This window comes from Cetorhinus maximus, chromosome 21 (genome assembly GCF_964194155.1).
Source record: "Cetorhinus maximus chromosome 21, sCetMax3.hap1.1, whole genome shotgun sequence".
NCBI lineage: Eukaryota > Metazoa > Chordata > Chondrichthyes > Lamniformes > Cetorhinidae > Cetorhinus > Cetorhinus maximus.
Window position 1 is genome coordinate 19,370,426 of NC_135899.1, and position 72,089 is coordinate 19,442,514.

Here is a 72,089-nt window from a genome sequence, read left to right on the forward strand (position 1 = left end):
GTAAGCTTCAATCAGATCCCCCCTCATCCTTCCAAACTCCATCGAGTACAGACCTAGAGTCCTCAAACGTTTCTCATATGTTAAGCCTTTCATTCCTGGGATCGTTCTCGTGAACCTCCTCTGGACCCTATCCAGGGCCAGAATATCCTTCCTGAGATACAGGGCCCAAAATTGCTCACAATACTCAGCAGCACATCCCTCCTTTTATATTCTAGTCCTTTCAAAATAAATGCCAACATTGCATGTGCCTTCCTAACTACCGACTCAACATGCAAGTTAACCTTAAGAGAATCCTGGACTAGGACTCCCAAGTCCCTTTGCACTCCAGATTTCTGAATTCTCTCCCCATTTAGAAAATAGTCTATGCCTCTATTCGTCCTAACAAAGTGCATGACCTCACAATTCCCCACGTTGTATTCCATCTGCCACTTCTTAGCCCATTCTCCTAACCTGTCCAAATCCTTCTGCAGCCTCCCCGCATCCTCAATACTACCTGTCCCTCTACCTATCTTTGTGTCATCTGCAAACTTAGCCAGCATGCCCTCAGTTCCTTCATCTAGATCATTAACGTATAAAGTGAAAAGTTGCGGTCCCAACACTGACCCCTGCGGAACTCCACTAGTCACCGGCCTCCATCCTGAGAAGGACCCCCTTATCCCCACTCTCTGCCTCCTGCCAGACAGCCAATCTTCTATCCATGCTAATACCTTGCCTCTAACACCATGGGCTCTTATCTTACTGAGAAGCCTCCTCTGCGGCATCTTGTCAAAGGCCTTCTGGAAGTCCAAGTAGATAACATCCATTGGCTCTCCTTTGTCTAACCTACTTGTTACCTCCTCAAAGAATTCTAACAGATTTGTCAGGCATGATCTCCCCTTGATGAAACCATGCTGACTTTGCCCTATGTTACCATGCACTTCCAAGTATTCTGAAATCTCATCCTTAATAATGGACTCTAAAATCTTATCAATGACCGAGGTCAGGCTAATCGGCCTGTAATTTCCCGTCTTTTGACTCACTCCCTTCTTAAACAACCCGGAAATGAACTGCTGACCCAATCATCACCAAAACTCCATTCCTGTAACATTATCCAGCTTCGCCCAGGTTTCAGCCCGACTGACACACTCAACCATCACTCTGACTCCAGTCCTGACTATTCCAATGTTCTCATTGCCAGTAACCCGCCCACCGCCCAACATAAACTTCAGTTCATCTGTAACTCGACCACTTATATCCCATCTCTTGCCAAGTCCCTGTTACACATAACCCCCACGTCCTCATTAATCTACAGGGGAACAAAGCGAGTGGCCTGTCAGATCCTCAGTCAAACGGAATCTCTGTCTCTGCTTCCCTCCACACTTACAGACACTAGTCCTTGTATATGGGAGCTAATGGCAGCAGCCTTCCTTTGCCTGCCTTATCTAAACCTGTCATAATCTTGTCCACCTCTATTAGACCCACCACCTTCGCTCCAGGGAGAACAAGCCTAGCTTCTCCAACCTAACCTCAAAACCAGTGGGGGTTAACCCCAGGGCCACCCAGCAATCCAAAGAGAAATTTGGGTGGCACAGAGGGGTGGGACCAGAAAGGAAGGGAGAAAAAAACTTCTATTTTAAAAAAAAAATATTGAAGGAGACAAACTGAGTGAAGCATTGATAATGCCTTGGGAACAGGCCGGGACTGTTTTGCCGTGAGGATGCCTGAGTTTTGGAGAGAGCAGAATGAGGGGTCAGCCTGAGAGGTGAGGGAGTGGCGCCACCAAATGGGGAATATCCATATTGCAAAGCAGCATTCCCTCAGTGATTTCGAGCGAGTCTGCCTCACACCCCATCCCCCCCACGACCACACCGTGACCTCCAATAAACTCCCTGCCGTGTCTCCATTAACATTATCCTGAACCCCAATAATCCGCGGTGCCCCCAATAACATTATCTTGTACCCCAATAACCCCTGCCCCCAATAACATTAATCTCAACCCCAATAACTCCCATCCCCACTATCATTACCCTGAACCCCTATAACCCCCCGTCCCCACTAACATTATCCTGAACCCCAATAACCCCACCACCATGCCGTCCCCACTAACATTATCCTGAACCCCAATAACACCCCTACGCCGTCCCCACTAACATAATTCTGAACCCCAATAACCCCCGTCCCCAATAACATTACCCTAAATCCCAAAAACACCCCTGTCCCCACTAACTTATTCCAGAACCCCAACAATCACCCCTGTGTCACCACGAACATTATCCTGAACGCCAATAACCCCCACATAAACCCTAATATTGGACCTTCCTAATAATCTCCTTGGATCCTCCCCATGGCTCTAATAGCCTCTACTGGAGACAACAAACTACATCAAGAACAACAGAAAATGCTGGAAAATCTCAGCAAGCCTGGAAGAATCTGTGGAGAGACAGACAGAGTTAATGTTTCGAGTCCCTGTGATACTTCTTCAGAGCTTTATTTAGCTTTTAAAATAAACAACATTTTTGCGACTCCAAAAACCTCCTCATCAACCTTACCCCAACCACCAATTTCTGAATGGTGCTCCAAGTGGGAGAGTCTGGAGAAACCGCTAATGCCTGATGAACTGACTAAGGCCCTTGAGTCCTTCGAGAAAAGTAAGACTCCCGGAAGTGATGGCTTATCAGCTGAGTTGTATTCGGATTTATGGAACTGGATCGGCCCAGACCTGGTAGAAGTGTACGAGCGTATGCCCCTGGCTGGCAGCATGTCAGAATCCATGAGGAAAGGTATCATCACCCTCATCTACAAGCACAAGGGGGAAAGGGAGGACATTATAAATTGGCGACTCATCTCACTGTTGAATGTGGACTATAAGATTCTATCCAAGGTCATCGCCAATCGGGTCAAGTTTGCTCTGGAGTTGGTGATCCACCCTGACCAGTCCTGCGCTCTGCCCGGCAGGAAGATCTCTGACAGCCTTGCGCTGCTCAGGGATACGATTACCTATGTGCAGGACAGGGGTGTGGATACCTGCCTCATCAGCCTGGATCAGGAGAAGGCCTTTGACAGAATATCGCACACCTACATGGTGGATATGCTCTCCAAAATGAGGTTTGGGGAGGGAATCCGCAACTAGATCCAACTGCTCCACCCTCACATCAGTAGCGCAGTCTCAAATCAATGGGTGGGAATCAGAAAGCTTTCCAATTAAATCTGGTGTCAGGCAGGGCTGCCTTCTCTCCCCTGTCCTGTTTGTGTGTCGCAGAGCACCCTTTGCTGAGTCCATCAGGAAGGGTCTGGGCATAAGAGAAGTGACAATCCCAGGCAGTGGAGGCACTCAGTTCAAAGACTCCCTGTACATGGATGATGTCACCGTCTTCTGCTCGGATCCGCTCTCCCTGCGCAGACTGATAAACATCTGCGACCAGTTTGAACTGGCCTGGGGAGCCGAGGTAAATCATGGGAAGAGGGAGGCCATGTTCTTTGGGAACTGGGCTAACTGATCCTTTGTCCCTTTCTCCGTCAGGTCAGACGGCCTGAAGGTGCTGGGGATATGGTTCGCGGGGACCGGGGCATCTGTTAGAAACTGGAAGGAGCGAGTATCTATGGTGGAAAGAAAACTGAGCATGTGGGAGTGATGCCCCCTCTCCATTGCGGGTAAGAACCTGGTCATCAGGTGTGAGACACACTCGCTGTTGCTGCACGTGGCGCGGATCTGGCCCATTCCAGACTCCTGCGCGATGGCGATCACCCGAGCGATTTTTCGCTGTATCTGCAGGTCGAAGATGGATTGTGCCTGCAGGGATGCGATGTACAAGATTCTAGATAAGGGGGAAAAAACGTGCCCAACATTGCCCTCATCCTGATAGCCACCTTTGTGTGCTGCTGCATCAAGCTGTGCATAGACCCTCGGTATGCAAGCACCAAGTGTCACTACGTGCTGAGGTTCTACCGGTCCCCAGTGTTGCGAAGGGTGGGTCTGGCCACGCTGCCGCAGAACGCTCCAAGTAGTTGGACCATGCCGTACCACCTGCCACTCGTGGAATTATTTACGCAGAGAAACACCTTTGACCACAAGTCCATCAGGCAGTGGTCGGCACATAATGTTTTAGAGGCCCTGCAGGAAAAGGAGATGGTGGATCCTGTCGGATTGTTCCCTGAGCAAACTGTCAAAGTCATTTGGCAGAATGCCTCATCGCCAGAACTTTCCAACAAGCACCAAGATGCCTCCCTGTGAGATCCTTCCTACACGCAAGGAGTCTCACCCGCTCTGCACCTTGCCCTCGAGGTGGTTGTGGGGGGGAAGAGACCGTTGTTCACCTCCTTGTGGATTGTGCCTTTGCAATGAAGGTCTGGAGAGAGATGCAGTGGTTTTTTATCAAGGTTCATCCCGAGCAGTGCTGTGACACAGGACTCTGTGCTCTATGGGCTATTCCCAGGGACACACACCGAGACAAACATCAACTGCAGCTGGAGGATCATCAATTCGGTGAAAGACGCTCTTTGGTCTGCACGAAGCCTGTTGGTCTTCCAGCGCAAAGATTTGTGCCCGACCGAGTGTTGCAGACTGGCACATTCCAAGGTCCAGGACTATGAGCTGAGAGACACACTAAAGCTTGGAGCAGCCGCCGCAAAGGCCCAAGGGGGAAAGGTCACTGTCTAAGACCTTTCTGTCAGAGTGAACCGAGAGACTGGGAATTTTATAGACCCCTCGGGCTGTACGGTTCACATTGAATGTATGCAGTGAATACTAAAGTTATCATAATTGTATTGAAGCACCTCAGAGTGCAACAGGATGTATGTTGATAACTCCAATACCATTGCACTGTCTGACTGTCTGTAATGACCATATTGAAATGACTGTAATATTCATTGATTGTATTGAAGTAGCTCGTGATCCATGTCTAAAAGTTGAATTGATTGCACTTTTTGTGATGGTGATTTAGAAATGCTTTGTAATGTTCTTCCAGATATTTTATGAATAAAGTATATTTGTCCAAAAAGAGATGGTTCTCCCAGGACAAGGTCAGCCCATTGCACTTCGAGTGTGCTGACACCTTCCATGTCCCCAAATGCGGGATTCTCCACTGTAAAATTTGTGGTAGCGGGGGGACTGCATTCGCGCTCTCCCCTGATTAACTAATTAGTGTCAGAATTTACTGTAACATATTTGTTAACCAACAGAGACCACTGTTGAATATACTACAAAGTACTCGAAAAATTAACACATACAGTGAGTAATAGGCATGTATGTGGAGAAGCAAACAGTGTTAAAGTTTCCTGATCCAAGATCGTCAACATCCGCAGTGTTTTGCTTTTATTTTAATGTTTGCATTTCAGGTCGCTCTGCACTCAATGCATTTATCGTGATTTCCTCTCTGCTTGTGTACTAACGTTCATCCGCCAGCAGAGGGTGGCATAAGTAAGAGAAACGGTTTTGAGGGAGAGAACAAAAACAGAATTACCTGGAAAAACTCAGCAGGTCTGGCAGCATCGGTGGAGAAGAAAAGAGTTGACGTTTCGAGTCCAACATGACCCTTCAACAGAACTGAAGTATAGTTAGGAGAGGGGTGAAATATAAGCTGGTTTAAGGTGGGGGGCGGGGGAAGAGAGAAGTTGAGGGTGTGGTGGTTGTGGGGACAAGCAAGCAGTGATAGGAGCAGATAATCAAAAGATGTCACAGACAATAGGATCAAAGAGGTGTTGAAGGTGGTGATATTATCTAAGAAAAGTGCTAATTAAGAATGGATGGCAGGATACTCAAGGTACAGCTCTAGTGGGGGTGGGGTGTAAAGACTGACAAGGTATTAGTTGTAGATTTAAAAATAATGGAAATAGGTGGGAAAAGAAGAATCTATATAAATTATTGAAAAAAAAACAAAAGGGAGGGGGAAGAAACCGGGTGGGGATGGGGGGGGAGGGAGTTTAAGATCTAAAGTTGTTGAATTCAATATTCAGCCCGGAAGGCTGTAAAGTGCCTAGTCGGAAGATGAGGTGCTGTTCCTCCAGTTTGCGTTGGGTTTCACTGGAACAATGCAGCAAGCCAAGGACAGACATGTGGGCAAGAGAGCAGGGTGGAGTGTTAAAATGGCAAGTGACAGGGAGGTTTGGGTCTTTCTTGCGGACAGACCACAGGTGTTCTGCAAAGCGGTCGCCCAGTTTGCGTTTGGACTCTCCACCGCATTGGGAGCAACGAATGCAGTAGACTAAGTTAGGGGAAATGCAAGTGAAATGCTGCTTCACTTGAAAGGAGTGTTTGGGCCCTTGGACGGTGAGGAGAGAGGAAGTGAAGGGGCAGGTGTTGCATCTTCTGTGTGGGCATGGGGATGTGCCATAGGTGGGGGTTGAGGAGTAGGGGGTGATGGAGGAGTGGACCAGGGTGTCCCGGAGGGAACGATCCCTATGGAATGCTGCCAGTGGGGGTGAAGGGAAGATGTGTTTGGTGGTTCCATCATGCTGGAGTTGGCGGAAATGGCGGAGGATGATCCTTTGAATGCGGAGGCTGGTGGGGTGATAAGTGAGGACAAGGGGGAACCTATAATGTTGAGGGAGAGATGCTTTTTAAATTCAAAAGCAAAAATCTGTGGATGCTGGAAATCTGAAACAAAAACAAAAATACCTGGAAAAACTCAGCTGGTCTGACTGCATCTGCGGAGAGGAATACAGTTAACCTTTCTAAACCGTATGACTCTTCATCAGAACAGAATTTGAGGAAGAGACGCTTTTTAAATTCATTCACCCAGAAACAAATGATTCCGCCATTGCAGCAGCGAGCTGCTTCTAAAATGACATTAGGCTTTTAACTCCCAATGCCAAATCGGCTCCTGAAATGACCTTTTTCATTTTTCCTTTATTATTTATCCAATTCCCTTTTGAGAAGCATCTGGTTCACAGAATATGAGGGGGCAAGATAATGTCATTGTCGGTCTACACAGGCTGAACACGTCAGGATCAACAGCAGAAGAGCTAAAGGATCCCCAAAAGATATTGGTCGACTGGTGCAGAATCAGGTTCAACTTCTGTCTTCATCAATTAGAGTTCATGTCATTTCGACAACACCCTCCATGCCCAAATATCTGTCCCTGGCCTGCTGCAATGTTCTAGTGAAGCTCAACGCAAACTGGAGGAACAGCACCTGATCTTCCGATTAGGCACTTTGCAACCTTCCAGACTTAACATTGAGTTCAACAACTTCAGGGCATGACCTCTCTCCCCCATCCTCAGCACCTTTCCGATCCCCCCTTTTTCTAATAATTTGTAATTTTTTAAATATATTTTTTAAAATATGTTTTTCTTTTCCCACCTATTTCCATTAATTTTAAATGTATTCCCATCCATTGTTTTATCCCCACCTTTTAGCCTATTTTGATCCCTTCCCCACACCCCACACCCACTTGGGCCATTTGTCACTTCCACGTCTTGCTTTCTACCCTTAATGTCACCATTAGCACATTCCTTAGCTAATATCAACAGCGTCAACACCCTTTTGTCCTTTTGTCTATGACATCTTTGGAAATCTCTACTTTGCCTCCACCTATCAGTGGCCCTCTATCCAGCTTCACCTGTCCCACCCCCCTCAACCAGCTTATATTTCACCTCATGTCTATTCTTCTTTAGTTCTGATGAAGAATCATATGGACTCGACACTTCAACTGTATTCCTCTCCGCAGATGCTGTCAGATCTGCTGAGTTTTTCCAGCTATTTTTGTTTTTGTTACAGAATCCATAGACCACTTCATCAGCAGGTGCAGAGAAAAGGGTACGTTCTGTGATTTTTCAAATGCAGAGCCAGCAGGCAGAATTGTTGAGTTGGCGAGCACATCCACTCCCATGGAAGGATTCCAGGAAGATCTGTTAGACAAGCTTAAAAGGTGTCGCATTGAAGAGCGACTGAAGAGGATGGATGTAAGTATGAAGCGATCCTCACAATTTGATGAAACTTACAGTTCCAAAGTACAACCCACTTGGTCACACACTCACTAGGACTCTAAAACCTAACAGGACATGTGGAAAGAGTGGCCTTTTGCATGCACTAAGGAAATGCCCAGCTTTTCATCGATTCTGTAAGGCATGTGGCAGAAAGGGCCATTGGCAGATGCTGTGCACACGAGCAAAGGATGATGCAGCTAGAAAGAGCCGTGCGTTGATCAAAACAAACCGCACGCAACAGATACTTTTCAGCAATGAGGATGGCCAGCTGGTATCCCACCAGAAACATATACACAAAGCGACTGACAAACCAGAAAATGACAATGTGCACGACAATATGTAGAGCGAACAGTACCTATTTCACACCGTCAATCTTGTGGAAAGCATTGGTACCATCTCACCATCTGAAGTGTTTGCCAAGATTCGAATTAGCTGCCCTAAAAAAGTTGGTAACGATTCATTATTGGTAAAGATTTACGCAGGGCCAAATGCCAACATGCTACCCCTGCTAATTCTAAAAGACACATATCCACAGACATGGCAAAACCCACTGCTGTGAAACACTCAGCTTACAACAGCTCACTAATTCCATGTGCAGGATCATACTCCCGGAGTGTAAGTACAGTCAATCCTCCAGAGTGACACAGATGTTCTACATCATGGGGACTAATGGCCAAGGACCTCTAGGTCTACCATCACACCATGACCTCACCCTAGCAATAATCCATGGAATCAATCATGCCTCACAAGGCATATCAAACTCAGAAACTACGCCTATCACCGCAATTCATAAATAAAATCGAAATATCCAGGATCTTTAGACATAATTGTCAATTTCAAGGGAGCTGCAACATTATGCTTGCAGGAGAATGCAAGTCTGTCAATTGATCCGATACATTTTGTGCAAAACAAATGCTTGCAGCTACAAGAAGAAATGGTGAAATGTGACACTACAGAAACTGTGGAAAACGGATGGCCTGATTCAACTCAGTATCTCCACGAGCACATAAGATCATTTTGGCCATATTGGTACAAGTCAGGCACCTCCTGGGGAGTCATTTTTAAGGCAGGCAGCTCATCAAACTGGAATCTTTACGACCTGATATTAGATTGATCTAATGGCCTAGCTGAATGAATGATTTCCACAGTGAAATCCCTAATTCTCAAATATAGACAGGCCAAGCAAAATCTGCCCATTGCAATGTTACATCCAAGAGTGACACCTTTAAGAGGAATTATTCTATCACCGGCAGAGCTGATGTTTGGCAGACCAGTGCATATCAATTTACGGACCCTTACCCATTCTACTGTCTCAGAGAGTAGAGAGGAACTTTTAAATGCAAGAGAAGACGGCCAACGCCTTGATAAAAATGTGGGTACAGAGCTGCCACGTTTACAGTTGGGACAATTTCTCGTCCAGGGTCCCACAGAAGGGTACATGTCAACCAGCCAAGGTGTCAAATATTGGTTCAATACCTGCGCCCTATGAAGTCATTACACACAAAGCCACAATGGTGAGACGTAACCGAGGACAAATCAGATCTATTCCAGCTCCTCAAACACTGTACATTCCTACTGACTAGGAAACGATCCCTAATGAAACCAGAAACATTATCCAAGTCTGACAATCCGGCAGGTCACTGTGAGCAATTAAATACACCTCCAGATAATGTTACCATCATAGGATCTGGGTGTACCAGCAGATTGCCTTTAACCTTCAGGGACTCATAGGTTCATCTGTTCTATATGCTTGTATAATGGTAACTAAACATGAACATGTATTGTAAGTAGTTACACTTCTTTGGAAGGTGTTAAAGTATCTTTAAAAAGGAGGAAAGCTGTAATGTGCCTTTAAGAGATAGCTGCCTATCATCGCTAGAAGGGAAATGTGTCATGCAATCTAGCTTTAGTTTCACTTTTGATATTGAACAGAGAACACAACAGTCAGATCTGCTGCTGATGCCTTCAAGCTTTCTTTCCATGTATATCTGTCCCCATGTTCCTCGTCTCAATAAATGAACCCACAGCATGTTTACACAATGACTTATGTGCAATAGATGCCTTTATATCATTGTAAAATCACCGACATGGAGTACAAGATAATGTACCTGTACAGGCGAGCAAGGCTCCCCATCAGCACAGGCTGTGTCTGCCCGGTGTCCCTAGGTCCGTAGGTGGTTCACACAGTGAATGAGGGGGAGAGAGCGCTGTGTCAGATGATGTACAGGTGAGTGATACTCAGTGTCTGGTTTTCCTCAATATTTGTGCATTTTCCCTCAATTATTTTCTGTTCTGTCATTTAATTTGCTTTTCCCCAGGCAAAGTACCAGGGAACGTTTGATGTGAAACGAGAATTGTAAATCTATTTGTAATCTGTTTGTGAGCGTGCTGAAGTATCTCAGAATGTCATAGGCTGCATTAAACAAAATAGATCTGTGTTGCACTTTATGTGATGTCAAATTGGAACTGTCGTGTAATTTACCTTAACTTTATGAATAAAGTTTATATTTTGAAAACAATAGTATTACAGTTTCTAGTACCTATCGAACAGGAATTGACGTTTATCTCGGTGTGTGTCCCTGGGAACAGCCGGTAGAGCACAGGGTCCTGTGTCACGGAACTGCTCAGGAAGAATCTCGACAGAAACCAATGCATCTCATTCCAGACTTGCTTCGTAAAGTCACTTTGCAGCATTCAATCTGTCCTGTTTTCTATTTTATCACAGACCTTCCCTTCTGTTCATCTCCCCCCACCCACCCCACCAACCAACGCATCAACTATCTCACTAGCCACTTCTTTTATGACCCTAGGATGAAGTCCACAGGATCCGGGGATTTGTCAGCCCGCAGCTCCAACTGTTTGCTCAATACCACTTCCCTGGTGATTGCGATTTTCCTGAGTTCCTCACTCCCCTCCATTTCCTGAGATACAGTGATTTCTGGGAGGTTACTTCTATCCTCAATAATGAAGGTTAATGCAAAATATCGGTTGCATTCATCTGCCTTCTCATTATTTTCCATTATTAATTCCCAGACTCACTTTCTGTAGGATTAACGTTCATTTTGGTTAATAAAAACAAAAATTGCTGGAAAAACTCAGCAAGTCTGACAGCTTCTGTGCAGAGAAGGATAGAGTTAACGTTTCGAGTCCATGGTGACTCTTCTTCAGAACTGAAGAGAGGTAGAAATGTGGTGAAATATATACTGTTTAAGGGGGTGGGACAGATGAAGCTGGATAGTAGGTCAGTGATAGGTGGAGGCAAAGGAGATATTGCAATAGATGTCATAAACAAAAGGTCAAAGGGGTGTTGATGGTAGTGATGCTGGCTAAAGGAAGTGCTAATGGTGACATTAATGATAGAAAGCAGGATGAGCAAGTTACATTTGGCCCTAGTAGGGGTGGAGTCGGGGGAGGGAATGGTGTGGGAGAAAAGATCAAAATTGGCTAAAAGGTGGGGATAAAACAATGAATGGAAATACATTTTAAAAATAATAATAATGGGTAGGAAAAAATGTATGTTATAAATTAAAATTAAAAATTAGATATTTCAAAAAAAGGGGATTAAAATGGGTAAGGATGAAGGGGGGAGTTCATGATCTGAAGTTGTTGAACTCAATGTTAAGTCCAGCAGTCTGTAAAGTGCCTAATCAGAAGATGAGGTGCTGTTCCTCAACTTTGCGTTGAGCTTCACTGGAACATTGCAGCAGGCCAATAATGGACATGTGGGCATGAGAGTGGGATGGAGTGTTGAAATTGCAAGGGATAGGAATGTCTGGGTCATGCCTGCAGACAAACCAAATGTGTTCCACAAAGCGGTCACCCAGCCTGCCTCACTTGAAAGGAATATTTGGGCCCTTGGACGGTAAGGAGAGGGGGAAGTAAAGGGGCAGGCATTGCACCATCTGTGATTGCATGGGAAGGTGCCATGGGAGGGGTTTGAGGTGTTGGGGGTGATGGAGGACTGGACCAAGGTGTCCCGGAGGGAACAGTCCCTACGGAATGCCGACAAGGTGGGGTGGAGGGAGGATGTGTTTGGTGGTGGCATCATGCTGGAGCTGGCGGAAATGGCAGAATTTTTAAATCCTCTCTGCACCCTCCCTAGTTCCTCTATCCTTTTTAATAATAAATTGACGAGAGCCACGGCAGTTCTTTAAGTATGATCTAACCAAAGTTTGAAATAAATTTAGTTTAACTTCTCTAATTTTCAATTTGATCCCTTCAAAAAGAAGCCCTCCTGCTTGGTTTGTTTCTCTTCAGCTTTTCCCTCCTCAGTATTGACTGACTGACTGACTGTTTATTCTCACAGACACACGCACACAGATGCATATACGTATGCACACATGTACATATAAAGACACATGTCATCCATTTATAAATTGTGTTTCTGATTCTGAAGTTCAAACCATTAATGCGAATTATCAACTGCAGTGGGCCCAATACTGATCCTTGTCAAACACTATTTCTCACTTTCTGCCACTCTGAATAACTACCCTCTGCTTTCTACCTGCTAGCAATCCATTCGTCCTTTCTCCCCTGACTCCATATTTTCTCACTTTATTCGGTAGCCTATTGCAAGAGGCATTGTCAAAGGCATTTTGAAAATCCAGGTAACTTGCATCTACTACATTACCATTGTCTACTGTCTCTGTTAACTCCTCCAAAAAATTCATAACTTTGGTCAAGAAAGATTTTCCCTTTTGAAATCCACGCTAATGATTCGTTTTTTTTGTTAGAAGTTCTTCCTCTCTCTAGTGGGGATTACATTATTTCTTCTAGCACCAACATTAAGCTGACTGATCTACTATTCCCTAGGCACATTCTGTCCCGCTATCCACCAGTCCTCTAGCACTACACCTTTTCCTCAAAAAAATATTTTAAATCTGCAGTAATACCTCTGCTATCTGTTCCCTAGATTTATTTTAAATGTGTGGGTGTGAAACTTCTAGGGCAGGGTTTTATCCTCTTTGAGTTTGATTCGATACCTTTTCTCTTATTTTAATTGCACTTACCTGAAAACTTAGATCATCATTCAATATCATATCTACCTGTTCCAGCTCCCTGTTAAACACTGAAATTAAGTAATCATTTAACTTATTTAGAAAAATATACTTTATTCATAAAATATCTGAAAGGATGTTACAAAACATTTCTAAATCGCCATCACACAAAGTGCAATCAGATTAAACTTTTACACATGGATCACAAGGTGCTTCAATACAATCAATGAATATTACAATCATTTCAATCTGATCATGACAGTCAGACAGTGCAATGGTATTGGAATTATCAACCTACATCATGTTGCACTCTGAGGTGCTTCAATACAATAATGAGACATTTAGTATTCACTACATACATTCATTGTGAGCCATACAGCCAGAGGGGTCGAGTAATCATTTAATCTTTCTGCCCTGTCTCTATCCTTATCTGTGGCATTATCCTATCTATCCCTTAATGGTCCAATTTCCATTCCAGCCTCCTATTTTTATTTATGTGCCTGAAAAATATTTTATTTTTTACCTTCCTTTTCAGAGTTTGATGGTTCAGAGTGATATCAAATAGTTGAATTTACATATTAAAGTGAAAATTAAAGGAGAATGAAAGGCTATGTGAGGAGAGGGCCATGTAAGATCTAACAGGAGTGGAAAAGCATAGAAAAATAGTAGCAGGAGTAGCTCATTCGCCCATTGAGCCTCCTCCACGATTCAATATGATCATGCCTGATCCTCAATCTCAACGTCATAGTCCAGATCTCTACCCAGCCCCTTTAATGACTTTACTGTCTAGATATCTACCTATTTCCTTCTTCAACATATTCAGTGAATTGGCCTTCACAGCCCTCGGTGGCAGAGAATTCACCACCCTCTGTGCAAAGAGGTTTCTCCTCATTTCAGTACTGGATGGCCTACCCTGTATCCTAAGATTGAGACCCCTTGTTCTAGACCTCGCAGCCAGAGGAAACATCATTCCTGTATCCAGCCTGTCCAGCCCGGTCAGAATTTTACATGTTTCGATGAGATCCCCTCTCATTCTTATAACTCGTGTGAATACAGGCCTAATCGACCCAATGTCTTTTCACACGACAATCCCAGGAATCAGCCTGGTGAACCTTCGCTGCACTGCCTGTATGGCAACTTTTCTTTCTCCGCTCAGGAGATCAAATCTGCACACAATACTCCAGGTGTGGTCTCACCAAGGCCCTGTATAGCTGCAGGAATACATACTTTCCCCTTTACTCAAGTCCTTTCGCAACTGCTTGCTGCACGTGCATGCTTGCTTTCAGTGATTGGTATGCAAGGACACCCAGGTCCCCTTGTACATCAACATTTCCCAATCTGACACCATTTAAATAATAATCTGTCATTCTGTTTTTCCCACGGAAGTCGATAACTTCACACTTATCCACTTTATACTACATCTGACATGTATTTTCCCACTCACTCAACTCGTCTAAATTGCCTGGAAGCCTCTAAACATCCTACTCACTGCTCACATTCCTGCCTTCAAGAAGCCCCCGACCATTTGTGCATAAGTCTGCTATGTAAAGTAATTGAAGTTGGGCAGGCCATTTGGAATTCCATTGTCAAGTGGGTACTGTGTTAATTTGCTGGTTTTTTTTAAATTCTAAAATCTATTTTGTTCTGTTGCCTTAAAGTGGGATGTGTAGCTGGGAATCAGGTTAATATTAGGAATGTTAGGAGTTTGTATAGTAGTAAGTAATCTGTAGTCTGATTTATGTGTTTGAAATCTTTTATTTTGTTAATAAATACTCAAATTTAATTTTTAAGTCTTAGTGGACTCATTATTTCTGACCTTAGTGCACACATCTTCTCGTAATAAATACAAATTGTAAAACCATCGTGATTGAGCAACCAAATTTCCCGTGTGGATGTGGTCCGCCTGGGACACATCATCTGCCTTGTCATAACACCGACCCCTTGGAAACCACACTGTAAAACTACTCCAGCCTGAAAAATAGCCAATCACCATACCTGTTTCTGCTGCTGAGGCAAATTCATATTCATTCTGTCACTGTCCCTTTTATCCCATGGGCAACAAATTTTCGTGTTAGCCTATTATGTGACTTTTGTCAAATGCCTTTTTTGGAAGTCTGGAAATACCACATTAGCCATGTTACCCTATCAATCCTACCTGTTATCGCATTAGAAAAATCAATCAAGTTGGTTGGACACATTTCTTTTGAAATGGCTTTCCTTAAGTACTCCACACAATTGTCCACTTGTTTTTTAACTGTGCCCAAGGTTATCACTTCTAAAAGCTTTCCCAGCACAGGGGTTAAACTGTCTTAACTGGAGCTGCTGGATTTATTCTTAGACCATTTCTGAACAAGGATAAAACATTTACAATTCTCCAGTCCTCTGGCTCCTCTCCTGTACCTAAGGGGATTGGACAATTATGGCCAGTGCCTCTGCAGGGAAGTTTAATAGAAAATTTAGTAGAGAAGTACAAAATCATGGAAGGTTTTGAGAAAATATGGAGAAACTGTTTCCAGTGGCAGAGGGTTCAGCAACCAAAGGATACAGATATAAGCTTTTGCTTAAAAATATCCAGAGTGAGATTAATACAGATTTTCCCGCAGCCAGTTATTATCTGGAATGTACTGCCTGCCAGTGTGGTGGAAACAATATTCAAAACTAACTTTCAAAAAGGGATTGGTTGTGGGGGAAAAGGAACCGGACTGGGACCAGTTGAATAGCTCTATCAGAGTGCCTCTCTATACAGAGGGGGCTGACTGACCACAGTCTGTGCATTGTGATTTTATGATTTTGCATTGCTTCCCACCTGAAGCAGGCTGGCATTCCCACGGCACATCCAGGTCCCTATCCACGGTAGCGATGGCTGAAGTACCAGGGTAAACTTCAGGACCATTTACAGGCAACTGTCACTCCATTTACTCCAGCAAGAAGCTCTTCAAATCATCCAGGTGAATTTGGAATGGGGGCTGTAAGGAACCAGACTATGGACCAATGTGTAAATAAAACAAACAGCATGTTTCATTTCTGTTTCTCAGATTTAATGATGAACTGTGTCCTTTTTGAGAAAATTGCTTCTATTCCATTCATTTTCAGGTTCTTCTGGTTGAAGAACCAATTTACCAATGTAATTATGGACTCCCAATGTAAATTATAATTCTATATAAAAATGATAATATGAAAAGGTTACATGTACAGAGTTACATATTTTTAATAAAATAGGTAACTACATACTAGTGATTTAAGGACTATTTCACTGACAGGGAAAGTGGTGAGACAGAGCAGACAAACCAGAGATAAATGATAACTGTGACTCCACTTTCATTTTTGGCAAAATATACTTTATTCCTAAAATATCTAAAAGAACATTTCAAAATGACCATCACAGAAATTGCAATGATATTCAAATGATCATGTTGCACTCGGAGGAGCTTCAGGACAAGAGAAAGCCCATGACAAACATTCTAATGCAGCAACTGAACTACTTTTCACGTGGTTAACACTGCCTGTTAATGGCATACATACCCGATCAGTTCACACATCACGTTCAATACAGACAGACTATCAAATGAGTATTCACAACAGTGTCACATCATTTACATGCTCAGTCTCAAAGCACGTTCACATTTTAACGTAAAACAAACCGGAAACACCCCTCCAATTTTATTACAGAGTACCCACTTGGATGTGACAGTCTGGGCAATATTTACAGGCGTGTACCAACCCAGTCCAGTTACTCAGTGTTATTGAAACATGGTGAGAGTTTGAAGAAAGTCAAGATGACAGTTTTATCGCGATGACAAGAAACAAACCAATTAGAGATTAACATAAACAGAAAATGATGGAAATACTCAGAAGGCCAGACAGCATGATAACGGCACTTGCTCACTGCCTGAGCCCAAATTGAAGACAGACGAGTATCACAGCAGCAGCTGGTCTCCCACCTCCCCTCCTACCGAAAGGAAATATCAGACTCACTGCTGAAAACCATGACAGCCGAAATGTCCATGACCGTGAAGAAGGGAGAGAATTCGGGAGGTTTGGGGGTGGAAATCTTGACAGCTGCTCATGCAGGAATAACACTCACTCCTGGGAATTTATACAAAGCGGGGAGTTTTGTTATTTCCCCCACTTCACTTCCTCTCCCTCTTGTGCTTTTCTCTCTCTCTCCCACCCTCTGGAGAAATTATTTCCTGGACCCCCCGGGAAAGACTCCCCGGACCCCAGTTTGAGAATCACTGAACTGATTCATCTCAAACAAGCTGATGTCCCACCACCTTCCGCCTGTGGAGCAACATTACAGGCAGGAAGGTCACCGGGTTCCTGCAGTTCACAGCTCATTCTACCCAGTAAGTTCTTCTCTACAATTGAGCTTCTATTTGTTTCTTCTCTCCCCCTCCTTCTTTCCCCCAGCCCTACAGAGGTCCTCGCTGATCTTTCAGTTCCCAGTTCCCACACAGGGTTTATAACCGGAATGTTAACCTGGCTTCTCTCTCCACCTGTGACTGAGACCCACACCCATCAGTTTACAGCTGGCAGGAGGCAGGGAGACGGTGTGAAATTATGGGATGGATCTGTTAGTGACCTTGAATCCCGCAGATTCTCAGCGGGGCCGAGTTTTTCCCGTCGTCATTCGGTCCCGGGCGGAAGATGGGAAAGATTCTCCCAGTGAAAGTGTGGGTGAAAGTGTGGAGATGGGACATGTTGTCCGCATTGTAAAATGACACCTGTCCACCCTCATAGTCCAGGAAAACCCCGATCTTCCGGGGATTCACACTCAGGGTGAGGGGGGTCCGTGAGGGGGAGGTGGCGGCTAAATAACCAAATCCGGGAAACAGCCTCACAACCCACAATCCGGACTCGGGGATCAGGGAGATTCCCCCTTTCCTGTTCACAGACTCTCGGGCCACTCCGAGCCCCCACCGAGTCTTCTCCCCCACCTCCACCTCCCAGTAATGTCTCCCTGATGTGAATCCCTCTGATCCCAGGACACAGACCCAGGGATCAAACCTCTCCGGGGTTTCAGGGAGCGGCTGCCGTTTGTCTCCGTGTCTCACACTGGTCCGGTCCTCAGACAGGATGAGCCGGGGATTCGCTGTGTTCAGATCCAGAGTCAGAGAGGCTGGAGCTGGGGGAAAGTTAAAATAACACAGTCAGTGATTTAGAGAGAGGGGCTGGGGAGGGGGAGAGAGTGTGAGGAAGGGGGAGAGAGAGAGAGAGAGAGGGAGAGAGAGAGAGGGAGAGGGAGAGAGGGAGAGGGAGGGAGAGAGAGAGAGGGAGAGGGAGAGAGGGAGAGGGAGGGAGAGAGAGAAAGAGAGAGGGGGAGAGGGAGCTGGAAAGAGATGGAGGCGGGGGGGAGGTGAAGTTGAGGAGAGAAAATGGCAGCAGAGGAGGGAGCAGGAACGTGGAGAGGGAGAGTGTGGGTGGACTGATGGAGAGGAAGAGGTGGCAGAGAGTGAGAGCAGGAGGGTTTGAGAACATGGGAGCAGGAGAGAGAGAGACCAGCATGACAGAGATTGGGAGAGTGGGTAAGAAAGAGAGGGTGGAGTAAAGAGAGCAGGGGATGGTAGGAAGTGTGTGGGGATGTGAGAGTGAGATGAAGGGGTAGAGAGTGCAGGGGGGCAGGGAGAGTGCGAGGGTGAAAGTGAGATGGAGGGGTCTAGAGTGCAGGGTGGCTGGGAGAGAGGGTAGATGTGAGAGAGAGATGGAGGGGTAGAGAGTGCAGGGGGCAGGGAGAGTGAGATGGTGTGAGAGAGAGAACGAGATGGAGGGGTAGAGAGTGCAGGGGGGCAGGGAGAGTGTGATGGTGTGAGAGGCAGAACAAGATGGAGAGGTAGAGAGTGCAGGGGGCAGGGAGAGTTTAAAGGTGTGAGAGAGAGTGAGCAAGAACTGGAGGGTGAACGCAAATCGGGCAGAGTGAAAAAGAGAGAAGGGGAGGGCTTACAAGGGTGGGAGAGAGAATGTGAAGGTCTCAGAGAGAGTGGGAGACTGCTGAGAATGTGAACGAAAGCAGAACGGGGAGGGGCGAAAGTGCAGAAGAGGAAAGGGAGAGCGTGGGAGGAGGGGAGGGCTTGGGAGAGGTATAGCGGAATGATGAGGAAAGGGGGAAGGAGAGAGAGTGTCTGGATCGGTGGAAGAGAGGGCGAAATGGGCCTGACAGGGACAATGGGTGGGGAATGGAGGTAGAGGGCGGGAGGGACTGATATTAGATCGAGCAGGAGCATTGTTGAGAGGGTGAGTGCATGGCAGGAAGAGGGAGAGTGTGTGTGGAAGGGGAGAGAGAAAGATTGTGGGAAGGGCAGAGGTAATAATGAGAGCAGAAGTTACAGAGGCAAAGAGAAAGGGAGAGTGGGAGGTGAGTGAGAGAGTGTGGGGACAAGGGGAGTGAGAAAGTGTGGGTGGAGAGAAGGATGGGTGAGAAGAGGGAGAGCATAAGGACGGGAGAGCATGAGTGACAGGGTGTGCAAAGAGATAGTGACGCAGGGAGAGAGAGAGTATGAGAGAGGGAAGAGAGATTGTGAGAAGGAGAGCGGGAAGGGGAAAGATAAAGCTTGGGAGAAAGCGGGGAGGAAACAGCAGGCTGGAGAGAAAGAGAGCTGGAGAGAGTAGGTGGGGAGTGATACTTCTGCGAAACAGGTATGAAAGTGTCACCACACAGATTGTATACAATCTGATCCTGTAAGGTACCAAAGAAAATTAAATTACAAGAACGCTATGATTAGGAGCAGGGGTAGGCCATTCGGTCCCTCAAGCCTGCTCGACCATTCGACGAGATAATGGCTGATCTGATTGGATATATTCAATGACCCAGCCTCCACTGCTCACCGGGGAAGAGAATTCCAAACACTAACCACCCTCTGACAGAAAATAAATTCTCCTCATCTCAGTCTTAAATGGGAGACTCCTAATTTTAAAACTGCCCCCTAGTTCCAGATGTCTCTCCAAGGTAAATGTCCTCTTGGCACCCACCTTGTCAAATCCCCTCAGCGTCTTACACGTTTCAGTAAGATCACCTCTTATCCTTCTAAACTCCAATGAGTAAAGGCCAAACCTGTTCAACCTTTTATCATAAGATAATCCATTCATCCCAAGAATCAGTCGAGCAAATCTTCTCTGAACTGCGTCTTATGTAAGTATCTCATTTCTTAAGTAAGGAGAGCAAAATGGTACACAGACTTCAGATGCAGTCTCACTAAGATCCTGTACAGCTGTAGCAACAATTGCATAGTTTAATACTCGATTCCACTTGCAATAAACATGAACATTCCAGTTACCTTCCTAATCACTTGCTGTACCTGCAATTAATTTTTGTGATTCATGTACCAGATTGTCCAGATCCCTCTCTACTGTAGAGTTCTGCTGTCTCCCTTGGTACATTGCGAGGCCAGACCCCAAAATGTGTTACAGTCCCAGGCAAGACCCTCAAATTTGGTTATCATCTGCTTAGTGACCATTAACTTTTTTATGTTAGTCGACCAAATTTGAAATCCCAGTTGCTTACTAACAGGATAAATCCATAAGATTCCATGTTTTGAAACAAACAGAAGAATTTTACTAAACAAGAGTCAACAATGCAAACAGATAATATTATCTCTTATATTCTATCATAAAGAATTAACATGAGGTAAACATTAATTAACAGGAAAACTGCGGTCGAACACACCACAAACCACATGTTTAATGACAGACACGTGCAAGGCAAATCACATGAACCTGCTCATAATCTGCCCAAATGTCAATTATCACCATTAAAAACCCCCCAGAATAATGGAGGATCAAAGGACAAATATCAACAAGGAACTGCAACACAATATTTTTAGTTAAAAAAAAAGTACAAGAGAAATTAATGGGACTTAAAGGAGATAAATCCCCTGGACCTGATGATCTACATCCCAGAATGTTGAATGAGGTGGCTGTAGAGAAAGTCGGTGCATTGGTGGTCAACTTTCAAAATATGAGACACTCTGGAATTGTTCCTGCAGATTGGAAGGTGGCAAATGTAACCCCACTATTTAAGAAATGAGGAAGAGAGAAAACAGGGAATTACAGACCTGTTAGCCTAACATCAGTCGTAGGGGCAATGCTAGAGCCTAAAATAAAGGATGTGATAACAGGACACTTAGAAATAATGGGAAGCTTGGGCAGAATCAACATGGACTTGATGAAAGGGAAATCACGTTTAACAAACCCCTGTTGGAGTTTTTGGAGGATGTAACTACGAGAATAGGGAAGGGGTAACTGGAGGATGTCATTTATTCAGGTTTTCAGAAAGCTTTAGATACGGTCCCACACCAGAGGTTTGCAAACAAAATCAGAGCAAATGCAATTTGGTGGAATTTACTGGCATGGATTGAGAACTGGTTTATGAACAGAAAACACAGAGTAGAAATAAATTGGTCATTTCCAGGTGGACAGGCTGTGACTAGTGGGGTATCGCAAGGGTCAGTGCTTGGGCCCCAGATATTCACAATCCATATCAATGATTTGGATGTTGGGGTTAAATGTAATATTTCCAAGTTTGCAGATGGAAGTGTCAGTTGTGAGCAGGATGCAGAGATGATTGAAGGAGATTTGGAGAGGCTCAGTGAGTGGGTGAAACTGTGGCAGATGGAATTCAAGGTGGAGAAATGTGAGGATATCCACTTTTGTGGGAAAAACCGAAATGTAGGGTATTTCTTAAATGGAGAGAGGCTGGGAAATGTTAAGCATAAAAGGGACTTATGTGTCCATGTTCATGAGTGGACAAAAATGTGGCAGATGGAATTCAAGGTGGAGAAATGTGAGGATATCCACTTTTGTGGGAAAAACCAAAATGTAGGGTATTTCTTAAATGGAGAGAGGCTGGGAAATGTCAAGCATAATAGGGACTTTTGTGTCCATGTTCATGAGTCACTGAAAGCCGGTACAGCAAGGAATTTAGAAGGCAAATGCTATGTTGGCCTTTATTGCAAGATGATTTGGTTACAGGAGTAAAGGTGTCTTACTACAATTATATATAGCCTTGGTGAGACTGCATCTGGACTAATATGTGCAGCTTTGGTCTCCGAACATGAGGAAAGGTATATTTGCCATAGACTGAGTGAAATGAAGGTTCACAAATAAATTCCTGGAATGGAGGGATTGTCCTGAAGATGCAGAAAATTTGGATTTATTTTAAAGTGCCAGCTAGGACCAGCATCTAGGTTGCCAAAGCATACACAGACAATCACAGCCTTACATGAAAGCTAAAAACTTGTACAAAGGGTTCAGCTGTAAATTTGCAATTAGGAAATGGGAGACACACATGGGCAGGGACTCAGGATGACTCGATCAAGACATGGGGAAGGCCATTTAACACCGTCTGATAGCCTTGAACCACACCCAGTCAGCCCCCGTAAACCTTTTGTCTAGAACAAACGCACATTCTTTGTTCTCTCCCAAAAGGACAATGCCCAGTATCTGCACTGCAATTACTGTACAAGAACACAATGATCAGATTATTGTGCTGTGGCATTTGTCTAACTAGCACCATTAAGTTGTAACTGGTAGTAAAAAATATATTAACTGTGCTCAGTTGAATCTCGGTGGAGAAGCGCCTGGATTGCCCAGCGTTAGCTGCCCACATGTGTAATAAAGGAACCACTTGAATATTGCATCTGGACTCCGAGTGTTGAAATTTTGTACCAGTGTATTCCTCGGACCTTTCAGTCCTGTGAGCAAAGATTAAATAGACGGTTCCTTTGCTCTCTGGAGTTTAGAAAAATGAAAGGTGATCTCAGTCAAACATACAAAATTCTAACAGGACTTGACAGGATAAATGCAGAAAGGATGTTTCGCTGGTTGCGGTGGTGGGGCGGTCGAGAACCAGGGGACACAGTTTCAGATTAAGGGGCAGGTCATTTAAGGCCAAGATGAGGAGGAATTTCTTCACTCAGAGGGTGATGAATCTTTGTAAGTTTCTGTCCCAGACGGTTGTGGAGGCTCAGACATTGGGTAAGCGCAAGACTGAGATGGATAGTTTTCTACATATTAAAAACATCAATGGATAAGGGGATAGAGCAGGAAAATGGTGTTGAAGTAGAGAATCAGCCATGATTTCATTGAATGCCAGAGGGAGGGCTGGACGATCTACTCCTGCCAAGAGCAGTTCTACTCCAGTATCTTGAAAGGGTTAAACAATTTTAGTTAGAATTGCCTGTTAGTAACAATAAAATATAAGCAGAACAGCAGAACGGGAGAATAGCAGATGTGTTTCAGACAGAAGAAGAAAGGAGATGGGCAAGGCAGGAGAACAAAGAACAAGTTCAGGGAGTGAGTGGGCATTGAAGTCAGGAGGCACAGACTCCTGGACAATCAGCAAGAGATGGTGGTCTTGCGAGGATGAGAACAATGTCGAGTGTCTGTACACACGGGAAATAAGTGACAAAAGCCGAAGGCCTCTTTAAGCATGTGATTGTGAATTGACAAGATTAGATTACGAGTCTGTGACAAATTGTGTATAAAAACAAGATTTCGCTGTAATCTGCACAGCTCGGTCTTGGACTGCCCAACGCTGTCTCTCCCTGCATACACTTGAATCACTAATGAAAGATCTTGGCCTGTACCTGCATCTCCTGGTAGTTTGTAAGGCAAATTATAACATGCCGACAGCAGTTCCACTCCAGCATCTCAACACAGGCACGGTCCCAGCTCCTCAGCTGAGCTGCTGCACCAACTGCTGCTCCCAACTCTTTAAACTCAATACAAATGAACACAAATGGTTGTTAACTGACCTTTGAATTCTCCTGTTAACCTGTGATCTCCCAGCAGGGTTCAGCCCCCTTGCCCTGAGACAGGAACTGAATGTATCAACCCTTGGGACATTCTGAACCTTAAATGTTACAATCTCCAGACAACACAAAGGTTATTCCCACAGGTGTGAACTTACAATCGCTCCACACCGAAAATACACAGTCAGAACTCCAACAATATAGTTTTAATCATCCTCTCTATTAAAATAATACATTGCCTTGATATTCTTCCTGCCAAGTGGACAAGTTGATGAATTTGGACATTATAATCCACCCGCTAAATTAATTATCAATTAATCTATCTAAATCCTTTTGTAGACTCTTCATGTGCTCTTAACAAGTTAAATTCTTAATATCTTTGTGTCATGAACAAATTTAACTACCATACATTCGGTCCCTTCATCCAAGTCATTGATATAGATTGTAAATAGTTGAGTTCCCAGCGCTCATCCCTGTGTCACTCCACTAGTTACAGCTCAGCAACCCAAACACAAGAGCGGGATTGGGAGAGAGAGAGAGAAAAAACGTGTGAATATAGAGAGGGGAGAGGGAGGGGGAGGGGAGGGAGAAAGGGTGATGAAGGAGTGAAAGATTGGGAGGGGTAGGGGCGTGGTCAGTGAGTGGACAGAGTGGAGCCAGAGTTAGCTGGAGGGGACAGTGACAATGGTGGAAGGGGAGGGCTGAGATGGTGGAAGGGGGAGGGGAGAGAGGTTGGGAGGTGGAGCGGAGAGAGAGCATGGGATGGGGAGGGGAGAAAGAAAGCTGACGGGAAAGGAGGAGGGATTGCGAGGGACAGTGTGCGGGACAGGGAGGACAGGGAGAGTATCGGACCGAGATGAGGGAAGAAGTGCGGAATGGGGAGGGAAGACTGACTGGAGGTAAGTGAGTGAGAGAGGGGAAGGATGGGGAGTGGAGTATGTGTAGGAATGGGCGGAGGGAGAGAACAAAGTCAACGGGAAGGGAGGTGGCGGGGAGCAGGGGACCAGGAAAGTGAGATGAGAGAGAAAGCAGGAAGGAGGTTGTGAGGAAAATGTACAGGGTGGTGGTGGGGGGAGGCAGAGGGAGCATGGGAGCAAGAAATCGAGGAAGGGAGGACTGGGGGGGTGGGTAGAGGGAGTGGGTGGCGAGTATAGAGAGTGGAGGAGGGGAGAGAGCAGAGATGCGGGAGGAGCAAGTGCAGATTTGGGTGGGTGATATTGGGGAGACAGTGGGTGGTGAGCATAGAGTGTGAAGGAGCCAGGCAGCAGTGGGAGGGGGGTGGGCATTGTGTCATCCAGCGTGGACAGGAACATTGAGGAGCTGAGAAAAAGACTGCTGCCTCCCCCATCTCCATATTGTTATCAGGAAAATAAATGTGCTCAGCTTTTCACTGTCGCCCACATCCATGTCCAGGAAACCCAAGGCTCAGGGCTTGAGTCTCAGGACATCCCAATTATTGGAAAGACTCCAAAACAGCACCAACATTAGCAGATGGATGGCGCCTAACGCCTGTTTTCGTAACTGTCCTAGTCCCTTAAAAACATCCGAGCCCAATTATGAGTTGGACTAGATAACGGAATCTTCTCGCGCAGAAGGAGGCCATTCAGTCCATCGTACTTGTTCAGGCTGTCCAATTTAATCGTCTAGTCCAGCTTTTTGCCCGGAACCCTGCATATTAGTCCATTTGAGAATATGTTCAATTCATTTTTGAAAGTTCCTATGAAATCCACATTTTCAGACAATGAATTGCAGATCATGAACATAGTCTGTGAGATTTCATGTTTGCTCATTACCCCTCTAATTCTTTTGGTGATTATTTTAAATCTTAACCTTTAGTTACAGACACACTTACCAGAGTAAACAGATTCTCCTGATCTGCTCAATTAAGCCCTCATAATTGAAATTCCTGCATTAAATCTCCCTTTAAACTTCTCTGTTCTAGAGAAGCTTATCCAACTTATCCAACGTTACCAGCTTATCCAACTACCCTGTAAACTGAAGTCCCTCATCAGTGCTATTGTGCTGGTAAGTACCCCCTGCACCCTCTCCAAGGACTTGACATCCTTCCCAAAGTGTGGTGCCCAGAAATGCAGAAATTACTCCTCCAGAGGCCTATTTGAAGTGCTCATCGGTGCAAACACTGCACCTGAAACTGCTCCTTTCTATACCCGTGCACTTGCACATGATGGACAAGTTCACTATCCTGATTTTCTAATCCAGAAGGTGATCAAGAGTCACCAACAGATGCTCCAAGGTGACATAGAGACACATGGGGTGAAATTTGTCATGGACGGTTGTGTGACTTGGACAACACTGAAGTAGCAGCTCGGAACACATTCCTCTCAATATCTGTATCCATTAACTCCGATGGAGATTGATATTGAGCACGATGTAAGCTGGGTTACTGATTTACTGTCTGATTTTCACATATTGCGTTACCATCCAAACAAGGTTTACTCTTTCTGAAACTCTTTTTCAACTGTTTAAAAATAAAGACAGTTTTAACTAAACACACAGACATTTCAGGACATGTCATTGAGGTGATGGCTCACCAACAGGCACTCCGTCTACAGCAACTTTCATAGACAATGGCCTCTCTGGATATGTGTGAATAGCTTTCTTACTGCCTTTTCAAGATACAGATATTACATCCATAGCTGGCATACACCTGGAGATATCCACTGCTGAGAGCAGAAAATGACCACATGCAGGTGGAGGGATTGATAAGGCATGAAACACAATTGGATGACCCGAATCAAGTTATTAACTTATATATCAAGGGACCAGGGTCAGAAAGGGATATAAAGCCACAGCCACAAGGACAGCCAGGAAAGCGTGATGTGGTCAGTCACAGGAAGTCGTGCAGGAGAAGTCATTCAGCAGAGTGACCACGTGGGAATGGGCTCCGACATGCGGATCTCACTGAACAACTGGTGTTGGAAGTGTATATTATTGCATGTTTGGTTAATAAATGTTTTGAGGGGTTGTTTAGGTTGGGCCTGTACTCATTAGATCTCAGGGTCGGGAGAGCATGTGGCGGTGGATCAGAATAATGCCCAGTGGAATGAAGGGAGGTTCAAGGGTGACAGAGGGGAGTGGAAAGCTGATATTGGGTGGGTTAATGTGATGGGGGGAAGTTGGTGGGTGGCAGGGGGAAGGGTAGAAGTTGGTGGATGAAGTTTGGAAGGTGACACTCACCATTCTTCAAATCTGACGTTGACCACGCAGTTAGTCAGTAAGTAAGATGCCTCGAAGTGGGAGCAAGGTCTTTTTGGTGGGTGGTGATCAAGGTCGGCAGAAATGGCCGACGAAAGGAACACCCTAATAATTATGAGGTAACTGGATGTCATCCATGTTCAGTCGTGTTCTCCCCTCTATGGTGAAGCCTACACGTCAGCAGGTTTATGCCCATCTCATCACATCGAGATCCCAGCAAGGTATGGAGCTTCCTTTCATTCTGTCCATTCGCCATCAGCTGCAGTCAGAGGCAAGGATGAATGGAGAGCGAGGGGTGGAAGCCTCCAAGGAGCACGGGTGGTGGCCAACTCATGACTCCAAAAATCCATCCCCCCAGCTGAATGGTCATGCCTGACAAGGGCTCATGTGTTTAGTCTTTCTATGTTACCAAGGCAATGGTCTCTCTGTAGGGACTCGAGGGTAGTGGAGGGTATTAAAGGAACTATCTCGGTGATTGCCGGGCAGGATCCTCAGGGACAAGGGATACCCCCAGCAAAAATGACTGATGATGCCAGTTCACCACCCGCAGAGTACTGCTGAGGAGATACAATGATGGCTATACCCCCACCAGGTCCCTGGCTGAGCAGGTGATTGAGCTCCTAAAGATGAGGTTCAGATGTTTGGATGGCTCAGGCAGTGCTTTCCCATACTGAGAATGTCTCAGATCATCATTCTCTGCTGCACCCTGCACAGCCTCGTGATACAAAAGGGGGATGTGTTGCCTGAGCGAGACATGGGGAAACAAAATGTCTGCTCCGATGAGAAGGACAATGAAGGGGATGGGAGGGCCAGGATGTGGCCAAACCACATGCAGAGGCTATAGCTGGAATATGATGTGGTAGACAGGCCCATACCAATCTGATAGTTACCAGATTCCAGGCAGAGTAAGCTTCCGGGACATTTGTTGAACTTTTTGGTTTTCTATCCTTTGGAGGCTGGAAGGCCCCAGCACCTTCTTGTTTACTGACCATAGATTTCTCAAATGTACCTTTATTTATGAGAGCAGAATTAAATTGCAGTAGTGACATCTTCCCTGCAGTTGGTTTGAGCCTTGCATGTGCTCAACTATAATAAAATGCTGAACCCTGGCGCCAAATGCGCTTATTAGGATCTGCACCATCTCCTGCAACCTCAGGCACCTGTAAGTAGAATTGTGATTTCAGCAATGCACTGACAACGTCCTGAACACGACAGATTGGAAGGAATGTCAAATCTAAACTTTCCAGAGATGCACTATCCTGATTGGGCATTCTGAATACACTTGTGTGTCACTGACTGAAAGCTGACGCATTGGTCCCAAGTGAAGCCCTAGATGGGTCCATTATTAAAGAAGTTCAAGGCGGGGGTGACCTTCAACGCCACCAGCATTGGATTCCCTCCAAGCCCTTGTGGCCGCAGCTCATTGTGGAGAAGCTGGCAGATAGATCCCGGGATCTACGAAGCCACCTCCAGCGTTGCCTTTCACCCATTTGTGGATAAGAGCACCGCCTGTGATACACCTGTGGTGAGGCCAATGGCCGCCATCTTGACTTCCCTGAGGCCGGTTCTTGCTAACCCTGACACCTGCTCTCAAAGGGGAGCCGACCTAGCAGAGAGCTCTTTCAACTATAACCAGACAGGGAGGAGCAACATGAGAACGTTTGACCCCTATAAATCGCTGCTCCATGCATATTGATGAGAGATTATCATGTTCCTGCCCCCCCCCCCGGTCACCACTCACACATCATAATCGCATATCCCTTGACATGTTTATCATGCCAACAAGTTTAGGGGTTACTTTGTAGTCCACTCACTGAGTGCCTCACCTGCACTATGCATTGCTGAGGTGGAAGGCCCCTGACCCTCCAGTCACAGAGACCCCTACAAGTCTGAGTCTCAGATGGACTTTCGCTTAAGTGGAAGACCGTGATCTGTCATTGTTGCACCCACAGTCAAGGAAAACTTCTTTCCTGCATGGACCCTGCACAGGACAGTTAAAGCTGCTGATCATTCACATGGATCTCCTCACAGTCCTCAGCACAGGTCCAATCGACACTCCCTCTCCTCGTGCTCTAAACAAGCAACGATCCTTCAATGATATCCAATGCACTTTGGTTAGACACATGGCAGCATGATATCATCGCAATAACAGAAACCTGGCATACGGAGGGGCGAAAATTGCAGATTACCATCCCTGGATATAGAGTTTTCAGGCAGGGTAGAGAGGGGGATAAAAAAGGTGGGGGTATAGCATTATCGGTTAAAGAATCAATGACAGCTGAAAGGAGGGATGACATCCAAAATGAAGCATCAAATAAGGCCCTATGGGTGGAGCTCAGAAAGAAAAAAGGGGCAGGCTCACTACTAGGAGTGTACTCAGGCCCCCAAATGGTGGAATGGGACAAATATGTAGGCAAATTTCTAAGTGCAAAAACAATAGGATGGCAATATGTGGAGGCTTTAGCTACCCTAATATGAATTGGGATGCAAACAGTGTGAAGGGCACGGAGGGCACAAAATTCTTGAACTGCATTCAAGAGAACTTTCTTAGCCAGCACATAACAAGCCCAACGTGAGGGGGCGCAATTCTAGATTTAGTCTTAGCAAATGAACCTGGGCAAGTGGATGAAGTAGCAGTGGGTGACCATTTTGAAGATACTGACCATAAGACAGTTAGATTTAACACCATTATGGAAAAGGGCAAATAGAAAGCAGGGATAAAAGTTCTAAATTGGGGGGAGACAAATTTTACAAAGCTGAGAGGTTAATTGGCGAAAGTGGAATGGGTAGAGTTATTAGATGGGAAAATGTTGTCAAATCAGTGGGGGTTATTCAAAAGCAAGATTCTATGGGCACAGTGGAGACATGTCCCCATAAAACGAATGGTAATACTGACAAATCTAGAGCCCCCAGGTTACACAGAAGCAGACAGGTCAAGATGAAGCAAAAAAAGAAGTCTCATGGCAGTCACAAAAAGCAAGTCTAGAGGAGTATAGAAAGTACATGGGTGAAGTAAATATGTAAATTAGGAAAGCAAAGCGAGGATTTGCAAAAATGTTGGCAGGTAAAATCATATAAAACCCTAAGGAGATTTGCCAGTACATTAAGAGCAAAAGAATAACTAGAGGAAGGGTAGGGCCTATCAGAGATGTACATGGTAACCTGTGCGTTGATGCTGAGGACGTGGGCAGGGTTCTCAATGCGTACTTTGTCTCAGTCTTCACTAAAGAGAGGGATGATGCAAACATTCTAGTTCAAGAGGAGTAGTGTGAAATATTAGATAAAATAAGTATAGTGAGAGAGGAAGTAATGGAGGAACTGACATCCTTGAACGTGGATGTATAACCAGGACCACATGGATTGTATCCCGGGTTGTTAAAAGAAGCCAGGGAGGAAATAATGGATGCCCTGAGGATTATGTTCCAATCCTCACTAGAGACAGGTGAGGTACCAGATGGTTGGAGGTCTTTGAACATTGTACCATTATTTAAAAAGGTTGTGAGGGATTGGCAAGAAAATGATAGGCTGGTCAGCCTGACTTCAGTTGTGGGCAAATTATTGGAATCAATTCTGAGAGGCAGGATAAAGTGTCACTTAGAAAGGCATTGATTGATCTGGGATAGCCAGCATGGTTTTGTAGGGAAAGATCATGTCTTACTAACTTAATCGAAATTTTTGAGGAACCAACAAGGAGGATTGATGAGGGTAGTGGAGCAGACATTGTCCACGTGGATTTTAGTGATGCATTTGACAAGGTCCCACATGGCAGACTGGTCAGGAAAGTGAGATCATATGGGTCACAGGGAAGGAGGCGAGTTGGATCCAAAATTGGCTCAGCAACAGGAAACAAAAGGTCATGGTCGATAGATATTTTTGCAAATGGAAAATGGTTTCCAGTGGTGATTGACAGGGCTCAGTGTTGGAGTCCTTGCTGCTTGTTGCATATATTCATGGTTTGGGCGTAAATGTGGGAGGTATGATTGGGAAATTTGCTGATGACACAAACATTTTCCCTGTAGTTGGAAGTGAAGAGGGTAGCTGTTATCTCCAGAATTATATCAATGGTTTTGTTGAGTGGAAAAATTGAATTCAATCCGGATAAGTGTGAGTGATGCATTTGAGGTGGGGCTGAGGAAGTGAGAGACGTTGGCGTGCATGCCGTATATCCTGGAAGGTGGCAGTACAAGTGGGTACAGTGGTCTAGAAAGCATATGGAATGCTTTTCTTTATTGGATGAGGTATTTAAGTCCAAGGCAAGAACGTTGTGATGGAACTGTATCAGATGCTGGTTACCACAGGGCACAGATTTACAGTGAATGGTAAAAGGATTAGAGGGGAAATGAGGAAAATATTTTGCGCCCAGAGGGTGATGGGCATCTGGAAGTCTTGGCCTGGTTGGTGATTTAGGCTGAAATACTCAACTCATTTGAAAGGTACCTGGATCTGCACCTGAAGTGTTGTAAACTGCACAGCTATGTACCAGGAGCTGGAAATTGGGATTAAAATGAGCGGCTAGTTTCTTTTTTCTTTGGCTGGTGCAGGCACAATGGCCTGAATGGCCTCTTACTGTGCCGTAACTTTTCTATCATTCTATGGTTGCAAACCTTTTATGTGAGGCCTACTGCCACCTTTGATAATGGAGATAAAGTAGACGGGCACACCACCAAAATCTCCATGTGCGGTCGACAAAGGATTTAGGCAAATGCACAAACATCTCTTTAATATTACACCCAAATCCCTCTTGCAGTCAAGAATAATGTGCAGCCTCTGATTTTCTACTGTTAAGAAGACAGCGTAGAGCTTCAGTCTCTTAGCCTTAAAACTGCATCCGTGCCACTCACATAGCAGATTTAACACTGATTGAGTACTCGTGGCAACCACCACATCTCACATCAGGGCAACAGCTGCAGGAGAAACAAAAACCTTGATGATCCATCTTGGTCTCCTTCCAACGTTACCAATGTCATAGATGCCAGTCTTCAGCTGAGGCAACTGACTGCACATGATCACAAGTAAGGGATGAACTCACTGGATACAGCAAAGGCAATGGACACTAACAACATCCCAGCTGTAGTACTGAAGATTTTAACTCTGAAATTAGTGACACAAATTGTTCCAGTCGACTTACAACACAGCCATCTGCTCGACAATGTGGGAAATTGCCCAAGTATATCCTGCCGACAAAAAGCAGGACAAATACAATGCAGACAATCAATGGTCCAACAGCCTACTCTCAATCTTCAGGCAAGTTGTAGAATGTGATGTTGACAATGCCATCAAGTGGCACTTACACAGCAATAAAATGCTTATAATCCTCTGTTTGCGTTCCACCAGAGCCACTTGAAATCGAATCAGTTAGATAAAAATGAAATAAAGATGGACAGGTGATGTGTTGCAGTTGCAGCAGGTGGGGACCAGAGGCTACCCGTCTGATTCACGGCAAACACATCTGCAGTAAGTGTCTGCAGCTTGAGGAACCTCAGCTCCGAGCTGATCCACTGGAATCCGTGATTTGGACAGTGCAATGCACTGGAGAGGGGTAAAGTTACCAGCACATTTTGTTCCAGGAGGCAGTGACACCCTTAGGCATTCCGATTTGTTCAGTGGTCAGGGAAAGGGAAGAAAGTCAGGTTAGAAAGTCCAGCCTTTGCAATTGCCCAACAGATTCAAAGCCCTTGCACCTCATGTGGACGAGAGCATGAATGCAGGGAGGATGAGCAAACTGACTATGGCACAGTGGTGCAGGAAGCTATCCAAATGCAAAAAGGAATGTCATTGTAGTAGGGGACAGGTTAGTTAGGGGGATAGAAACTCTTCACTTCAGTCAAGTGCATGCATTCCAAAGGCTGTGTTGCATGTCCTGTGCCAGAGTCAAAGTAATCCTCTCAGGACTGGCGAGGAACTTGGAGTGGGAGGAAAAGCATCCAGTTCTTATAGTCCCCGTGGATACTTATATTGATAGGACTAAGAAAGAGGTTCTACTGAGAGAGTATGTGCAGTTAGGCACTAAATTCAAAGGTAATAATCTCTGCCTGAGGCATCAGCTGATTGGCATGGAGTGAATACGATCAGAGAATTGGATGTGTGGCTCAAAGATTGGTGTTGGAAAAATGTGTTTCAATTCATGGGGCACTGGCACTAACGCTGGGGAAAAAGTGAGTGAAACTATTAGAATGGCCTTCACTTGAACCACGCTGGAACCAGTGTCCTGGCAAATTGTACAACTAGGTCTGTGGAGAGGACTTTAACCTAAAGAGTGGGGGAGGGGGAGGAATTGTTCATGTGTGGAGAGGTTTTGAACATCCATGAAGGCCCTGCCTTTTCAACTTCACCCCACACCTGAGGTGTGGTGACCCTCAGGTTAAACTCAGCACCAGTCATCTATCTCTAATGAGAGTGCAGCCAATGGTCCTCTGGGACAATGTTGACTTTCACTTCACAGTTTTCATTTCCTTACTTAAGGGAGTTATATTTATGTCTTCGAAGCAGTTCAGGGAAGGTTCGCTAGGCTGATTCCTGGATGAAGGAGTTGTCTGATGAAGAAAGTTTGAGACATTTAACCCTATACTCTTGAAGTTTAGAAAAATTAGAGGTGATCTTAGTGAAACATATGTGATTCTGAGGGAGCTTAATAGTGTTGATAGTGGGAGGATGATTCCTCTTGTGGGGGTATCTAGAAGCAGTGGACATGGTTTATAAATCAGGGGTCTGTCTCCCTTTTGAGATAGAGATGAGAAGGAATTTCTTCTCTTTGAGGGATGTTAGCCTTTGGAATTCTGTTCCACATACAGCAATGGAGAAGAGACTGTTGTATAGACTCAGGGCTGAATTAGACATAATTTTGAACGACATTGGAGTTAAGGGCTATAGGGAAAAGGGAAAAAGGGCAGTTAAAGCCACAGTTAGATGAGCCATGATCTTATCAAATGGCGGGACAGGTTTAATGGGCCAAAAGGCCTCCTGCTGCTCCTATTTCTTATAATCTTATGATGATCATACGACCACAACCCCTCACTGGAGGAACGTTGGATTTCCTGTTTCCCTCACACCCCTGGAACTTTGGAGCTCATTTATTTCCTTCACAACTGGAATTATAGTTAGGAAAATTAATATAAAAGTTTTACCAGGGTCAATGGAATTGATCATTTCCCTCCAAGCTCTGTACTGTAAAGGTCCTATGAACTTTCCGATAGACAGGTCTGCAACATCTGCTACTGAGAGTTTTGGAGTGTCATCACTAATCCTGTAAATATCAAAGAATTAATGCTATAAATTGATCCCATTTGAGCATTTTAGACATGATTTAAATGGTGAAGCTACCCCAAAATGCATATCTTTCAGCATTTTTAATATTAGAACAAATGTGATAGGAAGTGAAATTTCTCTCTATAACTGAGCAAAAGATAACTTGGAAACGCAAGGGCAGAGGATGGAAACACTCATGTCCTGCAAAAGGCCCACAGCCTGATAACAAATTAGTTGCTTGTATATCACAGATCACAGGAGAAGATAAACATTTAGCCTGTCCACTTGCTCTATTACAAACAAAGCTTGTAGAATAAAAGCAAAGGTTGAAAACATCAACCCAACTCTCCGAGACACCTGCGCTCCTCTACTTCTGGCCAATTGAATATCCCTGATTTTAATCACTTCACCATTGGCAGCTGGACCTTCATCTGCCGAGGCCCTGAGCTCTGAAATTCCTTCTCTAAACCTTTCTGCCTCTCTATTTCTCTTTCTTCCTTTAAGACATTTTAAAATGTACCTCATCTTTGGTATTAATATCTCCTTTTGTTTTGGTGCAAATATTGCTGTATATCTTAAAGCACGTTTCTGCTATTGCGTTGATCTTTTTCATCATTCACAGGGTGTGGGCTTCGCTGGATAGCCCAGCATTTATTGCCAATCACTAACTGTCCCTTTAGAAGGTGGTTGTGAGCTGCCTTCTTGAACCCCTGCAGTCCAAGTGGTCTAGGTACACCCACAGTGCTGTAAGAGAGGGCGTTCCAGGAATTTGATCCAGTGGCAGTGAAGGAATAATGATATAGTTCTAAGTCAGGATGGTGAGTGGCTTGGAGGGGAGCTTCCAATTAGTGGTGCTCCCACACATCTTCTGCACGTGTCTTTCTAGATGGTAGCAGTCATGGATTTGGAAGGTGTTGTCTAAGGAGGCATGGTGAGTTCCTGCAGTGCATCTATTAGATGGTACACACTGCTGCCACTGTTTGTTGGTGGTGGAGAGAGTTAATGATTGTGGATGGGGTGTCAGTCAAGTGGGCTGCATTGTCCTGGATGATGTCAAACTTTTTGAATGTTAGCGGAGCCGCACTCATCCAGGCAAATGGAAAATTCTTCATGCTCCTGAAATGTGGCTCGTAGGTGATGGGCAGGCTGAGTTACTCATCGCAGGATTCCTAGCCTCTGACCTGTGCTTATAGCCATTGTCTTTATATGGTTAGTCCAGTTCAGTTTGTGCTCAATGGTATCCCTCAGGATGTTGATAGTGGGGGATTCTGTAATGGTAATAGCAAGCGACGGAATATCAAGTGGCGATGGTTAGATTCTCTCATGTTGGCGATAGCCATTGCCTGGCACTTGTGTGGGGAAAATGTTACTTGCCAGTTGTCAGCCCAAGCCTGGATATTGTTTAGGTCTTGCTGCATTTGGACATGCAGTGCTTCAGTATCTGAGGAGTAACAAATGGTGCTGAACATAATGCAATCATCAGCGAAAGTCCCCACTTCTGACCACTTATGATGGACGGAAGGTCAATGATGAAGCAGTTGAAGATGGTTGGGCATAAGACAGTGCCCTGAAGAACTCCTACAGTGATTTCCTGGAAATGAGATAATTGACCTCCAACAACCACTAGCATCTTCTTTTGAGATAGTTATGACTCGAACCAGTGGAGAGTTTTCCTCCGATTACTATTGACTCCAGTTTTGCTAGGGTTCCTTGATGCCACACTCGGTCAAATTATGTAATGTTCAGTCACTCTCACCTCAGCTCTGGAGTTCAGCTCTGCTGTCCATGCTTGAACCAAGATTAAAATGAGGTCAGGAGCTGAGCAACCCTGGCAGAACCCAAACTGAGCGTCAGTGAGAAGGTTATTGCTTAGTAAGTGCCACTTGATAGCAATGTTGAAGACCCCTTCCGTCACTTCACTGATGATCGAGAGTAGACCTACGAGGCAGTACTTGGCCAGGTTAGATTTGTCCTGCTTTTTGTGTACATGATATACCTGAGCAATTTTCCACATTGCCGGGTACATGCCAGTTGTACTGGAACAGCTTCGCTAGGGGTGTGATAAGTCCTGGAGCACAAGCCTTTAGTACTATGGCCAGAATATTGTCAAGCCCCATGGCCTTTGCAGTATCCAGTGCCTTCAGCCATTTCTTAATATTACGTGGAGTGAATCAAATTGGCTGAAGACAGGCATCGGTGATGCTGCGGACTTCTGGAGAAGGGCGAGATGGGTCATCCACTGGGCACATCTTGCTGCAGATGGTTGCAAATACTTCAGCCTTAATCATTTGCACTGATGCGCTGGGCTCCCCATCATTGAGGGTGGGGTATTTGTGGACTCTTCTCCTTACGTTAGTCGATTAATTGTCCACCGCCATGCAACGCTGGATGTAGCAGGACTGCAAAGCTTTGATCTGATCCATTGGTTGTGAGATCACTTATCTCTGTCTATCCATTGCTGCTTCCGCTGTTTGACATGCAAGGAGCCCTGGGTTGTAGCTTCACCATGTTGACACCTCATTTTTAGGCATGCATAGTCCTGCTTCCGGCATGCCCTCTTGCACTCTTATTCAACCAGGGTTAATTCCCTGCCTTGGAGATAATAGTCGAGTGCAGGATATGCTGAGCCATAAGGTCGCAGAGTGTGGTTTAGTACAAATCTGCTGCTGCTGATGGCCAACAGCGCCTCATGGATGCCCAGTTTTGAATGAGGGTATCATCAGTCTGAAGGCAGGAGTTCATCTCCACAAGGACTGTGCAGTGGTCCCTCCTACTGCTGCAGTCATAAACAGATGCATGTGCGGTAGGCAGATTGGTGAGGATGAGATCAAGTACGTTTTTATCCTCTTGTTGGTTACCTCATCACCTGCCACATACCCAGTCTAGCAGCTATGTCCTTTGGGACATAGCCAGCTCGGCCAGTAGTGGCGCTTTATGAAAAAATCATTCATGAGATGTGGGCATCGCTGGCTAGGCCAGCATTTACTGCCCATCACTAATTGCCCTTGAAAAGTTGGTGGTGAGCTGACTTCTTGAACTGCTGCATGCCATGTGGTGTAGGTACAGCCACAGTGCTGTTAGGGAGGGAGTTGCATTAACGAGTCACTCTTGGTGATGGTCATTGAAGTGCCCGATCCAGTGTGTATCCTGCACCCTTGCCACTCTTGGTGCTTCTTCCAAGTGGCGTTCAACATGGAAGAGTACTGATTCATCAGCCAAAGAGTATGTGAGGGAGGGGTGGGGGGAGGGTGTTGGCAAACGGGTTGCTACGTGGTCATCATCAGTATGTTTCCTTGCCCATATTTCACCCGATGCCATGAAACTTCATCGGGTTCTGAGTCGATGTTAAGTACTCCCAGGGCAACTCCCTCCAAATTTTATACCACAGTGCCGCCACCTCTGCTGGGTCTGTCTTGTCGGTGTTAAGGATACAGGTCAAAGTTCTACACTGGAATCAAAACAAAACCTGTTCCCACTTAACATGTGACTGTCTCGGTTTGGTCAGGAGCCTTGCAGGGACGTGGATGGTCGACACCATGGAAACATGGACGGTGTGGCTCTCTCGGGGTCAGTCGGAAGGCCACAGCCGCACTAACAGCAGTCTGCAGCCTGCAAGTGAGCACTTCAGGACTGCATGGCATCTTACAATTTAATACAATCATGCGGACCAGTTATAAGAAATCTAATTTAACATCTGCAATAAAACATGTCAACACAATAAAAGACTAGTGCTTAAACCATAAGCAGAGTTATTGTCGCCCGATGAACGGCACTTTAATGTTGCGATTGTAAGTAGAAAAGAAATTCATAACAAAACCTTTCTGAGTTATTTTACCAAATTGTGCAGAGTTTCAGCAGAAAACATGTCCTACCTTCTCTTCCGACAAGCTTCCTCCTGAAATAAATGAATCACGAACAGTGAGGAGAACAGTGACAGATTTAGAATCATAGAAAGTTTACGGCACAGAAAGAGGCCAGTCGGCCCATCCTGTCTGCGCCAGATGAAAAACAAGCCACCCAGCCTCATCGCACTTTGCATCATTTGATCCCCAGTCCTGCAGTTTACAGCACTTGATGTCAATATCCAGACAGCTTTTAAATGAGCTGAGGGTTTATGCCTCTACTACTCTTACAGGCAGTGAGTTCCACATCCCATAACCGTCTGGGTGTAAAGGTTTTTCATCATCTTCCCTCTCATCTTTCTATGCACTTTAAATCTGTGCCCCCTGGTCACTGACCTCTCTGCTAAGTAAATAGGCCCTTCCCCACCCACTCTATCAGGCCCCTCACAATTCGGTATATCTCAAATCTCCTCTCAGTCTCCTCTGTCCCAGGGAGAACAACCCCAGCCTTTCCAATCTTTCCTCATAGCTGCAATTTTCTAGTCCTAGTAACATCCTTGTAAATCTCCTCTGTACCCTCTCTAATTCAATTACTTTTCTGTTAAGAGGTACCCAGAACCGCACACATTTCAGGAGGACATAAACAGGGCGGCTGGTGAAATGAGCAGACTCAGAGCATGTTAGATTCAACACGGAAGTGTAAAGTGGTGCATTTTGGCAGGAAGGTTGTGGAGAGTCAAATATACTGGAACTCAACATCAGTCCCGCTCACAGACACAGTGACTCTCACACACCGTACCAGACACACCCACACACTCACAACATGAACTGGAACTGGATTACAATGGGCGGTCCAGGTGAAAATTAAACTTGGCAACGCGGAAATAATCACAAAGCAAGTGTGAAGATCAAGAAAACTGATTCTCTGGAGGTTACAGGTATTCTCGGGAATCTGCAGACAATGTGGAAGCCGATTATTTCGGGGAGACCGCAGAAATGTGCTTAACTCAGTTTTTATTTATTCAGTAAATTCGATATTTATTCCACAGTTATCAGTTATTTTGTGACTGTGTGAAGTTTCATTGAACTGACCCGCAATATATTCCCTCACCTTTAAAAATATCAACTCGACCTTTTGCTCCGTCTGTTTCTGCAACTTTGAGAGCTTCTCTTCAATAGAATTTAAATTCTCCTCAATCTCTCGAAGGTTTTTCTCCATTCTTTCTAGAATCCTCTCCTCTTCTTCCCTGAGATCTCTGAGTAGTCGCTGCTCTTTCTCAGTGAGAATCTGGTGCATTTTAGTGAACTCGGATGTGATGTGGGTCTGCAGACTGCTCGACCGTTCCTACCAAATGAAATGTGAAACATAATTAATGTCCCGCGATAAAGGGAGCAAAACTGACCGAGATCCCAGAAAACCAGCACAGGGAGACCTTACCCTGACTTCGGAAATCTTCCGCTTCTGTTTCTGTTCCGTTTCTAGAACCGCCGATTTCTTCTGTGTGAGAGAATCTAAGGAAGATTTCAGCTGACCCTGGGATTGGGAGAGAAAATCACAGAATTGAAGTGTTAGACCATGAAAATATGATAAAACTATCAACTTAGAAAATATATCCCCTTTTACCTTGTAGATTTCAACAGCTTCTTTAATTGGTAGGAAGCGGTGCTCTCTGTGTTCCCGCGAATCTCTACAAATCACACAGATCAATTTCTTGTCAGTTTCACAAAACAGCTTCAGTTCTTCCTGGTGTTTCTCACAGTGAAGTTTGCTTTCCTTCTCTTTCAGATCCAGCATTAATTTTCGAACTTTCTCGGCCAGATTCGCTAAGGCCCGATTCGCCCTGAGGTTTCTTTCCGGAAACTCCTCTCTACATTCCGGGCAGGAGTTTTTCTCCTTCTTTTCCCAACACTGGGTGATACAGGAGCGGCAGAAGTTGTGTCCACACTGCAGTGTAACCGGATCAGTGAAGAAATCAAGGCCAATGGAACAAATTGCCTCCTCGGTCAAACTCTGGACCTGTTCTCTGAAAGCCATGTTCACACTCAGCACTTCCTGATTCAAACCGCTTTCAGTTTCGATGTTGCTGCCGCACACCCTCAGTACAGCTTATTTCTTATAACGTTCACTTCGATCCTCAGGCAATTATTATTCCTTCGTAGTCTAAGTCCTCGCGACTTTCACACAGGACAGTAAACATAACACGCCCAGTCTAAAGGGGGAAAAGCAGAGTTGAAGAACTGAGGGGAATAATTGAAACCTGTCGAGGGCGGGTTGGGCTCCAGGGAATGTTGACAGTGGAGAGAAAGAGAGAGAGAGGGAGGGAGAGAGGAGGGGGGAAATCGGTGGAATCGAGATTCCATTGCACTTCTCTCCAGTCTGAACTCGCTGCCGATTACAAACCCTCTGGTGAAACAAGGTGTGAGATCCAGATCCTTAAAATGCGTTCCTGATTGCAGTCGCTCACACTAAGGCAAAAAGTACCATAACTTCAAGAAAGCATATCGAGAGATAGATACAGAGAATTTAGAGGGTTCGACCTGTCAAGTTACTTTATATTTAATAAAAGAAAATCTTATGTTTTAATAGCGCCTTTCTCAGCCGCTGGACGCCCCAACGCGCTTTGAAGCAGAGGAAGTACTTTAGAAGGGGAGTCACTGGTGTCACGTTGGAAAATACATCAGTCAACATGAGAACAAGTCTGAGTTCTGTACCGAAGCATCTGGAATGAGACGCGATCCCACCACTTTCTGATTCAGAGGTAAATAAGCTACCAACGAGCCACAGCTGACAGATGGCACTAAAATTAGATATTTTTCACTTGTTTCCGGAATGTTTCTTTGCAGCAGTGTGGAGAGATGAAGCAGCGGATTTACTGGCGAGGGGGTCTCCTCCCAGGTAACTCTGTAGCACAGGCCTCTGTACTTCATGGATCCTTCCCAGGGACACCTCAACTGATGCAGGAAAGCTTTGGGGTGACTTATTTCCCCCATACATTTGACAGTATTGAACATTGGATTTTAATGTCACTGTCTGGGTGTTAAACAGCTCCTGTGTGGGGCACAGAAATGACAATCTGGCCTGGGGGACATGAACACCCCTTACACAGCCCACCGGAATTTACTGACATTCATTTCAACGGAGGGAAAACCTGGGAAGTTCCTGTCATTGGAGACATTCCTCTCCACCGGTCGGAATTCTACTCGATTTTGGAAAATACTGTCACCCATCATCAACATGAGGAGAGTTCTGTCATCATCAATAAAATTTCACCGAGGCCATTGAGGAGTGAAATCTCGAAGCAACTTTTCACCTCCAAGTGTCGGAGAAATGTGGAATTGTCTCTCCTCTAAGGGGGAATACTAGGAATAATGTAATTTTCCAGGGTATCAAAACATACGGAGCTGAGGCGGATAAATGGAGTTGAGGGACATGTCAGTCATATCTAATCGAAAGGTGGAAGGCATTCAGGCGGCTGAACGTTCCAATCCTTTTCCTGTCCCCGTCCGACAGCCTGAGACCTTCCAATGAGATATTCAACCAAGGCCTCAAGTGGGAGTTTCAGATCCCACGGTAAAGTGGAGCAGGGGAATTCTCCCGGTGTCCTGGACAACATTCCTCCCTCAACCAACGCCACCAAGGACAGATTAACCTGTAATTCATCTAATTTCCTTTCTGTAGGGTCGTACTAGGTGTAATATGACTCATTCATTTCCCTGAAAAACGGCGGTTACTGCACTTGCGCGTAATGAATTTCGGGTGCAGTTTCTGGGATGGGTTCAGACTCTATGTGAACGTCTCTTTTATTCATACAAAGTGCAGCACTGCCACCTGCTGACAGAATATCAGTTCCGAAGAAGGGCCTTGGAAACATCGAAACATAGAAAATAGGAGCAGGAGTTGGCCATTCGACCCTTCGAGCCTGCTCCGTCATTCATTATGATCATGGCTGATCATCCAACTCAATAGCCTGCTCCCGCTTTCTCCCAATATCCTTGGATCCCTTTCGGGTATTGAGATATATCTTACTCCTTCTTGAAAACATACAATGTTTTGGCCTCAACTGCTTTCTGTGGTAGCGAATTCCACAGGCTCACCACTCCCTGAGTGAAGCAATTCATCCTCATCTCAGTCCTAAATGGTCTACCCGGTATCCTCAGACTGTGACCCCTGGTCCTGGACTCCCCCACCATCGGGAACATCCTTCCTGCATCTAGTCTGTCTCGTCCTCCATTATTTTTAAATGTATTTCCATCCATTATTTTACCTCTAACTTTTAGCCTATTTCGATCCCTTACTTCCGCCCCACCCCCACTCGGTTTTTCTGTCACTTGATCGCCCTGCTTTCTACCCTTACTTTAACCATTTTCACATTCCTTAGCTAATATCACCACCGTCAACACCCCTTTGTTCTTTTGTCTATGACATCTTTTGGTTATCTCCACCTGTCACTGGCCCTCTATCCAGCTCTACCTGTCCCACCCCTCTTCCCCCACCCCCAAACCAGCTTATATTTCACCTCTTTTCTATTTTTCCTTAGTTCTGATGAAGAGCCATGTGGACTTGAAGCGGTAACTGTGTTCCTCTCCACAGATGCTGTCAGACCTGCTGAGTTTTTGCAGGTATTTTTGTTTTTGTTTAGGAATAAAAAAATTCTTGCAGTTCACCCATGCGCTCTTTGAATGTTTGCCATTACCTATCCACCATCATCCCTTTAAGTAAGTTTTCTCAATCCATCAGAGCCAAATTGCATCTCATACCAACGTAGTTTCCTTTATTGAGGTCAGGACCCTAGTCTCAGACTCAACTACATCACTCTCCACCTTGATGAGGAATTCTATCATATTATGGTCACGCATCCCCAAGGGGCATCGCACAACTAGATCGCCAATAATTCCTTTCTCATTACAGAATACCCTGCCTAGGATGGCCTGTTCTCTAGTTCGTTCCTCAACGTATTGATCTAGAAACCATCCAATATAAACGCCAGGAATTCCTCCTCTACGGAATTGTTACTAATTTGGTTTGCCCAATCTAAATGCAGATTAAAGTCATCCATAATTACAGACGTTCCTTTATTGCATGCCTCTCTAATTTCCTGTTTAATGCTATTCCCAACATCACCGCTACAATTTGGGGATCTATATAAAAACCCTACCAATGTTATTTGCCGCTTAGTGTTTCTCAGCTCTATCCATACAGGTTCCACATCGTTGAAGCAAATATCTTCCCTCACTATTGCGTTAATTTCCTCTTTAACCAGCAATGCAACTCCGCCATCTTTTTCTTCTTGTCTGTCTTTCCTAAACACTGAATACCCCTGGATGTTCAGCTCCCGTCCCTGTCCACCCTGCAGCCATGTCTCCGAAATCACGACTATATCATACCTGTTTACATCTATTAATTAATTCATCCACTTTATTGCGAATGCTTCTTGTGTTAAGGCACAAAACCTTAAGGCTTATCTTTTTAACATTACTTGTCCCGTTCCCATTATTTTTCACTGAGGCCCTGCTTGATTCTTGCCATTGATTTCTCTGCCTATCTCTTTTCTTATTCCCCTTTCTGTCTTTTGTTCTTGTCCATAATCCCCCCTCCTCTGACTCCTTGCATAGGTTCCCATCCCCTTGATATTTTAGTTTAAACACTACCCAACCACTCTTGCTAATATTCCCCCCAGGACATCAGTCCCGATCCTGCCCAGGTGCTACCTGTCCAGTTTGTACAGGTCCCACCTGCCCCAGAACCGGACCCAATGTCCCAAGAATGTGAAACACTCCTCCTCACACCATCACCTCAGCCACGTATTCATTCGAAATATCCTGCTATTTCTACTCTGACTAGCACGTGGCACTGGTAGTAATCCTAAGATCACAACCTTTGAGATCCAACTTTTCAACTTGCTTCCGAACTCCCTATATACTACTTTTAGGACCTCAACCTTTTTTTTTTACCTATGTCGTTTGTACCAATGTGTATCATGACCACTGGCTGGTCACCCTCCCCCTTCAGAATGTCCCTTAGCCATTCTGAGACATCCTTCACCCTAGGACCAGAGAGGCAACAAACCCTCCTGGAGTCTCATTTGTGGCCACAGAAACGCCTGTCCATTCCCCTTACTATTGAATCGTCTAAAATTATTGCACTCCCACACTTTTTCCTCCTCCCCTGTGCAGCAGAGCCAAGTGTGGTGCAATGAATTTGGCTGTTGCTGCTTTCCCTTGAGAGGCCATTCCCCCAACATTATCCAAATATATGTTTTGCAGAGGAATAGCCACAGGACATTCTTGCACTGCCTGCCTAATCCTCTTGCTCCGCCTGGTGGTCAACCAGTCCCTTCCTGCCTGTGGACTCTTAGCCTGCGGTGTGACCACCTCTCTATATATGCTATCCACAATACTCTCCACCTTGCGGATGCTCCAAAGTGTCCCCAGCCGCCGCTTGAGCTCCGAAACCTGGGCTTCCAGTAGCTGCAGCTGGAGACACTTCCCGCACACATGCTGGCCCCGGGCACAGGAAATGTTCCCAGCTTCCCACATGGAGAAGGAGGAGCAACCACGGCTTTGAACTCTCCTGCCATGACTTACCACTTTAAATTAAATTGTACCTTATACTTAATACCAGATATGTCAATTACTCTCGGTTACTTATTCGCTGCTCCTCGTTGTTACAGAATATAGCCCTTACAAACACTGAACCACAAAATAAGACCTTGAAAACTAAGTGTTAAATGTAGTAAATACTTACCTGAATGTACACACGGTCCTCAAAGGATCACCTCGTTCCCTTGCTCACCGCTCTCCCTCAGTCACCAAACTCCAACTTAAGCACTCTACTGCAGCCCAAAGCAGCACCCAAGTGCAATTTCGAAATGTTAACTCTCCTTCTCTCTCCACAAAGGCTGCCAAACCTGCTGAGTTTTTCCTGAAACTTTCTGTTTTTATTTTCTGACAGAATTTCAGTGCTGAATGAAAGAATTGAGCATTCAAAGTGGCCCAAGAATTGCTGAGTAAGGTTTTTGAAGGTTCATGGGTTCGAAAGGCTGAGTGGTCTCCTTCTGTGTTGTATGAGGCTGCAATTTTCAAGTATTCTTAGACTTGGATCCGATCAAATTCAGATTCACAAAGTCGATTCAATCAATCCCGTTGTTTCGTGATTTGTTCCCAGGGGTGTTAGTGGGAAAGATTAGCTGGAGAATGTCACATTAATATCCACAATTATCCGGGAAATATTTACGATTAAGATTCTGCATTAATGTGATATATGCTGCAGTATTTAGCTGGTTTTGAAATCCGCTATATAAACCAACATGATTGTCATCCTGGCATTGCTATGCTAACAGAGGGATTTAAAAACAGTAATGGTGGGAAACAAGTGATTGGAGATCTCCGGAACTGAACAACATCGGAGTCAGTCTTGATATCAAGACTCTGGTTTGTGCAGATCAACCCCAATCTACTGAACTCCTGGTTTGTCGGTTCATCTGGTGAATATCGCAATGGGATCCATTCTGCGGGATGAAATGTTGGACATTAAACTCTCTCTACGGGACTTGTTAGACTCCACAGAGGACCATTGGGTCGCTTAACCCAGTAAAATCGTCTATGAACCTCGTATTTTCCATCTAAAGTGAGTTCTTATGTAATTATTACTCCTCTTTTACTGACTCCACTGTTAACTGTTGTCTTTGTTTCTGAAATGACACCTACACGTCTCCCTTTCAAACAGCCGCAGGGAATGTAGTGTTAGTTGTTCCTGACAGGAATTAGGAATGTTGCCATCCTGCCCTTTACAGCCTTTCAGCCTCAGCATTGAATTCAGGAACTTCAGATTATAACCACCGTTCACATTCTGCTGTAACCATTAACACCTGCTCTGGAACCAGTTTATGAGCCTAAGAACACAGGAACAGGAGGAGGGCATTTGGCTCGTCGAGCCTGCTCTGCCATTCAATTAGATCATGGCTGCTCATCTATTTCAATGCCACTCCCCCGCAATAACTCCATATTCTTTGGTGACATTGGTCTCAAGAAATCTGTCGATCTCTGTCTTGCACATGCTTGATGATTGAGTTTCCACAGCCCTCTGGGGTAGAGAATTCCAAAGATTTACCACCCTCTGAATGAAGAAATTCCTCCTCATCTCAGCCTTAAATGGTCTACGCCTTATTTTCAGATTATGTCCCCTGGGTCTAGACACACCAGTTAGGTGGGGGGGGGGGGGGTGCATTTGATCTACATCCACCCTATCACACCTTGTAAGAATTTTGTAAGTTTCAATGAGGTCACCCCTTATTCTTTGAATCTCTAGAGAATACAGACCGTCTCCTCAATCTCTCCTCATAAAACAATCCCTCCAGGATTAATCTAGTGAAGCTCCGCTGCACTACTACTGTAGCGAGTATATTCCTCTTTAGATGAGAGGACCAAAACTGTGCACATTACTACAGGTGAAGTCTCAGCAAGGCTCTGCATGACTGCAGCAAGACATCCTTACTCCTGTATTCCTCGCGATGAAGGCCAGCATGCATTTACCTTCCCAATTTCTTGCTGCATCTGCATGCTAGATTTTTGTCAAGAGTGTGAAGGAATACTCTCCACTTGCCTGGTAAAGCGCAGCTCAAACAACACTCCCGAAACTCGGCATCATCCAGAACAACGCAGCCCGCCTTATCGGCTGCCCATCCACTATCTTAAACATTCACCCCCCTTCACCACCAGTGTTCGGTGGCAGCAGTATTTGCCATATGCACTTTGCATCTTGCTACGAGCCATTTAAGTGCTTGTTGTGAATTTATGGTGTCAGATTTTTTTATTTGCAGGATTACTGAAGATTATCATTGAGTATCGTTATCAGAGGGCATTTTGTGGGATTTTACTGTGACGGGTGAATGTGCGCTTGTGAGTAATTCACTGTGGACCGCATTAGTTTCTGGGATGGGTTGAGACCCTGAATGTTCGCAAGTTTTTCATTGATACAAAGTGCACCGCTGGCACCTGCTGACTGAAGCTCGGTGCTGCAGGAAAGAAAAAGGACCCGAGAAGTGGGGGCTGTCTTTGAAGGTTCACAGGCACCACGGATCATAGAAACATAGAAAATGGGAGCAGGAGTAGGCCATTCGGCCCTTCGAGCCTTCTTCGCCATTCATTATGATCATGGCTGATCATCCAAATATAAAGAACAGGAGTGCATTGTAATTTTGCTTTCTTCTTTTGTAGAAAGTCTGATAATGTGACTTTGCAAAGGAAGGCTACAAGTGGAGTAAAGTAAGCAAAAGCTTCAATAAAATAAAATATCCAAATTACAAGGTTAAAATACAGAAGTTAGGTCTCAGAAGGTGTAGCAGCTTTATTACTTCTAGCTTCTAGACTGTTGCTGGTATGTAATTGCAGTACAGCAGGGTTAATCCGGCCACAGTATTTTAAATTATAACAGCTCCAATTAATACAAATTGAAACTCTCTCCCAGCCAAATCGCACATATTTTTTCAGTATTATACATCAAAGTATCAGTAGAAAACTATACAAAAATTCCCTGGACAAGAAAGATGCTTTATAGGCATTTAGAATTATTTAAGGATGGGGACCTTGGTCAGAAGGCCTCAAGCTTACAAGTTTACAAAGTTGGCAAATGGAAGTGCTCGAAATTTTAATGGCAACATAGCAATAGCATAAAATTATATTAGTACCAATTTATTGGTTTGTGTGTGCGTGGAAATTATGTGCCATATCGATCGATCGATATCCTTCTGTGCTGGATCATACAATGATTAACATGTATTCTGCTACTCAAATCTAATCGATACCACCTTCTCAAATTGAATTCATCCAGTCCCCTTGTTTGGTTGTGTGTTCCATGAACATCATTGGGAAAGTTTAACTGGGCAGCCCCACACTAAAATCCACAATTATGTGGGATAGATATAATCAGCATGATTTTCCATTAATGTCAAACCTTTGATATATACTGTAGTATTTAACTGGCTTTAAATTCAGCCTCAAGAACATGGTGGACGTCAAGACGGTGTTGTTCTAACAGAACGATTTAAGTTCAGTAATGGTGGGGCCAAGTGATTGGAGAACTCAGGAAAGAGACACAATCACTGTCAGTATGGTGTCAAACCTCTGGTTTAGACGTCAGGTTCTTTAATTCAATCATGCGATGTGCGGTTCGCTGGCAAGGCCAGCATTTATTGCCCACCCCTAATTACCCTTGAGAAGATGGTGGTGGTGAACTCCCAATCTTCTACACTTCTGGTTTCTCTGATACTCAAGTGAATATCGCAATGGGGTTCACTCTACGGAGCAAATTATGTGACGGTCAGCTCTCTGTACAGACATCCTTAGACTCGACAGACAAGCACAGGAACACGTGTGCCAATAAAAGTCATTATGAGCCTCGTGTTTTCCACCTAAAGCTTTTCCTTATATTTTTTTAATCCCCCAATCAGGTCACTGTTAACTCCTGCCTTTCACTCTATTCCAAAGGGATTAGAGTATAAGGGTAAAGCAGTTTTACAGTAATTATACAGGGGCTTGGCGAGTCGTCAACTGGTACTGTGTACAGTCTTGGTCTCCTTAACTATCGTAGGATATGCTTATTATAGAGGGAGTGGAAAAAAGTTTCATGAAACTAATTGATGGGGGATTTCTATGCGGAGAGTTTGTGTAAATCTAGCATGTAATCCGTAGAGATGAGGAGAATGAAAGGTTGTCTCATTGCAGCATTTAAAATTGTTAAGAGCTTTGTCATGGTAGATGCTGGAAGGATGTTTCATCTGATTTAAGAGTTTAGAACTGGGCACCATGGTGATTCAGCTGAAAAAATCTGGAAAATTCAATCTGGACGCGACAAGGAAATTAAACATGAGGATCATCGGGAAGAAGTGAAGCTGTTTTGTGAAACTGACAAGACATGTCCTGCTGGGAGAGACCAACAGAATCACGAGTCGCACCATCTCCTGCTGATCAATGAAGCTGTTGAGATCTACAAGGTACAATCAACAAGAGATTCACTCACATGTTTTCAGAAACACTTTCATTCTGTGATTGTCTTTCTCAATCCGAGGATCGGTTGAAGTCTCCATTAGAATCTCACACAAAAAAATACATCGGCCGTTCTGTAAACTGCAACAAAACAGAAAGTGAAGATTTCCGAAGTTAAATTGAGATCTCCTTGTAATAAAAACAGAAAGTGCTGGAAAAACCCAGCAGCTCTCGCAGCAGTGAAAGTGAGTAGGAGGTAACTAAAAGTGTGAGTGTAGGGTGGGAGTGGGGTTGGTTGGGAAGGTGGTGAATGCAGTGTGTCGGGGTTGTGGAAAGGTGAGGAGCAGCCAGCAGCAGGCAGGACAATTCATGCAGCCTCCCGGGCACAAATTGTCAATAAAGAGAACAAAAAGAAATAACTTTACATTTCTATAGCGCCTTTCGCGACCACATGACATCCCAGAGCACTTTACAGCCAGTGAGTTGTTTACAAAGTCTATTAACTGTTGCAATATAGGAAAAACAACAGGCAATCTATAATCTACAGATGTGATAATGACCAGATAATCTGTTTCTGTGATGTTGTTTGAGAGATAAATATTGATTGAACAGGACACTCAGCGTCATTCACTTCAACCTAGACTGTCACCCACTTTCACTGATCTGGTTTCAGTTATTTACAGTTCTTAGTTCACCAATTAAATACACATCTATCCCTGTTCTGACATTTTAAACCAATATCCCTATTGGAAAAAAGCGGCATAATTCGGATCAATCTTTTGATATTTATATTTTATTCTCACTCCACTGTTCTCTTTGCAAAGCATATTGTGACAAGTTGATATCCAATCAGAATCCGGGCTGCACAATGGAGCCCCAGTCTCCTCTCCTGCACTGTTTAAGGTTCATGCCCCTAATGGTTGTTAAAGTTTAGCTCCGGCTACAAAGCCTAAGCTACAAGGTAAATCTAGGTACAGAACACATTGTCCATCCTCTCCTCTGTCTGTTCTGCGTTTGAACCTCTGCTCTTTTCAATGGCTGGAACGCTGCTCCCATTAGATTTCCTGAACTCCGGAATCCCTGAGACATTTGGACTGTGCCGCCCTGCTGAGAAATGCTCCAGCCAGATAAATGGACTTAGGTTGGTAGTCAATACAGACCGTACCCAATTGGTTAGCTGTTCTGCTCTCCGCCCCATATTCACTTTCATTGACTTGAACAAAACATAATATCCACCCTGTCAGTGGAAGGAGGAGGGGAGGAGAGTGGAGAAGGCAGATAGGAAGGGGGTGAAAGGTGGCATCGTGGTACTGTAACTGGACTAGTATTCCAGAGACCCAGGGTTATGCTCTGGGGAGTCAGTTTCGAATCCCACCATGTCAGCTGGTGAAATTTAAATTCAATAAAAATCTGGAATTAAAAGTCTGAAGATGACTATTACATTGCCCCATTGCCGATTGTTTTAAAAACTCATCTGATTCACTAATGCCCCTTTAGGGAAGGAAATCTGCCGTCCTTACCTGGTCTGGCCTACATGTGACTCCAGACCCACATCCCATGAACAATTGAAAAAATGTGATTCTACTGTTTTGCGTCCTCACCAATTTCCAATATCACCCCCAGTGTTGACTGGCTACCGTGACTCTGCTCTTCCACTCAATCGCTTCAAGTTTAACGTCATTTGTTATAAATTCCTGGTCAGAACAATACTTCAATGCACAGCTGGTCTCTGAGCTTCACTCTGCTACTTTGCTGGGTTCTGGTCAGGAATTGGCTTTCGTCTGAGCTGAATTCCAGTTGTACTGTGATCTCTGTATTTGCTGCAGCTTTTTACTGAGATTGTATCCTCTTCTGGACCCTCCTCCGAGCTCCATTAAGCACATTCCCATTGAACTGCTGCTATCCAACTTCCCGTCCTATTCCCATGTTAGCTCACATTGTAAATGAGGGCATCTCCTCACTTCCTGTCCAGCTAATTTTCAAATTCCCCCACTTTCATAAGGCCCATTTCAAAAATTCCGACCATCAATCGCTGTTCTTGCACTTGATCTCCAACCTTACCTTAACAAAGTCCTTGAATGTGTGCTCACTTCTGAAATCCATGTCCATTTTCCAGCAGTTACATGTTTAAACCAACAACAGGATTTTCATCCATCAGAGCGTCAGTGGGTCTAATAATTGTCACAAATAACATGTACTATGACAGCGACTATAGCGCATTAACCCTCATCATCCTTTTGGACCATCCTATAACCATTGACATGGCCATCATCACCATTCTCCTCCAATGTCTCTCCTCAATTGTCAGTGTGACTGTATTGATTTGGTTCCACATTTGCCAATTTGATCAACAGAAGAGTTTCTGCAGCAATCGTTTCTATTCCCCCCTCAGCACTGTATCCGGAATCTCCCCAGGATTTATTCTTTTCTTCTCTCTATTACTGATCCAGATGTTGCACAGGTCAACCTCATCCACAGAAACAGGTCAGTTTTCAGATATACACCAATGACAACCAACTCTACCTCTCCACGACCTCCCTTGGACCTTCCACCACCAGTTTGTTTTCAAGCAGCTTATTTGGAATCCAGTTATGTAGGAACCGGAATTTCTTTCAAATAAGTATTGAGAAGATTTAAGTTATTACCTTACAAAATTGTTACCGATTCCCCATGCACTCCTTGTCCACGGTGTCTGACTCTGACTCTGTCTCTGACTGAACCAGACCCTTGCTGTCCGATTCAATCTGGAATCGCGCTGCTGGTTGTGATCAACTAAGAGTGTCTGGGACATTCTCTGGAGTAAATGGTGTATCCCGTGTTTCCAATCTCCTCTGCTGAGTGTTTTTTTTAAATTTAGTTTCCTCGGTTGATTGTTGGATCTCTTCATTTCTGCATTCGTTCACCACCTCCCTTTTTCCTTTTTTTCTTCCCTTCGCTCTGATGTTGTGAATTTCTACCTCTCCTCACCTCAAAATCATTAATGAGTGACACGCTAGTCAAGCCTCCAGAGATTACAGGTTAAATTCGCCGAAGTGGTAAAGCAACATGTGCGGTCGCAAATCAGTAGCTCATTTCAGATTGCACACTCCCGGGCTCATACTTTCTTTCACCCTTCTCTATCTCAGCTGTTCCCTCTCCTCTCCACCGTTGCATTCTCCCACTCCCTGTGCACTGCCAAACATCGACCCCCGCACTCAATCATTCTCAACTCTGCTCCCCCTGCAAACTCTCCACCACCACTTTGCACCAATTCCAGCTGTGCAATCTCTCCCACCTCCCGCGCCCTGGGCACTCTACACCCCCACCTTACATATTCTACCCTGCCCCCAATGGACTTATCCCTGCACCATCCACCTTACCCCTGCTCACTCTCCCCTTGCCGCAATGTACTTTCCCCTTACCACACCATCATTCAGTTTGCCTTCCCCACTGAGCACTCTCGCTCTCCAACCACGCTCTCCAACCACACTCTCCCACACTCCGCAGCCCGCCCCTCCACCCAATGTTTCCAGTGAATTTCGTGTCTTTATCTCCAGGCACTCAGGGTGTAAACTCTCAGGTAACAGCAAATTCCAAGAATTTAGACGACAACCTGAGTGAGATATTTAAAAGGAAAGCATTCAAATAAAACAGAGCAGAAAATTAAATCACTGACTGTGTTATTTTAACTTTCCCCCAGATCCAGCCTCTCTGACTCTGGATGTGAACACAGCGAATCCCCGGCTCATCCTGTCTGAGAACCGGACCAGTGTGAGGCTTGGCGACAAACGGCAGCCCGGAGAGGTTTGACATCTGGGGCTGCATCCTGCGATTAGGGCAATTTACATAAGGGAGACATTGCTGGGAGGTGAAGGTGGGAAACAAGACTTGTTGGGTCTGGGAATGTTCCAAGGGTATGGCAGCAGTAAAAAGATGATCAACCAGAGACCTGAAACTGGATACTGGATAGTGTGGCTCGAACCAGGAACAGGTTATTCTGGCAGATCCACCCCCTCATCGACCCCCCCGAGTGTGAATCCCCGGAAGATCGGGTTTTTCCTGGGCTATGTGGGTGGACAGGTGTCGTTTTACAATGCGGGCAACATGTCCCATCTCCACACTTCCACCCACACTTTCACTAAGAGAATCTTTCCCTTCTACAATCCGGGATGGAATAACAACAGGAAAATTCTGCACCGCTGGCATTCCGTGGTATTTAAGGTCACTAACAGATCCGTCCCATAATTTCACACTGTCTCCCTGCCTCCTGCCTGCAGTAAACTGATGTCGGTCTCAGTTACAGGTGGAGAGAGAAGCCAGGTTAACATTCCGGGTGTAAACCCTGTATGGGAACTGGGAACTGAAAGATCAGCGAGGACCTCTGTAGGGCTGGGGGAAAGAAGGAGGGGAGAGAAGAAACAAATAGAATCTCAATTGTAGAGAAGAACTTACTGGGTAGAATAAGCTGTGAACTGCAGGAACCCGGTGACCTTCCTGCCTGTAATGTTGCTCCACAGGCGGAAGGTGGTGGGACATCAGCGTGTTTGAGATGAATCAGTGCAAAACCTTTGCTGCCAAGCACTGTTATTAAAATATACAGTAGAAGCAGCACTTGATCTAAAAAGAGGACTTGATGTTTAATTACATTCCAGAAGCCTCTCCAAGGCCTCACACTGATAAAGGACAGGCGTTGGGAAACTCCACCATTGAGCACTTGACCGTAATCCCTCCTTTCGTGAAAATGTATGTCAACCTCTTACGTCACATTGATGGGAAAATTATAGTTTAACATCTCTGATCTCTCTTTCCTATAGGTTTTAAAAACACATTCCACACATGAACCATTACTTTCTGATTTTCCTCATTTTGTTGTCAAATGTTTTCAACTTTCCTCATATTCCACACCCTTCATATCCGTTTCTTACTCTTTAATAACATAAGTGCAAATATTTCATGTTATACGTTTTTTTCTCTATTATCACTCAAACGTTATTTGACAAATCAGTTGTGAACATCTGTCTCTTTTAATTTTCCAGTCTTAAGCCATTTAAGAACCCACTGTGACAAGCTTAATGATTGAGATCAGTGTTTCTTATTAATGAATTGATTTGATTAGACCAGAAATACACAAGAACCATGAGCAGGGGTAGACGATCGGGCCCAGACACTGCTCCATCATTCAATATGATCATCGCTGATATTCTGCATCATCTCCACTTTCCTGCCCATTCCCCATATGCTGTGATTCCTGGAGAGATCAAAAATCTGTCCTTAGTATTAAATACATTCACTGATTCCACAACCTTCTGGTGTAGAGAATTGCAAATCATCACAATCCTATGAGCGAAGAAATTTCTCATGGTGTCGGGCGTAACATATTAGCATGGGTAGAAGATTAGATAGCTAACAGGAAGCAGAGAGCAGGCATAGTGGGTCATTTTTGAGTTGGCAAGATGTGGCGAGTGGAGTGTCATAGGGATCAGTGCTGGGGCATCAACTGTTTACAATTTATATCAATGGCTTGGATGAAACGACTGAAAGTGTGATTGCTAAATTTGCTGATAACACAAAGATGGGAAAGTGAGTTGTGAAGATGACATAATAAGCCAGCAAGGACACATAGAAGGGCTAAGTGTGTGAGCTGTTTTCTTGAACCGCTGCTGTCCATGTGGTGCAAGTACAGCCACAGTGCTTTTAGGGAGGGTGCTCTAGGATTTTGACCCACTGAGAGTTAAGGAATGGCAATATATTTCCAAGACATGATGGTGAGTGAATTGGAGGGGAACTTCCAGGTGGTGGTGTTCCAAACTATCTGCTGCCCTTGCCCTTCTAGATGGTAGTGTTCATGGGTTTGGATGGTGCAGTCTACGGAGCCTTGGTGAATTCCTGCAGAACATCTTGTAGTTGGTACTCACTGCTGCTGATGTGCATCGGTGATGGAAAGAGTGAATGTTTATGGATGCGTGGCCAATCAAGCGGGCCACTTTGTCCTGGATGGTGTCAAGCTTCTTGAGTGTTGTGAGAGCTGCACTAATCCAGGCAAGTGGGTCACACTCCATCAAACTCCTGACTTGTGCCGTGAAGATGGTGGAAAGGCTTTGGGGAGTCAGGAGGTGAGTTACTCATCGCAGGATTCCTAGTCTCTTAACTGCTCTTCTAGCCACAGTATTTATATGGCTGGTCCAATTAAGTTTCTGGTTAATGGTAAACCCCAAGGGGTTGATAGTGGGGAATTCAGTGATGGTAATGCCATTGAACGTCAAGGGGTGATGGTTCGATTCTCTCTGGTTCGAGATGGTCATTGCCTGACATTTGTGTGGTGCAAATGTTACTAGCCAGTTGTCAGCCCAAGCCTGGATATTATCCACGCCTTGCTGCATTTGGACATGGGCTTCTCCAGTGTCTGAGAAGTCACGAATGGTGCTGAACATTGTGCAATCATCAGCAAACAACCCCACTTCTGACCTTATGATGGAAGGAAATAGATTGATGAAGCTGAAGATGGTTTGGCCTAGGACACTATCCTAAGGAACTCCTGCAATGATGCCCTGGAGCTGAGATGTCAAGGGCAGTCACCCTCACCTCACCTATACCTGCTATTTGGTAGATGTGCACACTTGAGGAGTTTGTGGGTTAAATAAGTAAACAGCAAAATATCTCCACACCAGTTTTGAGAAGGTCTATTACATCACTCCATTCTCCATCCTGGGTGCATCCATTAAATGCTCCCAGTGACAGACGGTTTTCTGCTTTGATTGGCTGATAAACATTTTAACTAATTATGCAAATGTGATATATTTAATAGCAGAAACTGAAACAAACACTTCATAATGTTACTCAGTAATTTTTCGAGAACATGTCATCAGATGTACTGTCTTGGAATATACAAAATTCAAATGTTAACACATTGTAGAGTGATGGAAGTCCAAAAATAGACTCAAAAAGCTTTGATTTTCCAGCATGAAAGAGCACAAAAGTCAATAGTAAAATGATGAGCAAATTGCTGATCTCAGCTGCAAAGAACTTGAAGGGAGAGCCTTTGGGTCTTGGACAGGAGTGGACGTGAACGAATGGAAGGAAGCGATTGAAAAGCTAATTAGAAAAGCAGAGTGAATAATACAGGACTAATTGGCTAAACGGTCAGTGGACGGGCTGGTATTCAATATTGAGGGGGGAATCACTGGAGAACTGTGTCGGGGATTTTTACCAACAGACAGAGTCAGCAGGAAACAGAAATAAGTGCAGGAGGAAACCAAACACATAAAATAATAGAGGATGCACTGACAACAGGGAGAACACTTGTAAAGACACTGATAAAGCCACGACAATGGGAAGCTACAGGAACAGGAGTAGGCCTTTAAGCCTCTTGAACCTCCCCACCATTTCATTCAATCAAACACTAATGCCTAATACAGAAGATCCAGTAGATCAGAAGCCAGAGAATGTGGTTAGGACAAACATGCTGTTGGGAAGGTGCAGGGAGATTCTGGCTGTGAGTAGTGATGAGTGTGGGAATGATGATGAGTTGAGTATCTAGAGAAAGATATGTGTACGTTGAGGATGAATAAGAAAAGGTACTAGAGGAGCGGGAAGGACTAAATAACAAAGTAAGAAATGATGGAAGTTATTCCGGAAAATAGAGCCAGACCTTACAGGAGTGAAACGAGGAAATACTTCAAGATGAAAAGACTGGTAGAAGTCTGCAACTCTCTTCCCCAAATGGCAATCGATGCTAGATCAATTTTGAATTTCAAGTCAGAGATAGATTGATATTTGTCAGCCAAGGGATAAGGGAAAAGGCAGGTATATGGAGTTAGATCGAAGCTCAGCTATGATCTCACTGAATGACAGAACAGCTTCAAGAGGCTAAGTACCCCCTCTGCTGTTCCTATGTTCCTTTAGGAAAATTCTGGCCTGGACAAATGTATATTTTGATTCCCTTTGAGTTGTATGTAGTGGTATTTAGTGAAAGTTTCAGAAAGAAAACTGCAATCTTGGAAGTTTTTCTTCGCTTGTCTATTATTTAAGTTATAAGAATAACATTGCATTTAAGTGGCAAATAATCTACACATTAAACACTGAACTAATAAATAATAATGCCGATTTTAAAAAAACCTTATTCACCAAGATATTTTGAATCACATCATTTTCGATAGACAGGGTCACAAGTGAAGATAGTCTGTCCTCTCCCATATTCGATCACTAATGTCATTTTCTAAGCTACAACTGTTGACTGCTCACCACTGATGTGAGGTAACAGGGTGTTGAGTGTTATCCATGTGTTCAGAAACCAGAAATTTGTTCTATTTAACTAGCACTAGTGTTAGTTAGAAACAGATTTTGGAGTTAGCCAAATTCTTTGCAGAGGTTGATTTCAGTATTATCAGGCTCTCCCCAGGCAGTCAACCAACATTAAGACTGGCCCTGTCTAAATAAGTCCATTTAGGTTATGATGTCTCTACATCTTTCCATTATGGAAGTGCATCACTTCACACTTATCCACATTAAATCTCATTTGCCTTGAGCCTGTCCAATTCACCAGTCCATATGCTCCTGAAGTCAGCTACTCTTCTCTTCACTATTCAGCTCGCTGCCAAGTTTAGTAGCATCTGCAAACTTTAAAAGTGTAATTTTTATAACCAAGTCTAACTTATTATATACAAAATAGTTTCTTGTCAATTGCCTTGTATTTCTTAAAACAAAAACAGAATTACCTGGAAAAACTCAGCTGGTCTGGCAGCATCGGCGGAGAAGAAAAGAATTGATGTTTCGAGTCCTCATGACCCTTTTTTGTTTTTATCTTTGTTTTTGCCTTGTATTTCTCGCTGATTTTCCTGAATTTGTCTCCTCAACACCCCAACTCACCTCCTCCTCAGCCCCATACCCCTCCTCCTAAGCCACCATTCGCCCCTCCTCCTTTCCCCATCCCCCTCCTCACGCCATCCTCCCTCCACCTCAACCCATCCCACTTTTAGCCATCCCCCTCCTCCCTCCTCCTCACCACATCCCACTTTTCCCCATCTCCCCCTCCTCAGCCTCCAGATTCCCCCTCCCCCTCAGCTCCCCATCGCACCCTCCTCCTTACCCTCACCATGCCCCTTCCCCTTCATCTCTCATTCCCTTCCTTCTTACCCCATATGTCTCCTTCTCACCCACCCATCCCCATCCTCCTCACCTGCCCATTCCCCCTCCTCCTCACCCACCCATTCCCCTACCCCTCATTCACCCTCATCCTTAACCCCATCTCCCACCTTCTCAAACTCATCCCACTCTTCCTCACCACCACTCCCCCCTCTCCCCACTTTCATACCTCCTCTTCCTCACCCCATCCCCTTCCTAACACAGATACCCTTTGAAAAATCCAGGTAAATTGCATCTACTACATTACCATTGTCTACTGTCTCTGTTACCTACTCCAAAAAATTCATGACTTTGGTCAAGAAAGATTTTCCCTTTTGAAATCCTTGCTAATGATTCAGTTTTTTTGTTAGAAGTTCTTCCTCTCTCTAGTAGGGATTTCATTATTTCTTCTAGCACCAACATTAAGTTGACTGATCTACTATTTCCTGGGTACATTCTGTCCTGCCTTTTTAAGCATAGGAATTGCTATCCACCAGCCCTCTAGCACTACACCTTTTCCTAAACAAGATATTTTAAATCTGCAGTAATACCTCTGCTATCTATTCCCTAGCTTTATTTTAAATGTGTGGGTGTGAATCTACTGGGACAAGGTTTTATCCTCTTTGCGTTTGATTAGATCCCTTTTCTCTTATTTTAATTGCATTTACCTGAAGACTTAGATCATCAATCAATATCATATCTACCTGTTCTAGCTCCCTGTTAAACACTGAAATTAAGTAATCATTTAATTTTTTCAGAAAAATATACTTTATTCATAAAATATCTGAAAGGACATTATAAAACATTTCTAAATCGCCATCAGAAAAAGTGCAATTAGATTCAAATTTTACACATGGATCATGAGGTGTTTCAAAACAATCAATGAATATTACAGTCATTTCAATATGGTCATTAGAGACAGTCACACAGTGCAATGGTATTGGAGTTATCGACATACATCCTGTTGCACTCTGAGGTGTTTCAATACAATTATGATACATTTAGTATTCTCTACATGCATTCATTATGAGCTATAAAGCCCGGGGTGTCGAGTAATCATTTAATATTTCTGCCCTGTCTCTATCCTTATCTGTGGCATTATCCTATCTATACCTTAACTATACCTATCTATTTCCATCCCAGCCTTCATATTTTTATTTATGTGCCTGTAAAATATTTTATTTTTTACCTTCCTTGATAATTTACTTTTATAGGGCTCCTCTTTGCTTTTCTAATTTTTTTTTGATTTCTCTCCTAATCACTTTATATTTCCTTCTGTCATGCACCCTCTGCTGCCCATGGACTTAACATATGCCTCTTTCCTAATGCACATTTGCCCCCTTATGTCTTCATGGATCCATGGAGTCTCTCTAGTGCTGATTTAGTACTTTCGTGTCTAGCAGAATGTATCTTTCCTGTATTCTGTTGAACACTGTTCGAAATGTTTTCCATTGTTGTTTGTCAATTCTGTTGCCCATTTTATTATCCCCAAGTTCAATTCTCAGCCCCTCAAAATCAGCCTTTTTCAAATTGATTAATCTGGCTTTCATCATAATTGTGATACAAAATTGGCTGAGAAATAGGAAACAGAGAGTAATGGTCCATGGATGTAGCAGATAAAGTTCAGTGTTGAGAAGTATGAGGTGATGCACTTTGTTAGGAAGGACATGGACAGACAATATAAAATAAGGGGTGAAGCTTTGAAGGGCAGGCAGGAGCAGAAAGACCTGGGTGTATATGTGCAGAGATCATTGAAGGAGGCAGGATAGGTGGAGAGAGTTAATAAAGTATATAGTATGCTGGGTTTTATTAATAGGGGCATATTGTAAACGAGAAAGGAGTTTGTGCTGAATTTATATGAGACACTCATTAAACCTCATCTGGGATATTGTGCACAGTTCTGGGTACCACACTTTAGGAACGATGTGATCGCATTGGAGAGAGTGCAGAAGAGGTTCACAGGAATGTTTCCAGTGATGAGAAACTTCAGCTCTGAGGATAGATTTGAGATGTTGGCACTATTCTCCTTGGAGAAAAGAAGGCTGAGAGGAGATTTGATGGAGATGTTCAAAATCATGAGGGGGCTGGACAGAGTAGATAGGGAAAAGCTGTTCTCACTCGTAAAAGGATCAAGAATGAAGAGGCACAGATTAAAAGTGATTTGCAAAAGAAGCAAATGTGACTTGAGAAAAGCTTTTTCACACAGCAAGTGGTTTGGGTTTGGAATGCACTGCCTGGAAGTGTGGTGGATGCAGGTTCAATTGAAGCATTGGAGAGGGCGGTCGATGATTGTTTCTATTCAAATAATGTGCAAGGGTACAGGGAAAAGGCAGGGCAATGGCACTAGGCCATAATGCTCATTTGGAGAGCCAGTGCAGACATGATGGGGGCCTCCTTCTGTGCCGTTAAAATTCTGAGTCTGTGATTATGTCCTTCTCTATCATCATCTTATGGTCACTATTGCCTTGGTGTGTTCCCTTTCTTTTCCTTCTCTTATCTGCACTGGTTCATTCCCATTACTCGGTCCAATAGAGAATCTTCCCTGTCCCAGATCTGGTGCCAATATGCCATGAAAAGGAACCCCTCTTTCTCTTTCTAGCCCTTTAATTGTGGAGGGTGATGGAATATGGTGGAGCCACTACATAAATATTTGGAACCTTTTTCATACAGGTGGTGTGGAAATAAATGTTTAGGCATGGTCGAGAAGAATATGGAAAAAGAAATAATGGTGACAACTGTGGAAAAATACAGATTTTATAAGAAAATCATAGCAGAGCTCAAGGTGACTAAGTCACCAGATCCGATGTCATGTAACCTGGACTATGAAAGGAAGTCAGAGAGGAGCTAACAGAGGCTCTGCCTCCAATTTTCCAAATGTCCTTATATATGAAAATTGTTCCAGGGCTCTTTGGGAATGAGAGAAGAATTACTTGGGTGATTATGGACCACCCGGACGAATGAGGTGTGAGCGAATTCATAATTTTAGATAATACTTGTAAATGTCTGGAATTGCACAAGTTGACGAAGAAACACAGATTTAATGGGCGTTATTAAATCAACTCTCTGTTCTACGTCAGTCTGATATTCCATTTCATTCTCTTCACTGGAGGCTGAATTTTCTGTTTGTCGAGCGGGCGGGCCCGACCCAATCGGCAGCGGGCACGGAGACGATCGCCGCCGGGGAAACGGGCAGCACTGCCATTTTGCACGGGCGGGCCAATTAAGGCCCACCCAACACGTTTCAGACTCCCGTGTCCAGCTGGAAATTCTAATCTGCAGCGGCATGTTCAGACCACCGGTTCCAATGGGGAATCGACACTCTGTATAAAGAAAGGCCAGGCAGCCTCCTTTAGGCTGTTCACCATGGCCAGCGACCGGGCACCAGAAGGGGTGAGGGCAGGGGAGCAGGGGGGCACGCTGCAGGGTAGGCCAGCAGGGGTCAAATGTGCCACTCGGTTCTCCGATGCCTGCCTTGCTGCACTCCTGGAAGAGGTGTCAAACCGTTGGGAGGTGTTGTTTCCAGAGGATGGGAGGAAGAGAGACCCCACGTGACCAGGCAGGCATGGCAGGAGGTGGCAGAGGCTGTTAGCTCTCAAGATGCTGTGTGGCACACAGGAACACAGTGCCGCAAGTGCTTCAATGATTTGTTGTGCTCTGGAAGGGTGAGTATGGTTGAGAAATGGCCGTGGCCATTTTACCCAGCAGGTAGCCTTAGCCCTTTGAGGCCCTCCCAACCCTTGTGGTTCCCAGGCTTATCTGTCTGTTGGCCTCGGCGCCACACCTAGTTGCGCCTCCTTGCCATGGGCGCTAAGACCCGTGTGTTATTCAAAATGATGGACGCCAAATGTGTCAAAGGTGGCCGTTCGGGGAGGGGGTTGGGAGCAGCCATACTATCTACTGGTGACTGATCACCAGTAGTACGAACAGGAGCCGCTGGAGACCTCAGATGGGCCACTGTGTTTGGGGTGCATGGTGCGCGTGCAGAGTACATGAGGAATCAGCCCCAATAAATGCTCTTCTCTGCACTGCAGGCAAAAACCGAGAACAATAGCCGGGAGCGTCTGCGGACTGGTGGTGGGCACGCCGTGCTGCAGCACATCACCACTTATGAGGAGCAGGCAATGGAGCTGGGGAGGAGGCAGATGGCCAAGTCAGCAGGTGTCAGCGACGCTGGGGTTCAGCGGCCAGGTATTTGAGGGCCACAGTCCCATCCACTCTGTCTCCCCACCATCCAAAGCACTGATGGTTGCTGCAATCGTTAATGCAGCAACACTGCTCATTCACAGACTGATACAGTCAGACATGTGGGTCATACACAAAGGTCCCTCGGCCCCTTCAGGATGCGCGTCTCTAGCACCTTCCAATGTCGCCTTATCCCACTTGTGACCACTATCGCATCGCTGCTGCACATCCAAAGACTTATTGCATCTTAGGAGCGTTTGTACCTCCACCACCCTTTCAGCCAGTGCGTCCCACATTACTCTGTCCAAAAGGTCCTCAGCACCTCACCTGTCAACCTCATGGCACTCAACTTAAATAAATGCCACTGCATTAGTCGTCCCTGCGCCAAAGTGAAATGTTGCCTTCTGTCCACCTGGTCTATGCCCCTCATAACAGTATGAAGGTCAATAATGTGACCTGTCAATCTCCTGTGCTCCACAGCAAATGTCGCAAGTGTATGAAATGTTTCCGCCTCACTCCAACACTCCAGGCCAGCATGCATCCAGGTCAGGAACCTCTGCACTCTCCCCACTCAACTACCATCACCTCCCATGAAGCGCAGATCACAAGTGAATGCAGAAGTGTAGATGTGGCCTCGACAGCGTTTTCTGCACCTGCAACATGACCTCTAATTTCCTATATTCTATTCCTCGGCTAATAAAGGCAAGTTTGGCTTTGACCTTGTTAAACGCCTTAGGTTCCTCTTCTGCTACCTGAACGGTTCTGCCCAACAAGGTCCCTGTAATTGTCGTGACTTCCCACGGTCCTACCATTACTCATGTATTCCTGTACCTTGTTTGTCTTGCCCAAGTGCTTAACTGCACACTTATCCACATCACATTACATGTGGCATTCCTTAGGCCATCTGACCAGCCTGTCTGTATGTGCGTGTAATGTTTGGGCCTCCTCTTGACTATTTACCACCCCACCAATGTTCATCTCCATAGGTTCTTGAAGGTTGAGCGCATTATGAGGCTGGAGGAGAAAGGGATGAAAGGTGTTACAGTCTGAACGCTAATTGATGCACTGTCCTTGTTGTTAATTTCAGCATCATCAACAACAAATCCAGAGCCCCCCACCCCCTCCACACCTGAGGGCCAAGACTTGCAACTTGTGTCACATCATTTCCGCGAGCCAGGCACCAGCGCAGCGACAAACGCATCGGTAGGGATTATGTCATCGGCTAGTGTCCCGGGGCACAGTGGAGAGGGCACTTCACAATCGCTGGAGGAGATGGCATGGACAGAGAGTGCCTATGGCGCCAGCAGCTGGGGGACTGCAGGGGACCAGGCACATGCTGAGTCAGGCAGTGATGATTTGCCTCTGGAGATGTCAGCCATGCAGCAGCTGCAGGGGAAGCGGCAGGGTGCGTGGGACCATCTGGCAGGGTTGCACAGGGGTTTGCTTCACTTGGTCTGTGCGGTGGAGGAGTCCAGGCAGAGTGTCAGCGATGGCATGAACCTCAGGACAGAGCTGCAGGCTTCCTCCATTGAGAGATTGGTGACTATCATGGAGAGGGGCTTCCAGCAGATTGAGAATCTTCTGATTGGGTTACACTCTGACCTACAAGCCCTCACATCGCTAATGGCCACAGGTGGTCATTGGCAATGTGGGAGATGTTCTGGGCACCAAGTGTCGCAGCTTAGTGCCCGTTCCTTTGCGCTGAGCAGGGAGGTCCAATGTGACCTCACGTCAGTGCAGCAGCTGCCTGTCATCGCTGCGAGCTCCTCTCAGGGCGCTCCAGATGAGGGCAGCAGCTCCTCCGCCCCTCTGCCAGTGACCGTTCCATCCGTTAAGACTGAGACAACTGGGGAGTTCTGGAACTGGCCACTCCCTCCCAGGCGGGGCCAGCACAAGCTCCACGGGCCAGAGGATGCCCGCCAAGGTCATCGAGGCCAACAGGACAGCAGAGTCAGCAGGCTGTCTCACAAGCCACTCGGAGTAATGGGGCAGCACCAAGACGTAGCAACCCGCAAATGTAAGCATAAGGAACGTTAGGCACTCCACAGGTTTGTGACTGGTGATTTTGTGTTGGCCCTAGATTAGGGAATATATCATTATCTGCGTCAGAGCGACGTTTGTGATTCATTTTGGTGGCAATAAAGTCCACTTTTCTGAGCATGGCTGAGGGTGTTTCCTTTGTGCTGCATTTGTATGTTTCACAGACACAGACAGACATATCATGAGTGTTTGAGTGGACACTGATGTTTCTGTACTAAGCCCTTAGTTGCAGCTGATGAGGTAGAAGATGTAGCACCTAAGTGCTACGTGTGGAAGCGCCAGGCAATGCTGGTCCTGCAGACCCACGTGTGTGGCGCTAGCTGAAGGTTCGTTGGATTAAAGCGTCCCGGTTGTCCCTGCCTCCTTGGTGTAGTAGCGTGTTGGAGTCCTGCCCCTCATTGTCCCGTGCTTCCTCATCCTCTGAGCCACTGCTGGATTCAGCATGTGCAGCCTCATCCACTGCGTCAAGGTCTTCATCGTCAATTGCATCCCCCCCTTTCCAGCGCAAGATTGTGCAGAGCGCAGCATGCTACCACATTCACAGAGACCCGATCTGGGGGATACTGGAATGCACCCCCTGAACGTTCCAGGCAACGGAAGCGCCTCTTGGGAAAACTGATGGCTCTCTCCACCAAGCAGAGATAAACATCAGCTTGTTATTCCTCATGAGGTAGTTGCTGAAGAAATATTGTAACCATATTTAAGGGCAAGTTGTCAGGTACAGCATGCATCACAAATTAACTCTTACGCTTTGAAATATCATATTGTGTGATGATTAAAACTGCAATTCCACTACATTTATACATTAAAACAGAACAAACAAAAACTGTATTTCTTGCAGAGCAGGTGTAATTGTAACTTTGGCTCAGTGTAAACGAGCGATATTGAATTAGCTGCCGGTTGATCGCCGCACCCGATTTTCCTTTGTCTCAAAGTCAAGAGTTCGAATTACTTTCCCACCGCCCAACCTGCCCCGAATAAACCTCCATCTCGGTCACCCAGAGTCACGGTGATGAAGTACCGAAAAAAAATTTAAGGACACCTTGGCACAGGGATATGGAGCTTTACGGTAAGAGGGGGAGGGGTGGGATGAGGACACGAAAGAGAAGGGGGAATGCGGACCGAAAAGAGGAGAGGGGGGAAAATGCGGACCGAAAAGAGAGGGGAGAAATGCGGACCGAAAAGAGGAGAGGGGGGACTGCGGACCGAAAAGAGGAGAGGGAGGGAATGCGGACCCGAAAGAGAGGGGGGGGGGGAATGCGGAGCCGAAAGAGGAGAGGGGGGGGGGTGCGGACCCGAAAGAGGAGAGGGGGGGGGGTGCGGACCCGAAAGAGGAGAGGGGGTGGGTGCGGACCCGAAAGAGGAGAGGGGGGGTGCGGACCCGAAAGAGGAGAGGGGGTGCGGACCCGAAAGAGGAGAGGGGGTGCGGACCCGAAAGAGGAGACGGGGTGCGGACCCGAAAGAGTGGGGAGTGAGGGATTATCGCTTCCAGTTCGTCAATTCAGCCGGAATGCGTTCCAGGATCAAAACTATTTACATGCAGGGCAGACACACGGAAACGAAGGAAGTTCATGCCGGGAACAGCAAAAGAAGAAATCGGGGGCAAAACAAGTGCAGACAAGGCAGCGCTGAGGAAGGCCTCTTTTTATGCTCCCTGATTACTGATTCAAGCTTCTGATAACCAGTTTAGGCCAGCTATCTAATTAACTAGCTGCAACTGCTCTCAGAGAGCTTCTATATCACAGTTTTAAGGATGGAATAAAGCTTAACTTCTCTTAACTTAAAGAGTAATTTTTAGTTCATTGCTAAATTAAAGAAATAACTAGACTTTAGTTAGAAATTAACCCTTAAAACTCTCTCACCCACCAACTCTCAGTGCAGACAACTCTTTCAGGACAGCCCTGGAAAAGGTGGCATGGTTGGTCACCTTGCCCAGAGTGCACCAGGATAATCCATCCAATAAATCTGAAACTAGATCATTTAAAAAAATCCTTCAAAGCAAAAGTATAAAAGTGACCATACCTGAAAAAACAGGCCCTGTGGAAACTGGGGTTGCTTGCGAATGTGGAGATCATGGGCAGAATTAAGCTCAAGGGCCACAGAATCCACCACCACAGGTTGGAGAACCAATGGGAGCCTCACACCACATCAAAAGTTTACCATACAAGAGGTCATAGTGTACAGGGTAATGCATTAGCATGGATAGAGGACTGGTTGGTTTACAGGATGCAGAGAGCAGGCATAAATTGGTCATCTTTGGGTTGGCAAGATGTAACTAGTGGAATGTCAAAGGGATCAGTGCTGGGGCCTCAACCATTTGCAATCTACATCAATGTCTTTAATGGAGGGACCAAATGTATGGTTGCTAAATTTGCTGATGACACAAAGATAGATCGGAAAGTAAGTTGCGAAGAGAACATAATGATTCTGAAAAGGGATATAGATAGGTTAAGTGAGTGGGCAAAAAAAATGGCAGATAGAGCATAGTGTGGGAAAATGTGAACTTGACAACTTTGGCAGGAAGAATACAAAAGCAGCAAATTAATGAAATAGAGAGAGATTACAGAGCTGTGATCGCTACAATGGAAGCGGGGTGTCTGGTACATGAATCACAAAAGGTTGTTGTGGAGGTACAGCAAATGAATAGGAAGGCAAATGGAACGTTGGTATTAATTGCAAGGGAAATAGACGAATGTTTTGCTACAGTTGTACAGAGTGTCAGTGAGACCACACCTAGAGTACTGTGTAGTTTTGGTCTCCTTATTTAAGCAAGGGCATAATTGCATTAGTAGTTCGGAGAAGGTTCACTCGACTGATTTATGGGATCAAGGGGTTATCTTATCAGGAAAGGTTGGGTCTATATTTACTGGAATTGAGAAGAATGAGATGTGATCTTGTTGATCACCTGATATAAGGTCCTGAGTGGCCTTCACAGAGTGGATGCTGAGAGGATTTTTCCCCTTTTGAGAGAGACTAGAGCTTGAGGACACAGTTTAATACTAAAGGGGTTTCCCATTTAAGATGGAGATGAGAAGTTTTTTTCTCTCAAGAGGGTCCTGAGTCTGTGGAATTCCCTTCACCGGAGAGCAGTAGGGACAGGGGCATTGAATATTTTTAAGGCAGAAGTAGATAGATTCTTGAGTAACAAGGGAGTCAAAGGTTATCAGGAGTAGCTGGAATGTGAAGTTGAGGTCACAATCAGATCAGCCATGATCTTATCGAATGAAAGAGCAGGCTCGAGGGGTCGAATGGCCTTCTTCTAATCTGTATGTTTATACACAGTAGCAGCTCAAGTACACTCAGGCAATTATAAGTGTAGGGCCTCCCATGGGATCAAGGACCTCGGAAGGTGAAAATCCTGCCCAAGAGTTGGACTGATGCTGGATCCCTGGACACAGGCGAGTAGGGTGGGATGTCAGGTGTGGTGAAGGGTTTGTTGCCGAGGCAGAGCAGGGAGTTTGAAAGCAAGGCCAGGGGAGTAGCTTTCAGTGTCCCTTCAGCTCCTGATGTCAGGTCCCTTGATCAGGCAACGCGTGCCTGTCACCGGGGGCCCCCTCCTGTTAGGCCACTGACAAACATGATAGGGTTTGCCGGGCATCCTTTGGGAGCCAGTCTTCAGCCAATGTGATTCCATGTGATATCAAGTAGCACATACCCAGCAATAGCCTGCTCACTGATGCCAACTTTGGGTTCTGCCAGGACCATTTAGATCCTGACCTTGTTACAGCCTTGATTCAAACATGGACAAAAGAGCTGAACTCGTGAGGTGAGGTGAGAGTGGCTGCCCTTGATATCAAGGCATCATTTGACCGATTGCGGCATCAAGGAGCCCGAGAAAAACTGGGGTCATTGAGAATCGGGGGAAAACACTCCGCTGAATGGAGTCATACCTAGGACAAAGGAAGATGGTCGTGGTTGTTGGTGGTCAGTCACCTCAGCTCCAGGACATCACGGCAGAAGTTATTCAGGGTAGTGTCCGCAGCCCAACCATCTTCAGCTACTTCATCAATGACTTTCATCCCATCATAAGGTCAGAAGTGGGGTTGTTCACTGATGATTGTACAATGTTCAGCACCATTTGTGATTTCTCAGATACTGAAGTAGTTCATGTCCACTTTCAGCAAGACTGGACAACATTCAGGCTTGACCTGATAAGTGGCAGGTAATACTCATGCCACACAAGTATCAGGCAATGACAATCTCCAACGAGACACAATCTAAACATCTCCTCTTGACATTCAATGGCATTACCATTACTTAATCCCTCACTGTCAACATCCTGTGGATTAGCATTGGCCAGAAACTGAACTGGAGTAGCAGCTACAAGAACAGGACAGAGGCTGGGTATCCTGCAGCGAGTAACTCAATTCCTGACTCCGCAAAGCCTGTCCACCATCTACAAGTCACAAGTCAGGAGTGTGATGGAATACGCTCCATTTGCCTGGATAAGCTCCAACAACACTCAATAAGCTCAACACCATCAAGGACAAAGTGGCCCATTTGATTGGCACCCCATCCACCACCGACACACTAGTGCAGTAGTGTGTACCATCTACAAGATGCACTTCAGTAACTCACCAAGGCTCCTTCGAAAGCACCTTCCAAACCCACGACCTCTACCACCCAGAAGGACAAGGGCAGCAGATGCATGGGAACCTGCAAGTTCCCTTCCAACTCACGCACCAACATGTCTTGGAATGATATCGCTGTTCCTTAACCGTTGCTGGTTCAAATTCTTGGGACTCCCTCCCGAAGAGCACTGTTGGTGTACCTACACCACATGGACTGCAGTGGTTCAAAAAGTTGACTCACCGCCACCTTCTGAAGTGCAATTAGGAATGGGCAATAAGCATTGCCCGAACCAGTGATGTCCATATCCAATGAATAAATGAAAAGAAGCTTATCTAGATGGTAGATTGTCAGAATTTGGCTTAGCTTGGAGTCTTTGTAAGGTGATTAAAGGTTTTGTTAGGCCAAATATGAAAGACGATGGGCGAGACTTATTGGCCCTACCCACCACTGGGATAGTCCATCCCTGCCGAAAGTCAATGGGTTTTTGGCTGGGCCGCTGAATCTCCCACGGCCGGTCCCACCACGACGGCGCTGCAAAATCCCGGCCTATGGGGTTGATTTTCAATTTGCCACCCGGATGTAAAATTACTGTTGCAGATTGGCTGCCTCTTGTAGGATACCTCTTGTCGAACCTCATTGGCTGGATTTTATTCTCCCCCATAAATTATTTTAAAGGCTGGGGTAATATCCTGCGGGGCTGGATTCATTCCACTTACCCACCCACACCCAACCTGTCTGAAATTTTCCAGAGCGGGTGGGGAAGGCGTTGGATGGCCCCGGCACCTTCAGGCTTATTGAGCTCCGTAAGTGGCCAATTAGTGGATGTGGTTGGAGACAAAGAATATGATGAAACAAAAAGAGTTTATGATGCATGTCAGGTGAACTCTTCAAGTCAATCCTTCATGTCAAATACAATCGCTTCCCTAGTGTGTCTGGTGATGGTTAAGCTAAATTCGCTGGGGATAGGCACCAGCACATGAGGGGAAAAAAAGGAACGAGGTGCGTAAAGTTAGACACTAAGGAGTTCTGGAGAAGGGAATAGTTCGATATTTGTTATGAGTGGACAAAGGGGAAATAGTAGAAGATTAAGTGGGTTGAGTATGGGAGAAAGTAATAAAGTCTAAATTAGGGTTGCTGTGCATGTACGTAAATGCACGGCCTGTGGTAAATAAGATTGGTGAGCTATAGTCACAGATTGCCATGTGGAAATATGATATTGTGACTATAACAGAGACCTGGCTCAAAGAAAGGCAGGCTTGGGGATTAAATATTCCTGGATACGAAATGTTCAGAAAAAATAGAAAAGAAAGAGGGGTGGCAATATTAAAGATAACCTAATGAGATCTTACACCCAGAAAAATGAGCTTGTATTTTGCTGACAAATGGCAGGACATCACCACATAAACCATTTCTTTAACCATATGGTTAACCATTAAAAAAAAGCCAAAATACAGCAGATTCTGGAGGTCTGAAGTGAAAAACAAAAAAAAAAGTGAAAAAATTCAGGTCAGGCTGAGTTAATGTTTCAGGTAGTGATGAGTTTTCATCAGAACTTTAGAAAGATAGAAATGTAGGAATTTTTAAGCCAGTGAAAACTGAGAAGGGGTAGGAAGAACAAAAAGGAAGGTCTGCGATTGGGTGGAGGGCAGGAGAGATTAAATACCAGAAGATTTCATGAAGCAACAGCCAGAGAGTGTTACCATTGAGAAACAAATATAATACTTATTATTTTATAGTAATGAAACAGATATATAATAAGGCATGAATGGCTACATAGCAACCATCTGAGTGCAACATGAAGGGAGAAAGAGACAAGACCAACCCAGCAAAGCAAAACAGAACATGATGATCTAAAGGTGCTGAAGTCAATGTTGAGTCAAGATGCTGAAGAGTGCCAAGTTGAAAGATGAGGTGCTGTTCCTCAAGTTACCACAAAAAACATGCTGTAAATGATGCAAACAAAATCCTAGGATCTTTAAGGAGAAATCTAACCAAATGTAACATAAGTCAAGGCTTTTGGTACAATATCAAACTGGAGTATGCAGCAACAGTATGGGACTCCTACCAAACCCACCTTGGAAACAAACTGGAAATAGTTTGACAGAACGGTTTGTCTTCAATTACTATGCTTAGACATCCAGTGTTATGTCTATGATGAACTCTCTGGAGAGGCCTACATGACAATGAAGACAGCGGAGTAGGCTTACACTGTTCAACAAAGCAGCTCACCATGAAGTTGCTATTGATATTCCACCATGTGTTAAACAAGTAATCCACTGCAAGAGTAAAAACACCAACACCAGCCTCTCCAATGTTACACACAATCATATCTGAACAGCTTCATTTCAAATACCATAAAAGACTGGAATAACTTCCCCAGGAAAATAACTAACCAAAACACTTCACAGGTATGTAAAGCATACCTTGACATGGAAAGGGGCAAAAAGAACAGAAGGTATGGTGGAAGCATGCAGCGCAGATGTCACACCACCTCTGAACAATGTGCTGCACAGCAATCCTCAAATATTATTCTGAGATTCTGAGAACTGGTGTTAACAGAATGAGGAAAGAGTCAGAAACAGAAGTTGAAAAGATGGAAGATTAATGAAGATAGAGAAATTTATTGGTTTAGAAACCACACACACTCGTGTCCCTTCTAGCTGTTTCCTGGCTAACTGTCTTTAGTCTTCTCTCTGCTCTCGTTTACAATGAGGTAATAGCAATTATAGTCTCCACTTACAGCTCTCACAATTTACACGCTCAAATATATTTTACTTCTATCCTCACCAAAGTTACATTTGTGTTCTCACCAATGATCATTGGCCTGAACTGCTCGTTTCCCCACAGATGCTAACCTGATGAGTGTCCAAGATTTTCCTGTTTTTAATTCCAGACTCCCAGCATTTTGCTACATTTCATATGTTACACACTGCAGGTTAGTTATACAACATCATTTGTGGACCAGTGTGTGCTACCATGAGTGGCCACAGTGGCTTGGCAACAAGTCCCAACACCAAAAACAATATCCCACAATGAGCACTTCATGTGGAACACTTGTGGCAGAATCTGCCTCTCACGGAGTGGTCTGTTCAGCCATCAGCAAAAGTGCACTATCCCATCTCCAACTGATCTGCTGCATGCCCATCATCTTACACTGATGGAAGGATGCCAATGATGACAAATGCGTTAGAGAAGATTCAGAAAAGAATCATGAGAATGGTTCCAGAGCTGAGGAACTTCAGTTACATGGATAGATTAAAGAAGCT

The 72,089-nt window shown here is 45.0% G+C and overlaps 1 protein-coding gene across 1 annotated transcript; it reads right to left on the reverse strand.

Moving 5' to 3' along the window:
- Positions 1-17,114: 17,114 nt before the first annotated feature.
- On the reverse strand, positions 17,115-40,001 carry LOC144695732 (zinc-binding protein A33-like). The gene is made up of 6 exons (XM_078566691.1): positions 39,572-40,001; positions 39,386-39,481; positions 39,059-39,292; positions 37,978-38,000; positions 33,985-34,103; positions 17,115-18,024 (listed from the first exon to the last, which is right to left on the reverse strand). Exons 1-6 carry the CDS (start codon positions 39,980-39,982, stop codon positions 17,474-17,476), a joined length of 1,434 nt encoding a protein of 477 aa, XP_078422817.1. The 5' UTR covers positions 39,983-40,001; the 3' UTR covers positions 17,115-17,473.
- Positions 40,002-72,089: the final 32,088 nt, after the last annotated feature.

Bases quoted from the DNA above. Each gene is read 5' to 3' on its own strand.
- LOC144695732 (XM_078566691.1), bottom strand. From the start codon at position 39,982: ATGGCTTTCAGAGAACAGGTCCAGAGTTTGACCGAGGAGGCAATTTGT. The intron at 39,293-39,385 runs GTAAGGTCTCCC...TTCATTTGGTAG, and splicing joins GGAAGATTTCCGAAGTCAGG to GAACGGTCGAGCAGTCTGCA. The intron at 18,025-33,984 runs GTAAAACTTTTA...ACTTTCCCCCAG, and splicing joins GATCAATTCCATTGACCCTG to CTCCAGCCTCTCTGACTCTG.